Below are 72,089 nucleotides of genomic sequence, written 5' to 3'. Positions count from 1 at the left end.
CTCCAGACGACGAATCAATACACAAAGCTCCCGGTTTCGACCTACTGCATGCTGCACACACACACACACACACACACACTAATTAACATTCTGAAGAATTGCTTAGAGGGGTATTCCATCATCCTCGCTAATGAAGGCGGCGCCTAACAGAAATAGCTTGGCTTGAACTAGCGTAGACTTTCACTTGGGGCTGAAGCCGTTCCATTCACTGAAGTTAGCTGCATCTAGCCTTCGTTTATTCAAGCGAGGCTTAGGTCAGCTTCATGTCTACTCGTGCATGAGGTAGAAAAGTAGACACAAACAGTAGATTGACGAAAAGAGGATAGGTCATAAAATTAAGGCAATACTAGATGATTTCTGTTTGATTTACAAGCTTCATCTACAGCAGGGATCACCAAATGGCGGACCGCGGTCCGAGTCCGGACCGTGACGTGACGTGATCCTATTCGGACCCAGACCATAATAGGCTAATTTAGATTTTCACGTAAGATTTCAAAGCTGTGCTAAATGTTTCGTTGGTTAGGATAACAGCATTTACTTCAGGAGCTTCAGGAACCATCATTTTGCTTGCTGCTACGAGTCAGTGAGTAAAGCAGCCTACTATGGAGAAGAGACTGATAGCCTGAAACGAGCAAGGAGAGGAGACGGGACGAGAAACAATCAGATAAGTTATTTTCAAATCATCGATTGATTTTTGATTGATTAATTTAATTAAACTTGCTGATTAATGGGTTCAAGGAACCAGCTGGGGAATATCCATCTTTGTCTCAGCTCAAATTTTATTTTAAGTTCCCGTTAAGATCTTAAAAATAGCCAAGGCTACTCAGTTTTTCTCCCCAATTACTCTTATCTTGCCTTATTTCTCCTCATTTCGAATGTTGCCTTTTAGGCTACTTATTTTATTTCACATTAAACATTAGGCCTAGGCCTACAATCTTCTATTTCTTGAATTTCCCCTTGGGGATCAATTATGTATGTATGTATGTATGTATGTATGTATGTATGTATGTATCTATCTATCTATATATCTACAACTAGGCTCCATCCATCCATCCTAATATTATACATACATACATATAGCCTACATAGCCTAAACACGCAAGTTAAACATTATGATGCTCCGGACCTTTGCTTGAGGAAATTTTCCGTAACTGGACCTCGCTGAAGATTAATTGAATACCCCTGATCTACAGGATTTTCATCGAAAGTCATCAAATTGAAGATCAAGAGAAAAAAAATGAGATGGTTGCCTACATAAATTGGAGAATAATGAAAACATAAATTTAAACAACAATGAGTTTGAAATCAATTGTGAGTTTGATTGTCTTCACTCTTGTGTGTGTGTGTGTGTGTGTGTGTGTGTGTGTGTGTGTGTCTTACCTGCAATACTTGAGTGATAAACTGAGTTGCCTTCTCCAGGTCAGTGCAGGCTTGCTTGTGACTCATCATATCAACATGCTGCTGCTGACCACTTTCATCCATGATCTACACAGAGGACACAACAGCACTTCACGCACGGTCCATCAACTGACAACCATGCCAATAAGTAGACGTCCACACAAACTAGCCTAAAATGTTAAAATATAAATTTTCCATAAAGAGGAGACTAGGCCTAGAGTAGCCTATAAGGGCCAAACATTAAGAAAAAAAGAAATATTTTGTCATGACAAGATTAAACTTTAAATTTGAAATGTCCAGATTAAAGTAGACTTGTCGAAGTTGACATTTCAAATATAAATTTGACATAGCCCATCATGTCGACTTTAATCTCAACTGCTCCACAGCACACTGTGTTTCTGGGCTAAAAAAACAAAAAAAAAAACAAGGATTTCCTTGTTGCTAAACCCGATTTTGAAATAGTCAACTTCACCAAATCCTCTATACAAGGTATTTTGTTGCTGACTGACTGTCCGGACTCACTGGCAGCTAATGTCTCCAAACTAGTTTTGATGGACAAATCTAGAATAAAGACGAAATGTCGTATGTGATGATATAATTTTGGAAATTTCAACTTTAATCTCGACAGTAAAATCTGGACCATCAAGATAAAAGTCGACATGCTATTTCAACTTAATTGTCGAAATTTCGAGTTTAATGTCGACATGTCAAGATTAATTATTATATCATAATAGATAGTCAGTCATAGGTGACTCAATCAGGAATGGAAGTCGATTAAAAACCAAGAGGAGGTTAACTTTAACTTAATGACAAAATCGACACCCCCTTCCCCCTATAAAATTGGCTGTATCTTGGAAAGTATTGATCTTACATAAAATACATGTTTGTTAACCTGACTCCGCCAGATGGATTTGCTCCGCATATCCATCTGGGAACTTTTCATTGAAGAACTTTTGGGAAGGGGCGGAAATACTGGTTAGCTGATTGGATAAACCATCTGTCTATCACTACCTTTGTTAGTCATCGACGGGCCAAATCAACCAATTAGATATACAAAGTGTTCTTCTAATGCCTTCGTTTAACATACAATTAAGTTAGGTAACGTGACTAACGTTAAGACGTTAAGAATTTGTATGTGACATGAACCTAATCAACGACAATTCCCATCAAGTTTTCACGGTAGGCCCTACACTTCTGAAGAAAGTATATTCCTCCATTGTGAACTGGAATCAGCCGTGGAGGATGTCTGTCTTTCATTCCTCCCAGCTGCATGGCTGAGACTCATAGCTTCACAGCTTACCCAGGAATACTTTCTAATTTGAATAAAACTTGCGCGATAGCTATGCTCATCTCTGTGGATGCCGTCATGTTGTTCGTTGCGTCACACCTCAACCCGCCTCAAAGCCAACGCTGATTGGACGTTCGTTTGGTGAACTGCTCCAAATTCTCTTTAACGGAAAGCATAGATATATACACTAGATGTCGCCTTGACTACTGCTGTTCATTGGAACGAATGCGTCAATCGAGACGCCATCTTGCTTCAGTGATCCACTCCTCTATAATGCATTAGCGTCAATCTGGGCAAAGATCTAGCGAAAATAAAATCACCATAAATCGTCAAAATCTCAAGCAATTATCTAATTTTTTGGGTTGTTCCAACTGACAGGCATGTATTTATGGTTGAGTCTACAGAAAACTAAGCTTAAGACGATAATAAAGATACATTTTACCCGTCTAGCCCCATAGACTCCCATTCATTCTGCACTAGCTAGCGGCGGCCCCTAGAGGAACAATGAGTAAACTGCAACCAGGTTCGATACAATGAAAGTAAACAGGCTCTTCGTAGACAGGCTCTGGTTGAGGCCACATACCCCTCGTCTCGTTTACTCATGTAAGTTGTAATCTCACCAGAAGTTGCTGTAGATCTGTAGAACATTTACCTCTGCTACTACATAGGCTACGCCAGTCGTTACTTTTATAATCATGGGTCAGTGCCATGGGCAAACGAGATGTAGCTGAATTCATAAATGACAAAGCCATGAGAAAGGTGATTTTCTTACGTTTCAACAACAAAGAAGCCGATCTGCCATCATTGTGAGAAGTTCCCAAATTTGTCGCTAATCGCTAAAAAGGTTTTCTATCGCTGGGGATGGCCAAACGTCGCTAAATAGGTAACGCTGACAATACAGGAGAACTAGTTTAGCGATTCAGATCCCTGTACAAAGATGGCGGCGGTGTTGACGCATGCTGAGAAGCAGAAGGCGACATCTAGTGTATATATCTATGAACGGAAAGTATCCAGACTGATCTGCGAGTGAAACCCTGAAGCTCGCGAGATCAGGATGGTCTCACGAGGCTACATGTTTGTGTGTCTCCTGGGTAACATAGGTAGGCCTACACCTGGTAATTTTTTCAGAATTTTTTGAGACCTAAGTGCGTGGGCCCTGGTTGAATTGACGTGGAACGACCCAGATGTAGTATGTTGCCTGGGAGGCCGTAGAATGTGTGTTGTGATTTTGGAAGCACTAGGCTCAATGAGAGTGAAGCTATTGAATTGTATCCCCGATAAAAATATATTATAAATAGGGTGAGTCAGTTTTTCAATAATTAGGAGGTGTAGTAGCCTACATTGCTAGGGAGGCCCTAGCTGGGTGTTGTGATTTCGGAAGCACTAGGCTCAATAATAGTGAAGCTATTTTAAAATGTATCTTTGTAGGCCTATCCATTATCGGTTTTGCACTTTGTAGACGGTCCCTAGACGCTGGAAGCAGAATGCTCAAGGGACGTATTTTATTTATCTACATATGCTATACGGTGCTTTCGGATAAAACCGGGTTGTAGCTTGTTGTCTACCATACTACGGTTAGATATAGCTGTATATTATGTCATGAAAACGTTTCGCCTATGACTTAGGCTATTGAACCGCAAAACGCGAATCTTGCAAATCTGCCCATTTCTGTCTAACACTAAAAGTGAAAAATACGGTGCTCTTTGTTTCGCCGGTTTACTCATGGTTCCGACTCTCAATAGAAGATGTCTTTCAACTTCAACTTTAAGTTCGCCGTCAACGCACAACTCTAGGTTGAACTAATTGGAACCGGTGTTTTGGAGCCGACAGCTCAGGTTTAGTCGCCACAGGTTCAGACAACTCAGAGGTTAGCTTTTATCTCAAGGTTTGTTAAATCTGGAGATTTATATAGCCTAATCCCCAGAAGTTGTAGGCTACACCAACAGATACACCGTTAACTAATTTGTAGACTAGCCTACCTCAGTCAAACACTCACCTTACTTCGTACATCCCTCTGGTACCAATCGGTGTGTTTTAACTTTAAACCCTCGGGGCTCGAGGCAAAGCTCAGTGTATCGCCTGTCAGTTTCTGCATTATTTTGTGTACGAATGACCTCAGTTATCTTCTTTGACCAATGTTAAGGTTTCCATAGTTGAAAGGCGACAGACACGTGGATTTGTTTAGATGCTCTCTGAAGCTTCAGCGTCAGCGATTGACGCTTTCTTCTTCTTCTTTTTTTCTTTGGCGGTTGGCAAACAGCTTTTAGGTGCATTACCGCCACCTTCTGAATAGGAGTGTGGGTCTGAATACTACATCCCTCTAAATTCTATGGAATAAACCTGTTGTTTTCAAATATTGAAAAACACATCTAAAACATTGTTCCCCAGAATTTCTTTGCAGTATATCTGTTATGTCCAGACTTTTTTTTTTTCTTGTGCTAGCTGCTGTATAAGTGTCTGTCGTTCCTGTTGGAATTTAGGACACTGTACTATGACATGTTCTACGGTTGCTTGAATGCCACACTCACAGTAACCATCAGCATGCTTTCTCATTAGAACTAGTGTGCTGTTCAACCCTGTATGCCCATACCTCATTCTTGACACAATATCCTCCTCCTGTTTGGATTTACTATATCTACTTACCTATAGGCCTAGGCCAGTGTTTGCCAAGCCTTTTCAGACCAAGGACCACTTATCCAATAATAATAATTACTTTTTGCTCAGTCATAGTTGTAACATTCAGCTGTTTTTTAAGGCCTTAAAACATGCTGGGTGTCTTACCTGAGTAGGCCTAACTAGAGGATTATGTAGGAATGTATCTCAGTTAATTGCCATGCAGGAATGTATCTCAGTTAATTGCTCCATTATCACCTCTCTCAGTCTTATGTGAATAGGTAATTGATTATTGATTGTAACTGCTTTAGTCAGAGCTCATGTCACTGCGCATGTCCACCCCCCCCACACAGGCCACATGCTTTGTTTGGGTAAAGACCCTCCTATTGTTGGTTGATAGCTCTGTTCTGCTGTGTGAGTGTGTGTGAAAAGCCTTCATACCTTGCTTCCAAGTTTTGTTTCATCACAGTCCCTTTATACTATTTGAGTTTAGATTTTTCATACTTTAGTTTGATTTGATTTAATCGGTTTGATTCGATTTACCTTGATTCGATTTAATCTTCCATTTTAAAGTCATGATTCGATTCAATTTTCCATCTTTTAAAAATATATTACTATCAATGCATGTATTATATTGTTTACTTTTTTGTCCTATTTCCAGTTATGTTTTGCTGGGCTTTTATTTTAAAACCATTCCTACCAAGCTACTGAACAGAACAGGCATAAACATAGATGTGATTGCAGTAGCAACATGAAATCACACGGAATGATAATCTGATTTTCACAGAACACGCCGAGGAGACACAAAGCTAGTGTTTTAGTGTTCACAGAATATTACACTTTTATTGTGTGTTTTGTTGGACTCTGTCTAGAACTTCATTTGAATCAATTCAAATTTGAGCAGCCTATGTTAGTGTTAACTGATGTGAATGAATGAATTTGTGATTTCAGAGAAACAGGAAGAGGTTTTAGTTTGGTTGATGATTTGATTTCAAAGTTCAAGATTTGTGATGTCATTTCTGTTTGTCTTCAAACCGAGATTGTGACACCTCTAGTAGGGGTTATTGCGTTTAGAAAACGGTTCCGTTTACTACATAACCCTGTCTAGATTTCATAACATTTAACCAAAGCAACAGTTCGTTAAGAAAGAAACGTTGAGATGTAGAAACTCTTGACTTTTGATTCAATTCGTAGCACAGTAATATAGAATGAAATGTGGTGAACATGGGGGGTTGCAGTTTTGCAGCAGCAAAAAAACGTGATTCAGTCAATTATAATCAAGAACACACTTGAGTGCATTTCTACGGCCTCTCTCCTGTGGGCAGCCGTGGCCTACTGGGCAGCCGTGGCCTACTGGTTAGCGCTTGGACTTGTAACCAGTTGCCGGTTCGAACTCTGACCAGTAGGAATGGCTGAAGTGCCCTTGAGGTACCTAACCCCTCATTGCTCCCCAGGCGCCGCAGTAGCAGGCAGCTCACTGCGTTGGGATTATTGTGTGCTTCACCTCACTGTGTGTTCACTGTGTTTCATTAAGTCATGGATTGGGATAAATGAAGAGACCAAATTTCCCTCACAGGATCAAAATAGTATATAATATATATACATATATTGTATGTATTTAGTGTCTTTTGAGATCTTCCTCTTGAGAGGAACTCTTGCCACACTGATTGCATCTACAGAATATGGCCTCTCTATGTATTCTTTGGTGAACTCTGAGATTTCCCTCGAGAGTGAAACCCTTGCCACACCTAGTGTATTGATACAGCCTCTCTCCTGTATGAATATGTTTGTGAGTTTTGAGATGTCCCGCTTGACAGAAACTCTTGCCACACTGGCTACAGAAAATTGTATGAAGGCTTTTCACACACACTCACACAGCAGCACAGAGCTATCAACCAAAACAATAGGAGGGCCATTAACCAAAACAAAGCATGTGACATGCCATACTGTGGGTAACACTGGACACTGGAACAACTCTGATTAAACAACATGTAATGTGGAAGCCATTCCATAATTTCAGCAAAGACTCCAAAAGGTAAAGTTCCGCCATTCTTCTGGACGTCCCGACCGTCCAACTTGGCCGTTTCATCCACGTCAGCAATGGCAGCTTCAGTGCTGTCCCTCAAGCATGCCCTCCGCAGATGGGCTAACCTGTGGGTGGAGCCAACCTATGTGTAGCTCCTCCCATCTTCAACAGACAGGTGAACCATACACGTGCTAATGGGTGGGGCTAACCTGTAAACAGAAGCATAAATAGAAGCATGACACTTTGGGAATTATCTTACTGTGCAGGAGATCTACAGACAACATTGCTACAGTAGATTTTCATTGCTACTGATTTTTCCTTTTTGCATTTTTCATTTCTTCCTTAGGCCTTCACCTGAAGCCAAAAAAGCAATTTTCATTGCTACACTGAGAAGCATTTATTCCATAGGCTTTCACCTGAAGATTCTGCTTCATTCAATCCCGAGAAATGGCTCCAAGAATAGTGTCAAAGGGACACTCTCTGTTCTGCCCATTTTGTCGTAAAACCCAAGATAACCTGCCCGTCCACCTGTGCAGATCCTGCATGAGAACGAGCACTGAAGCAGACCGTTTGGCAGTGGTTGAAAAGGCGAAGTTGGACGCTGCGGAAGTCCTGGATCGAGTATGGTACTATTGCATCCTTCAGAAAGTTAGGAAAACTCAAGATCCAGTCCAAAGGTTGGTGGCTTCTACATTACTTTTTGTTTAGTCAGAGTTATCACATTCCGCTTGTTTTTGAAAGCCTTAAAACATGGTTTGTGTATATATGTAGGAATGAATCTCAGTTAATTGCCATGTAGGAATGCATCTCAGTGAATTGCTCCATTATCACCTCTCTCAGTCTTATGTGAATAGGTCATTGATTATTGATTGTAACTGCTTTAGTCAGAGCTCATGTCACTGCGCATGTCCAATCCCCAATAGGCCACATGCTTTGTTTGGTTAATGACCCTCCTATTGTTGGTTGATAGCTCTGTTCTGCTGTGTGAGTATGTGTGTGAAAAGCCTTCATACCTTGCTTCCAAACTCTTCTTCCATCACAGTCCCCTTTTAATATTTCTTTGAGTTTAAATGTTTCATACTTTAGTTAATTTACCTTTTTTCAAATATCTTGTTTTCCTTAAGCTTGATTGAGGAGCTGAAGCGTCGTGACATGGTTAAGAATGGTGTCCCCCCACCTGAGGCGGGACCATCCACCAGGCAGAACAATTCTGTGGCTAGACCATCCACCAGGCAGAACAATTCTGTGGCTAGACCATCCACCAGGCAGACTAATTCTGTGACTAGACCATCCACCAGGCAGACAAATTCTGTGGCTAGACGATCCACCAGGCAGACTAATTCTGAGGCCGGACCATCCACCAGAGACCGTGGAGAGTCAGCCGAAGTGGCATCTGACGGCAGTGGAAAGTTGTTTCAATGGTGAGAGTCTCAGTTTTCACAACTTATCTGTGATTTGTGTTTTTTAGTGTGGTTCACATTAAATCATAATAATGCACTATTATGACAAAAGTCTTATCCCACATTGCAGTGGCCGAGATGTGAATTATTCCCAGAAGACCAAGCAACTCATGCTTAAGAAGGAGCTTTATAACAAACATCCACTGGAAAATCCACTGCTGAAAGACTTTGCCGAACACCTAAGGATAGATCTCCTAAAAGAAAATTACAAACAGGGGGTGAGGATCATCAATACACACTCTGTGTTTATAAGGCACATTCATTAGAAAGTTAATAAACGATGAAGCAACGGTCATGATTAGAAGGTAATTTAACATTGTTGCTTTTATTTTCAGGTTGAAAATGTTTCCCGGTATCTCTACTATGTCAACCCTGAGCAAGTATCCCTGGAGTTTGTCAATGACAGAGAGAAGCTCCGACAGTACCTGCGTGACCTTTCTGAGGCAACACAATTGAACTACCTGAAAAGCTTGAAAAGATTCCTGGTTTACCACGCTAATTTATCAGATCTGGGGATGGAGAATGTTACACTCCAGGAACAGTGCCAGGACTTCATTGCCTTCATTGATTCTCTGAAAAAAGTCACCTCTAAGCTGGTGAGCAAAAACATCACCCAAAAGAGGTTAGTTGAAGTGTTTGTACCCCATGCAAATTATTACACTACAGAACTGGTAGTCCTCTCTCTGTAATATGATTTGTTAATACAGTTGATGTGTTTTGTCATAGGCATGACTTGTTGACTAGCAGCGAACGTCAATTACAACCATATGAATGCGTGGCTGTTCTGATGGCTGCCGAGAAGGACCTTTTGGCAATTATGAACAAACTGTCGGACAGTTGTTCTGCCTCATTGGAGTTGGCCGAGTGCACCTTTGTGGTGTACTACCTCGAGGCTGTTATCATTCTGCAACACCTCCAACGACCAGGCGTGGTGGCACACATGACTGTGGCGGAGTGGCTTGCCAGGAGAGAACATCAATCACGTTACATCATTGATGTACACGAGCACAAGACAGCACCACAGGAAGAGGCCTCGTTTGCCCTGTCAGAGGAGGAGGCGCGCGTAAGTTCAATTCAGAGATATCACATTTCCTCAGAGAAAATGGATAAACCAAAGCAAATGTCATTGGAAGAATGAGTGAAATCCTGTATAGGAGAAGCAGGGACAGTGTATTCTTAGACGAGCAGTCCATCTGTAACCTGCCCGTCTGTGGGTTAGTCAGCTGTGTGTTCAACAGCAGAAGTGAATCTTAATTACCGTTTCTCATCTGCCAACAGTGGTTTGATCTATACCATAGAGGGGTGCGTCCACAGCTCCTTAGATCCAACAAGAAACGCAAGAGGAGTAAAGATGTTGACGTGGAAGACAGGTTCTTTGTCTCCTCAACAGGGAGGCCAATTCACAACCCATCCAATGACCTGTTGCGGCTGCATTCAAAGTAAGTGAACCATTTGCCCTCTTATATGTTTGCCCATGTGTTGTTCATTGTTCCTCAGATGAGATGTCTTGATACATTTCTAACCTACTGTTTAAACTTGCACTTTAGATACAACCTCCCGTCAGTGACCAGCCAGATGGCGCGGAGAGCGTTTCAGACAGCAGCTGAGAGCTGGCCGGAAGCTGAGAAGTCAATGTTGGCCGATTACATGGGTTGAATGAGCACGCTTTAATCACGCGCATCCAAATATTACGGGTGCAGGATTGAAGATACGGTTCAAACAAAAAGTGAAGATCCTCACACTGGAGTGCTCCCATTGAAGCATTTTTTATTGGTAACATTTCAAGCCCTTACGGCCCTTCCTCAGACTTCCAGCAGGTGTTCCACAGACCTCTTGGCCGATTACCAGACACATACCAACGTAATGTAAAAATTTAAAATTTAGTTTTATCTTTCTCCAGTTCTTCCAGCCGTTCGCTGAGTCTGGCGATACCACTTTTAACTCTATCCTAGCATAGATCATTGAATAGGATAAGACCAGTGGTCTAAGCATCACGCTTAAAAGTGACTAAGATTATGGATGTGTTTTAGTGTAGCGTGTAACCATCTTTAATTCTGCCTCTCGTGTAACCCTTCTTGTCAGTGTGAGTGTGACCTCCCTTTCTGTGTACTGTATGAGTGTTGTTGACTGCCCTATCGTGTGCCATGTATTGGTGTCTGTATTCCCCACAATAAAGCTAAATGTTTTGAATAAGCCTTGCTCGAGTCATCACAATATGATTAAAGGTGAGAGAGAGGGAGAGAACATAGCTAACTTAGGCTGTGATCAGATAGGACACGGTATTTGCAGTGAGATCCGGCTTTCTTAATGTTGTTTCCTTTTGGCAGTAAGCGTTTTGCGTGCTGCGTATGTGCTCAGAGCTTCATTCTGTCTAGAACTTCATTTGCAAACTTGAGCAGCTTATGTTAGGGTTAACTGACGTGAATGAATGAATTTGTGATTTCAGAGAAACAGGAAGAGGTTTTAGTTTGGTTGATGCATTTTTTAAGTGGCTACAGCGTAAAGTTTAAGTAGATAATGTTGCCGTGCTGCACTTCAGCATCGATTGTGTGCTTGTTTTCTCCCTCTTGACATGCATGCTGGACGTGACATTTGGGGTGTGGCTGCATCGTCGATTCTAGCTTTGATTTCAAAGTTCAAGATTGTGATGTCATTTCTGTTTGACTTCAAACCGAGATTGTGACACCTCTAGTAGGGGTTATTGCGTTTATAAAGATGTAGCAACTCTTGACTTTTGATTCAATTCATAACACGTAGTATAGAATGAAATGAGGTGAACATGGGGGGTTGCAGTAGGTTTTGCAGCAGCAAAAAACGTGATTCAGTCAATTATAATCAAGAACAAGTTGTGTTGCATCCAAAACTCTTACCAAACTAACTGCAGTGGTACGGCCTCTCTTTTGTGTAAACTAGGGTTGTCAAAATAACTGATTAATTTCGATAAATTAATTTGAGAAAAAATAACTGATTAAAAAAAATAACGCAGATTAACCGATTCCGTATGACCTTTGACCCCGAGCCATTCTAGTCAGTAACCATTAGACTGTAAAATGAAGGAGAGAGAAAAATGTGCTGCCTAGATCATTGATTGGAACATTTACTTTTAAAAAACGGCCTGATGTTGATAAAAATGAAGTGTTGATTAAAATAAAGCCCTCTGCAATGTCTGCAGCAAGGAATTTGCATATCACCGGAGTTTGTCAACTCTAAAGTCGCACATCAATGCAAAGAAATAGTGTTGACATTCAAGGGAGTGTTAATTTATTTTCATTGTGTCCCCTGGGTTATATCTGTGGCCTGAAATGCCTGTATGAAAAAAAAACTTCTTCCCGAAGCACTTTTGAATTGATTTCCTCATCATATTACGTCATATCATAGATTATTATGGCCATCATTTGAACAGTGAAAATAATAATGAAAGAGTTTTTAAACTTTAATGTCACTAATGCTGATTATTCAATGATTCATTTGAATTTAAATATTTAAAATATATTCACAGCAAAAATTATATATGCGATTAATTTAGATTAATTAATCACAGAGTATGTAATTAATTTGATTAATTTTTTTAATCGATTGACAGCCCTAGTGTAAACAGGTGTCTTTTGAGATGTCCCTTTACTTTGAAGTCCTTGCCACACTTGAGTGCATTTATACGGCCTCTCTCCTAGTGGGCAGCCGTGGCCTACTGGTTAGCGCTAGGACTTGTAACCAGTTGCCAGTTGGAACCCTGACCAGTAGGAACGGCTGAAGTGCCCTTGAGGTACCTAACCCCTCATTGCTCCCCAAGCGCCGCAGTAGCAGGCAGCTCACTGCGTTGGGATTATTGTGTGCTTCACCTCACTGTGTGTTCACTGTGTTTCATTAAGTCATGGATTGGGATAAATGTAGAGACCAAATTTCCCTCACAGGATCAAAATAGTATATTATATGTACTATTTTATACTATATGTATGTGTATACTATTTTATACTATATGTATGTATTTGGTGTCTTTTGAGATCTCCCTCTTGAGAGGAACTCTTGCCACACTGATTGCATCTACAGAATATGGCCTCTCTATGTATTCTTTGGTGAACTCTGAGATTTCCATCCAGAGTGAAACCCTTGCCACACCTAGTGTATTTATACAGCCTCTCTCCTGTATGAATATGTTTGTGAGTTTTGAGATGTCCCGCTTGACAGAAACTCTTGCCACACTGGCTACAGAAAATTGTATGAAGGCTTTTCACACACACTCACACAGCAGCACAGAGCTATCAACCAAAACAATAGGAGGGCCATCAACCAAAACAAAGCATGTGACATGCCATACTGTGGGTAACACTGGACACTGGAACAACTCTGATTAAACAACATGTAATGTGGAAGCCATTCCATAATTTCAGCAAAGACTCCAAAAGGTAAAGTTCCGCCATTCTTCAGGACGGCCCGAACGTCCAACTTGGCCTTTTCATCCACTTCAGCAATGACAGCTTCAGTGCTGTCCCTCAAGCATGCCCTCCGCAGATGGGCTAACCTGTGGGTGGAGCCAACCTGTGTGTAGCTCCACCCATCTTCAACAGACAGGTGAACCATACACGTGCTAATGGGTGGGGCTAACCTGTAAACAGAAGCATAAATAGAAGCATGACACTTTGGGAATTATCTTACTGTGCAGGAGATCTACAGACAACATTGCTATAGTAGATTTCCATTGCTACTGATTTTTCCTTTTTGCATTTTTCATTTCTTCCTTAGGCCTTCACCTGAAGCCAAAAAAGCAATTTTCATTGCTACACTGAGAAGCATTTATTCCATAGGCTTTCACCTGAAGATTCTGCTTCATTCAATCCCGAGAAATGGCTCCAAGAATAGTGTCAAAGGGACAGTCTCTGTTCTGCCCATTTTGTCGTAAAACCCAAGATAACCTGCTCGTCCACCTGTGCAGATCCTGCATGAGAACGAGCACTGAAGCAGACCGTTTGGCAGTGGTTGAAAAGGCCAAGTTGGACGCTGCGGAAGTCCTGGATCGAGTATGGTACTATGGCATCCTTCAGAAAATTAGGAAAACTCAAGATCCAGTCCAAAGGTTGGTGGCTTCTACATTACTTTTTGTTTAGTCAGAGTTATCACATTCCGCTTGTTTTTGAAAGCCTTAAAACATGCTTTGTGTATATATGTAGGAATGTATCTCAGTTAATTGCCATGTAGGAATGCATCTCAGTGAATTGCTCCATTATCACCTCTCTCAGTCTTATGTGAATAGGTCATTGATTATTGATTGTAACTGCTTTAGTCAGAGCTCATGTCACTGCGCATGTCCAATCCCCAATAGGCCACATGCTTTGTTTGGTTAATGACCCTCCTATTGTTGGTTGATAGCTCTGTTCTGCTGTGTGAGTATGTGTGTGAAAAGCCTTCATACCTTGCTTCCAAACTCTTCTTCCATCACAGTCCCCTTTTACTATTTCTTTGAGTTTAAATGTTTCATACTTTAGTTCATTTACCTTTTTTCAAATATCTTGTTTTCCTTAAGCTTGATTGAGGAGCTGAAGCGTCGTGACATGGTTAAGAATGGTGTCCCCCCACCTGAGGCGGGACCATCCACCAGGCAGAACAATTCTGTGGCTAGACCATCCACCAGGCAGAACAATTCTGTGGCTAGACCATCCACCAGGCAGACTAATTCCGTGGCTAGACGATCCACCAGGCAGACTAATTCTGTGGCTAGACCATCCACCATGCAGACTAATTCTGAGGTCGGACCATCCACCAGAGACCGTGGAGAGTCAGCCAAAGTGGCATCTGACGGCAGTGGAAAGTTGTTTCAATGGTGAGAGTCTCAGTTTTCACAACTTATCTGTGATTTGTGTTTTTCAGTGTGGTTCACATTAAATCATAATAATGCACTATTATGACAAAAGTCTTATCCCACATTGCAGTGGCCGAGATGTGAATTATTCCCAGAAGACCAAGCAACTCATGCTTAAGAAGGAGCTTTATAACAAACATCCACTGGAAAATCCACTGCTGAAAGACTTTGCCGAACACCTAAGGATAGATCTCCTAAAAGAAAATTACAAACAGGGGGTGAGGATCATCAATACACACTCTGTGTTTATTAGGCACATTCATTAGAAAGTTAATAAACGATGAAGCAACGGTCATGATTAGAAGGTAATTTAACATTGTTGCTTTTATTTTCAGGTTGAAAATGTTTCCCGGTATCTCTACTATGTCAACCCTGAGCAAGTATCCCTGGAGTTTGTCAATGACAGAGAGAAGCTCCGACAGTACCTGCGTGACCTTTCTGAGGCAACACAATTGAACTACCTGAAAAGCTTGAAAAGATTCCTGGTTTACCACGCTAATTTATCAGATCTGGGGATGGAGAATGTTACACTCCAGGAACAGTGCCAGGACTTCATTGCCTTCATTGATTCTCTGAAAAAAGTCACCTCTAAGCTGGTGAGCAAAAACATCACCCAAAAGAGGTTAGTTGAAGTGTTTGTACCCCATGCAAATTATTACACTACAGAACTGGTAGTCCTCTCTCTGTAATATGATTTGTTAATACAGTTGATGTGTTTTGTCATAGGCATGACTTGTTGACTAGCAGCGAACGTCAATTACAACCATATGAATGCGTGGCTGTTCTGATGGCTGCCGAGAAGGACCTTTTGGCAATTATGAACAAACTGTCGGACAGTTGTTCTGCCTCATTGGAGTTGGCCGAGTGCACCTTTGTGGTGTACTACCTCGAGGCTGTTATCATTCTGCAACACCTCCAACGACCAGGCGTGGTGGCACACATGACTGTGGCGGAGTGGCTTGCCAGGAGAGAACATCAATCACGTTACATCATTGACGTACACGAGCACAAGACAGCACCACAGGAAGAGGCCTCGTTTGCCCTGTCAGAGGAGGAGGAGCGCGTAAGTTCAATTCAGAGATATCACATTTCCTCAGAGAAAATGGATAAACCAAAGCAAATGTCATTTGAAGAATGAGTGAAATCCTGTATAGGAGAAGCAGGGACAGTGTATTCTTAGATGAGCAGTCCATCTGTAACCTGCCCGTCTGTGGGTTAGTCAGCTGTGTGTTCAACAGCAGAAATTAATCTTAATTACCTTTTCTCATCTGCCAACAGTGGTTTGATCTATACCATAGACGGGTGCGTCCACAGCTCCTTAGATCCAACAAGAAACGCAAGAGGAGTAAAGATGTTGACGTGGAAGACAGGTTCTTTGTCTCCTCAACAGGGAGGGCAATTCACAACCCATCCAATGACCTGTTGCGGCTGCATTCAAAGTAAGTGAACCATTTGCCCTCTTATATGTTTGCCCATGTGTTGTTCATTGTGCCTCAGATGAGATGTCTTGATGCATTTCTAACCTACTGTTTAAACTTGCACTTTAGATACAACCTCCCGTCAGTGACCAGCCAGATGGCGCGGAGAGCGTTTCAGACAGCAGCTGAGAGCTGGCCGGAAGCTGAGAAGTCAATGTTGGCCGGTTACATGGGTTGAATGAGCACGGTTTAATCACGCGCATCCAAATAATACGCGTGCAGGATCGAAGATACGGTTCAAACAAAAAGTGAAGATCCTCACACTGGAGTGCTCCCATTGAAGCATTTTTTATTGGTAACATTTCAAGCCCTTACGGCCCTTCCACAGACTTCCAGCAGGTGTTACACAGACCTCTTGGCCGATTACCTGACACATGCCAACGTAATGTAAAAATTAAAAAATTGAGTTTTATCTTTCTCCAGTTCTTCCAGCTGTTCGCTGAGTCTGGCGATACCACTTAGCTCTAGCCTAGATCATGAATAGGATTAGACCAGTGGTCTAAGCATCACGCTTAAAAGTGACTAACATTATGGATGTGTTTTAGTGTAGCGTGTAACCATCTTTAATTCTGCCTCTCGTGTAGCCCTTCTTGTCAGTGTGAGTGTGACCTCCCTTTCTGTGTACTGTATAAGTGTTGTTGACTGCCCTATCGTGTGCCATGTATTGGTGTCTGTATTCCCCACAATAAAGCTAAATGTTTTGAACAAGCCTTGCTCGAGTCATCACAATATGATTAAAGGTGAGAGAGAGGGAGAGAACATAGCTAACTTAGGCTGTGATCAGATAGGACACGGTATTTGCAGTGAGATCCGGCTTTCTTAATGTTGTTTCCTTTTGGCAGTAAGCGTTTTGCGTGCTGCGTATGTGCTCAGAGCTTCATTCTGTCTAGAACTTCATTTGCAAACTTGAGCAGCTTATGTTAGGGTTAACTGACGTGAATGAATGAATTTGTGATTTCAGAGAAACAGGAAGAGGTTTTAGTTTGGTTGATGCATTTTTTAAGTGGCTACAGCGTAAAGTTTAAGTAGATAATGTTGCCGTGCTGCACTTCAGCATCGATTGTGTGCTTGTTTTCTCCCTCTTGACATGCATGCTGGACGTGACATTTGGGGTGTGGCTGCATCGTCGATTCTAGCTTTGATTTCAAAGTTCAAGATTGTGATGTCATTTCTGTTTGACTTCAAACCGAGATTGTGACACCTCTAGTAGGGGTTATTGCGTTTATAAAGATGTAGCAACTCTTGACTTTTGATTCAATTCGTAGCACGTAGTATAGAATGAAATGAGGTGAACATGGGGGGTTGCAGTAGGTTTTGCAGCAGCAAAAAACGTGATTCAGTCAATTATAATCAAGAACAAGTTGTGTTGCATCCAAAACTCTTACCAAACTAACTGCAGTGGTACGGCCTCTCTTTTGTGTAAACTCAAAATAACTGATTAATTTCGATAAATTAATTTGAGAAAAAATAACTGATTAAAAAAAATAACGCAGATTAACCGATTCCGTATGACCTTTGACCCCGAGCCATTCTAGTCAGTAACCATTAGACTGTAAAATGAAGGAGAGAGAAAAATGTGCTGCCTAGATCATTGATTGGAACATTTACTTTTAAAAAACGGCCTGATGTTGATAAAAATGAAGTGTTGATTAAAATAAAGCCCTCTGCAATGTCTGCAGCAAGGAATTTGCATATCACCGGAGTTTGTCAACTCTAAAGTCGCACATCAATGCAAAGAAATAGTGTTGACATTCAAGGGAGTGTTAATTTATTTTCATTGTGTCCCCTGGGTTATATCTGTGGCCTGAAATGCCTGTATGAAAAAAAAACTTCTTCCCGAAGCACTTTTGAATTGATTTCCTCATCATATTACGTCATATCATAGATTATTATGGCCATCATTTGAACAGTGAAAATAATAATGAAAGAGTTTTTAAACTGTAATGTCACTAATGCTGATTATTCAATGATTCATTTGAATTTAAATATTTAAAATATATTCACAGCAAAAATTATATATGCGATTAATTTAGATTAATTAATCACAGAGTATGTAATTAATTTGATTAATTTTTTTAATCGATTGACAGCCCTAGTGTAAACAGGTGTCTTTTGAGATGTCCCTTTACTTTGAAGTCCTTGCCACACTTGAGTGCATTTATACGGCCTCTCTCCTAGTGGGCAGCCGTGGCCTACTGGTTAGCGCTAGGACTTGTAACCAGTTGCCAGTTGGAACCCTGACCAGTAGGAACGGCTGAAGTGCCCTTGAGGTACCTAACCCCTCATTGCTCCCCAAGCGCCGCAGTAGCAGGCAGCTCACTGCGTTGGGATTATTGTGTGCTTCACCTCACTGTGTGTTCACTGTGTTTCATTAAGTCATGGATTGGGATAAATGTAGAGACCAAATTTCACTCACAGGATCAAAATAGTATATTATATGTACTATTTTATACTATATGTATGTGTATACTATTTTATACTATATGTATGTATTTGGTGTCTTTTGAGATCTCCCTCTTGAGAGGAACTCTTGCCACACTGATTGCATCTACAGAATATGGCCTCTCTATGTATTCTTTGGTGAACTCTGAGATTTCCATCCAGAGTGAAACCCTTGCCACACCTAGTGTATTTATACAGCCTCTCTCCTGTATGAATATGTTTGTGAGTTTTGAGATGTCCCGCTTGACAGAAACTCTTGCCACACTGGCTACAGAAAATTGTATGAAGGCTTTTCACACACACTCACACAGCAGCACAGAGCTATCAACCAAAACAATAGGAGGGCCATCAACCAAAACAAAGCATGTGACATGCCATACTGTGGGTAACACTGGACACTGGAACAACTCTGATTAAACAACATGTAATGTGGAAGCCATTCCATAATTTCAGCAAAGACTCCAAAAGGTAAAGTTCCGCCATTCTTCAGGACGGCCCGAACGTCCAACTTGGCCTTTTCATCCACTTCAGCAATGACAGCTTCAGTGCTGTCCCTCAAGCATGCCCTCCGCAGATGGGCTAACCTGTGGGTGGAGCCAACCTGTGTGTAGCTCCACCCATCTTCAACAGACAGGTGAACCATACACGTGCTAATGGGTGGGGCTAACCTGTAAACAGAAGCATAAATAGAAGCATGACACTTTGGGAATTATCTTACTGTGCAGGAGATCTACAGACAACATTGCTATAGTAGATTTCCATTGCTACTGATTTTTCCTTTTTGCATTTTTCATTTCTTCCTTAGGCCTTCACCTGAAGCCAAAAAAGCAATTTTCATTGCTACACTGAGAAGCATTTATTCCATAGGCTTTCACCTGAAGATTCTGCTTCATTCAATCCCGAGAAATGGCTCCAAGAATAGTGTCAAAGGGACAGTCTCTGTTCTGCCCATTTTGTCGTAAAACCCAAGATAACCTGCTCGTCCACCTGTGCAGATCCTGCATGAGAACGAGCACTGAAGCAGACCGTTTGGCAGTGGTTGAAAAGGCCAAGTTGGACGCTGCGGAAGTCCTGGATCGAGTATGGTACTATGGCATCCTTCAGAAAATTAGGAAAACTCAAGATCCAGTCCAAAGGTTGGTGGCTTCTACATTACTTTTTGTTTAGTCAGAGTTATCACATTCCGCTTGTTTTTGAAAGCCTTAAAACATGCTTTGTGTATATATGTAGGAATGTATCTCAGTTAATTGCCATGTAGGAATGCATCTCAGTGAATTGCTCCATTATCACCTCTCTCAGTCTTATGTGAATAGGTCATTGATTATTGATTGTAACTGCTTTAGTCAGAGCTCATGTCACTGCGCATGTCCAATCCCCAATAGGCCACATGCTTTGTTTGGTTAATGACCCTCCTATTGTTGGTTGATAGCTCTGTTCTGCTGTGTGAGTATGTGTGTGAAAAGCCTTCATACCTTGCTTCCAAACTCTTCTTCCATCACAGTCCCCTTTTACTATTTCTTTGAGTTTAAATGTTTCATACTTTAGTTCATTTACCTTTTTTCAAATATCTTGTTTTCCTTAAGCTTGATTGAGGAGCTGAAGCGTCGTGACATGGTTAAGAATGGTGTCCCCCCACCTGAGGTGGGACCATCCACCAGGCAGAACAATTCTGTGGCTAGACCATCCACCAGGCAGAACAATTCTGTGGCTAGACCATCCACCAGGCAGACTAATTCCGTGGCTAGACGATCCACCAGGCAGACTAATTCTGTGGCTAGACCATCCACCATGCAGACTAATTCTGAGGTCGGACCATCCACCAGAGACCGTGGAGAGTCAGCCAAAGTGGCATCTGACGGCAGTGGAAAGTTGTTTCAATGGTGAGAGTCTCAGTTTTCACAACTTATCTGTGATTTGTGTTTTTCAGTGTGGTTCACATTAAATCATAATAATGCACTATTATGACAAAAGTCTTATCCCACATTGCAGTGGCCGAGATGTGAATTATTCCCAGAAGACCAAGCAACTCATGCTTAAGAAGGAGCTTTATAACAAACATCCACTGGAAAATCCACTGCTGAAAGACTTTGCCGAACACCTAAGGATAGATCTCCTAAAAGAAAATTACAAACAGGGGGTGAGGATCATCAATACACACTCTGTGTTTATTAGGCACATTCATTAGAAAGTTAATAAACGATGAAGCAACGGTCATGATTAGAAGGTAATTTAACATTGTTGCTTTTATTTTCAGGTTGAAAATGTTTCCCGGTATCTCTACTATGTCAACCCTGAGCAAGTATCCCTGGAGTTTGTCAATGACAGAGAGAAGCTCCGACAGTACCTGCGTGACCTTTCTGAGGCAACACAATTGAACTACCTGAAAAGCTTGAAAAGATTCCTGGTTTACCACGCTAATTTATCAGATCTGGGGATGGAGAATGTTACACTCCAGGAACAGTGCCAGGACTTCATTGCCTTCATTGATTCTCTGAAAAAAGTCACCTCTAAGCTGGTGAGCAAAAACATCACCCAAAAGAGGTTAGTTGAAGTGTTTGTACCCCATGCAAATTATTACACTACAGAACTGGTAGTCCTCTCTCTGTAATATGATTTGTTAATACAGTTGATGTGTTTTGTCATAGGCATGACTTGTTGACTAGCAGCGAACGTCAATTACAACCATATGAATGCGTGGCTGTTCTGATGGCTGCCGAGAAGGACCTTTTGGCAATTATGAACAAACTGTCGGACAGTTGTTCTGCCTCATTGGAGTTGGCCGAGTGCACCTTTGTGGTGTACTACCTCGAGGCTGTTATCATTCTGCAACACCTCCAACGACCAGGCGTGGTGGCACACATGACTGTGGCGGAGTGGCTTGCCAGGAGAGAACATCAATCACGTTACATCATTGACGTACACGAGCACAAGACAGCACCACAGGAAGAGGCCTCGTTTGCCCTGTCAGAGGAGGAGGAGCGCGTAAGTTCAATTCAGAGATATCACATTTCCTCAGAGAAAATGGATAAACCAAAGCAAATGTCATTTGAAGAATGAGTGAAATCCTGTATAGGAGAAGCAGGGACAGTGTATTCTTAGATGAGCAGTCCATCTGTAACCTGCCCGTCTGTGGGTTAGTCAGCTGTGTGTTCAACAGCAGAAATTAATCTTAATTACCTTTTCTCATCTGCCAACAGTGGTTTGATCTATACCATAGACGGGTGCGTCCACAGCTCCTTAGATCCAACAAGAAACGCAAGAGGAGTAAAGATGTTGACGTGGAAGACAGGTTCTTTGTCTCCTCAACAGGGAGGGCAATTCACAACCCATCCAATGACCTGTTGCGGCTGCATTCAAAGTAAGTGAACCATTTGCCCTCTTATATGTTTGCCCATGTGTTGTTCATTGTGCCTCAGATGAGATGTCTTGATGCATTTCTAACATACTGTTTAAACTTGCACTTTAGATACAACCTCCCGTCAGTGACCAGCCAGATGGCGCGGAGAGCGTTTCAGACAGCAGCTGAGAGCTGGCCGGAAGCTGAGAAGTCAATGTTGGCCGGTTACATGGGTTGAATGAGCACGGTTTAATCACGCGCATCCAAATAATACGCGTGCAGGATCGAAGATACGGTTCAAACAAAAAGTGAAGATCCTCACACTGGAGTGCTCCCATTGAAGCATTTTTTATTGGTAACATTTCAAGCCCTTACGGCCCTTCCACAGACTTCCAGCAGGTGTTACACAGACCTCTTGGCCGATTACCTGACACATGCCAACGTAATGTAAAAATTAAAAAATTGAGTTTTATCTTTCTCCAGTTCTTCCAGCTGTTCGCTGAGTCTGGCGATACCACTTAGCTCTAGCCTAGATCATGAATAGGATTAGACCAGTGGTCTAAGCATCACGCTTAAAAGTGACTAACATTATGGATGTGTTTTAGTGTAGCGTGTAACCATCTTTAATTCTGCCTCTCGTGTAGCCCTTCTTGTCAGTGTGAGTGTGACCTCCCTTTCTGTGTACTGTATAAGTGTTGTTGACTGCCCTATCGTGTGCCATGTATTGGTGTCTGTATTCCCCACAATAAAGCTAAATGTTTTGAACAAGCCTTGCTCGAGTCATCACAATATGATTAAAGGTGAGAGAGAGGGAGAGAACATAGCTAACTTAGGCTGTGATCAGATAGGACACGGTATTTGCAGTGAGATCCGGCTTTCTTAATGTTGTTTCCTTTTGGCAGTAAGCGTTTTGCGTGCTGCGTATGTGCTCAGAGCTTCATTCTGTCTAGAACTTCATTTGCAAACTTGAGCAGCTTATGTTAGGGTTAACTGACGTGAATGAATGAATTTGTGATTTCAGAGAAACAGGAAGAGGTTTTAGTTTGGTTGATGCATTTTTTAAGTGGCTACAGCGTAAAGTTTAAGTAGATAATGTTGCCGTGCTGCACTTCAGCATCGATTGTGTGCTTGTTTTCTCCCTCTTGACATGCATGCTGGACGTGACATTTGGGGTGTGGCTGCATCGTCGATTCTAGCTTTGATTTCAAAGTTCAAGATTGTGATGTCATTTCTGTTTGACTTCAAACCGAGATTGTGACACCTCTAGTAGGGGTTATTGCGTTTATAAAGATGTAGCAACTCTTGACTTTTGATTCAATTCGTAGCACGTAGTATAGAATGAAATGAGGTGAACATGGGGGGTTGCAGTAGGTTTTGCAGCAGCAAAAAACGTGATTCAGTCAATTATAATCAAGAACAAGTTGTGTTGCATCCAAAACTCTTACCAAACTAACTGCAGTGGTACGGCCTCTCTTTTGTGTAAACTCAAAATAACTGATTAATTTCGATAAATTAATTTGAGAAAAAATAACTGATTAAAAAAAATAACGCAGATTAACCGATTCCGTATGACCTTTGACCCCGAGCCATTCTAGTCAGTAACCATTAGACTGTAAAATGAAGGAGAGAGAAAAATGTGCTGCCTAGATCATTGATTGGAACATTTACTTTTAAAAAACGGCCTGATGTTGATAAAAATGAAGTGTTGATTAAAATAAAGCCCTCTGCAATGTCTGCAGCAAGGAATTTGCATATCACCGGAGTTTGTCAACTCTAAAGTCGCACATCAATGCAAAGAAATAGTGTTGACATTCAAGGGAGTGTTAATTTATTTTCATTGTGTCCCCTGGGTTATATCTGTGGCCTGAAATGCCTGTATGAAAAAAAAACTTCTTCCCGAAGCACTTTTGAATTGATTTCCTCATCATATTACGTCATATCATAGATTATTATGGCCATCATTTGAACAGTGAAAATAATAATGAAAGAGTTTTTAAACTTTAATGTCACTAATGCTGATTATTCAATGATTCATTTGAATTTAAATATTTAAAATATATTCACAGCAAAAATTATATATGCGATTAATTTAGATTAATTAATCACAGAGTATGTAATTAATTTGATTAATTTTTTTAATCGATTGACAGCCCTAGTGTAAACAGGTGTCTTTTGAGATGTCCCTTTACTTTGAAGTCCTTGCCACACTTGAGTGCATTTATACGGCCTCTCTCCTAGTGGGCAGCCGTGGCCTACTGGTTAGCGCTAGGACTTGTAACCAGTTGCCAGTTGGAACCCTGACCAGTAGGAACGGCTGAAGTGCCCTTGAGGTACCTAACCCCTCATTGCTCCCCAAGCGCCGCAGTAGCAGGCAGCTCACTGCGTTGGGATTATTGTGTGCTTCACCTCACTGTGTGTTCACTGTGTTTCATTAAGTCATGGATTGGGATAAATGTAGAGACCAAATTTCCCTCACAGGATCAAAATAGTATATTATATGTACTATTTTATACTATATGTATGTGTATACTATTTTATACTATATGTATGTATTTGGTGTCTTTTGAGATCTCCCTCTTGAGAGGAACTCTTGCCACACTGATTGCATCTACAGAATATGGCCTCTCTATGTATTCTTTGGTGAACTCTGAGATTTCCATCCAGAGTGAAACCCTTGCCACACCTAGTGTATTTATACAGCCTCTCTCCTGTATGAATATGTTTGTGAGTTTTGAGATGTCCCGCTTGACAGAAACTCTTGCCACACTGGCTACAGAAAATTGTATGAAGGCTTTTCACACACACTCACACAGCAGCACAGAGCTATCAACCAAAACAATAGGAGGGCCATCAACCAAAACAAAGCATGTGACATGCCATACTGTGGGTAACACTGGACACTGGAACAACTCTGATTAAACAACATGTAATGTGGAAGCCATTCCATAATTTCAGCAAAGACTCCAAAAGGTAAAGTTCCGCCATTCTTCAGGACGGCCCGAACGTCCAACTTGGCCTTTTCATCCACTTCAGCAATGACAGCTTCAGTGCTGTCCCTCAAGCATGCCCTCCGCAGATGGGCTAACCTGTGGGTGGAGCCAACCTGTGTGTAGCTCCACCCATCTTCAACAGACAGGTGAACCATACACGTGCTAATGGGTGGGGCTAACCTGTAAACAGAAGCATAAATAGAAGCATGACACTTTGGGAATTATCTTACTGTGCAGGAGATCTACAGACAACATTGCTATAGTAGATTTCCATTGCTACTGATTTTTCCTTTTTGCATTTTTCATTTCTTCCTTAGGCCTTCACCTGAAGCCAAAAAAGCAATTTTCATTGCTACACTGAGAAGCATTTATTCCATAGGCTTTCACCTGAAGATTCTGCTTCATTCAATCCCGAGAAATGGCTCCAAGAATAGTGTCAAAGGGACAGTCTCTGTTCTGCCCATTTTGTCGTAAAACCCAAGATAACCTGCTCGTCCACCTGTGCAGATCCTGCATGAGAACGAGCACTGAAGCAGACCGTTTGGCAGTGGTTGAAAAGGCCAAGTTGGACGCTGCGGAAGTCCTGGATCGAGTATGGTACTATGGCATCCTTCAGAAAATTAGGAAAACTCAAGATCCAGTCCAAAGGTTGGTGGCTTCTACATTACTTTTTGTTTAGTCAGAGTTATCACATTCCGCTTGTTTTTGAAAGCCTTAAAACATGCTTTGTGTATATATGTAGGAATGTATCTCAGTTAATTGCCATGTAGGAATGCATCTCAGTGAATTGCTCCATTATCACCTCTCTCAGTCTTATGTGAATAGGTCATTGATTATTGATTGTAACTGCTTTAGTCAGAGCTCATGTCACTGCGCATGTCCAATCCCCAATAGGCCACATGCTTTGTTTGGTTAATGACCCTCCTATTGTTGGTTGATAGCTCTGTTCTGCTGTGTGAGTATGTGTGTGAAAAGCCTTCATACCTTGCTTCCAAACTCTTCTTCCATCACAGTCCCCTTTTACTATTTCTTTGAGTTTAAATGTTTCATACTTTAGTTCATTTACCTTTTTTCAAATATCTTGTTTTCCTTAAGCTTGATTGAGGAGCTGAAGCGTCGTGACATGGTTAAGAATGGTGTCCCCCCACCTGAGGCGGGACCATCCACCAGGCAGAACAATTCTGTGGCTAGACCATCCACCAGGCAGAACAATTCTGTGGCTAGACCATCCACCAGGCAGACTAATTCCGTGGCTAGACGATCCACCAGGCAGACTAATTCTGTGGCTAGACCATCCACCATGCAGACTAATTCTGAGGTCGGACCATCCACCAGAGACCGTGGAGAGTCAGCCAAAGTGGCATCTGACGGCAGTGGAAAGTTGTTTCAATGGTGAGAGTCTCAGTTTTCACAACTTATCTGTGATTTGTGTTTTTCAGTGTGGTTCACATTAAATCATAATAATGCACTATTATGACAAAAGTCTTATCCCACATTGCAGTGGCCGAGATGTGAATTATTCCCAGAAGACCAAGCAACTCATGCTTAAGAAGGAGCTTTATAACAAACATCCACTGGAAAATCCACTGCTGAAAGACTTTGCCGAACACCTAAGGATAGATCTCCTAAAAGAAAATTACAAACAGGGGGTGAGGATCATCAATACACACTCTGTGTTTATTAGGCACATTCATTAGAAAGTTAATAAACGATGAAGCAACGGTCATGATTAGAAGGTAATTTAACATTGTTGCTTTTATTTTCAGGTTGAAAATGTTTCCCGGTATCTCTACTATGTCAACCCTGAGCAAGTATCCCTGGAGTTTGTCAATGACAGAGAGAAGCTCCGACAGTACCTGCGTGACCTTTCTGAGGCAACACAATTGAACTACCTGAAAAGCTTGAAAAGATTCCTGGTTTACCACGCTAATTTATCAGATCTGGGGATGGAGAATGTTACACTCCAGGAACAGTGCCAGGACTTCATTGCCTTCATTGATTCTCTGAAAAAAGTCACCTCTAAGCTGGTGAGCAAAAACATCACCCAAAAGAGGTTAGTTGAAGTGTTTGTACCCCATGCAAATTATTACACTACAGAACTGGTAGTCCTCTCTCTGTAATATGATTTGTTAATACAGTTGATGTGTTTTGTCATAGGCATGACTTGTTGACTAGCAGCGAACGTCAATTACAACCATATGAATGCGTGGCTGTTCTGATGGCTGCCGAGAAGGACCTTTTGGCAATTATGAACAAACTGTCGGACAGTTGTTCTGCCTCATTGGAGTTGGCCGAGTGCACCTTTGTGGTGTACTACCTCGAGGCTGTTATCATTCTGCAACACCTCCAACGACCAGGCGTGGTGGCACACATGACTGTGGCGGAGTGGCTTGCCAGGAGAGAACATCAATCACGTTACATCATTGACGTACACGAGCACAAGACAGCACCACAGGAAGAGGCCTCGTTTGCCCTGTCAGAGGAGGAGGAGCGCGTAAGTTCAATTCAGAGATATCACATTTCCTCAGAGAAAATGGATAAACCAAAGCAAATGTCATTTGAAGAATGAGTGAAATCCTGTATAGGAGAAGCAGGGACAGTGTATTCTTAGATGAGCAGTCCATCTGTAACCTGCCCGTCTGTGGGTTAGTCAGCTGTGTGTTCAACAGCAGAAATTAATCTTAATTACCTTTTCTCATCTGCCAACAGTGGTTTGATCTATACCATAGACGGGTGCGTCCACAGCTCCTTAGATCCAACAAGAAACGCAAGAGGAGTAAAGATGTTGACGTGGAAGACAGGTTCTTTGTCTCCTCAACAGGGAGGGCAATTCACAACCCATCCAATGACCTGTTGCGGCTGCATTCAAAGTAAGTGAACCATTTGCCCTCTTATATGTTTGCCCATGTGTTGTTCATTGTGCCTCAGATGAGATGTCTTGATGCATTTCTAACATACTGTTTAAACTTGCACTTTAGATACAACCTCCCGTCAGTGACCAGCCAGATGGCGCGGAGAGCGTTTCAGACAGCAGCTGAGAGCTGGCCGGAAGCTGAGAAGTCAATGTTGGCCGGTTACATGGGTTGAATGAGCACGGTTTAATCACGCGCATCCAAATAATACGCGTGCAGGATCGAAGATACGGTTCAAACAAAAAGTGAAGATCCTCACACTGGAGTGCTCCCATTGAAGCATTTTTTATTGGTAACATTTCAAGCCCTTACGGCCCTTCCACAGACTTCCAGCAGGTGTTACACAGACCTCTTGGCCGATTACCTGACACATGCCAACGTAATGTAAAAATTAAAAAATTGAGTTTTATCTTTCTCCAGTTCTTCCAGCTGTTCGCTGAGTCTGGCGATACCACTTAGCTCTAGCCTAGATCATGAATAGGATTAGACCAGTGGTCTAAGCATCACGCTTAAAAGTGACTAACATTATGGATGTGTTTTAGTGTAGCGTGTAACCATCTTTAATTCTGCCTCTCGTGTAGCCCTTCTTGTCAGTGTGAGTGTGACCTCCCTTTCTGTGTACTGTATAAGTGTTGTTGACTGCCCTATCGTGTGCCATGTATTGGTGTCTGTATTCCCCACAATAAAGCTAAATGTTTTGAACAAGCCTTGCTCGAGTCATCACAATATGATTAAAGGTGAGAGAGAGGGAGAGAACATAGCTAACTTAGGCTGTGATCAGATAGGACACGGTATTTGCAGTGAGATCCGGCTTTCTTAATGTTGTTTCCTTTTGGCAGTAAGCGTTTTGCGTGCTGCGTATGTGCTCAGAGCTTCATTCTGTCTAGAACTTCATTTGCAAACTTGAGCAGCTTATGTTAGGGTTAACTGACGTGAATGAATGAATTTGTGATTTCAGAGAAACAGGAAGAGGTTTTAGTTTGGTTGATGCATTTTTTAAGTGGCTACAGCGTAAAGTTTAAGTAGATAATGTTGCCGTGCTGCACTTCAGCATCGATTGTGTGCTTGTTTTCTCCCTCTTGACATGCATGCTGGACGTGACATTTGGGGTGTGGCTGCATCGTCGATTCTAGCTTTGATTTCAAAGTTCAAGATTGTGATGTCATTTCTGTTTGACTTCAAACCGAGATTGTGACACCTCTAGTAGGGGTTATTGCGTTTATAAAGATGTAGCAACTCTTGACTTTTGATTCAATTCGTAGCACGTAGTATAGAATGAAATGAGGTGAACATGGGGGGTTGCAGTAGGTTTTGCAGCAGCAAAAAACGTGATTCAGTCAATTATAATCAAGAACAAGTTGTGTTGCATCCAAAACTCTTACCAAACTAACTGCAGTGGTACGGCCTCTCTTTTGTGTAAACTCAAAATAACTGATTAATTTCGATAAATTAATTTGAGAAAAAATAACTGATTAAAAAAAATAACGCAGATTAACCGATTCCGTATGACCTTTGACCCCGAGCCATTCTAGTCAGTAACCATTAGACTGTAAAATGAAGGAGAGAGAAAAATGTGCTGCCTAGATCATTGATTGGAACATTTACTTTTAAAAAACGGCCTGATGTTGATAAAAATGAAGTGTTGATTAAAATAAAGCCCTCTGCAATGTCTGCAGCAAGGAATTTGCATATCACCGGAGTTTGTCAACTCTAAAGTCGCACATCAATGCAAAGAAATAGTGTTGACATTCAAGGGAGTGTTAATTTATTTTCATTGTGTCCCCTGGGTTATATCTGTGGCCTGAAATGCCTGTATGAAAAAAAAACTTCTTCCCGAAGCACTTTTGAATTGATTTCCTCATCATATTACATCATATCATAGATTATTATGGCCATCATTTGAACAGTGAAAATAATAATGAAAGAGTTTTTAAACTTTAATGTCACTAATGCTGATTATTCAATGATTCATTTGAATTTAAATATTTAAAATATATTCACAGCAAAAATTATATATGCGATTAATTTAGATTAATTAATCACAGAGTATGTAATTAATTTCATTAATTTTTTTAATCGATTGACAGCCCTGGTGTAAACAGGTGTCTTTTGAGATGTCCCTTTACTTTGAAGTCCTTGCCACACTTGAGTGCATTTATACGGCCTCTCTCCTAGTGGGCAGCCGTGGCCTACTGGTTAGCGCTAGGACTTGTAACCAGTTGCCAGTTGGAACCCTGACCAGTAGGAACGGCTGAAGTGCCCTTGAGGTACCTAATCCCTCATTGCTCCCCAAGCGCCGCAGTAGCAGGCAGCTCACTGCGTTGGGATTATTGTGTGCTTCACCTCACTGTGTGTTCACTGTGTTTCATTAAGTCATGGATTGGGATAAATGTAGAGACCAAATTTCCCTCACAGGATCAAAATAGTATATTATATGTACTATTTTATACTATATGTATGTGTATACTATTTTATACTATATGTATGTATTTGGTGTCTTTTGAGATCTCCCTCTTGAGAGGAACTCTTGCCACACTGATTGCATCTACAGAATATGGCCTCTCTATGTATTCTTTGGTGAACTCTGAGATTTCCATCCAGGGTGAAACCCTTGCCACACCTAGTGTATTTATACAGCCTCTCTCCTGTATGAATATGTTTGTGAGTTTTGAGATGTCCCGCTTGACAGAAACTCTTGCCACACTGGCTACAGAAAATTGTATGAAGGCTTTTCACACACACTCACACAGCAGCACAGAGCTATCAACCAAAACAATAGGAGGGCCATCAACCAAAACAAAGCATGTGACATGCCATACTGTGGGTAACACTGGACACTGGAACAACTCTGATTAAACAACATGTAATGTGGAAGCCATTCCATAATTTCAGCAAAGACTCCAAAAGGTAAAGTTCCGCCATTCTTCAGGACGGCCCGAACGTCCAACTTGGCCTTTTCATCCACTTCAGCAATGGCAGTTTCAGTGCTGTCCCTCAAGCATGCCCTCCGCAGATGGGCTAACCTGTGGGTGGAGCCAACCTGTGTGTAGCTCCACCCATCTTCAACAGACAGGTGAACCATACACGTGCTAATGGGTGGGGCTAACCTGTAAACAGAAGCATAAATAGAAGCATGACACTTTGGGAATTATCTTACTGTGCAGGAGATCTACAGACAACATTGCTATAGTAGATTTCCATTGCTACTGATTTTTCCTTTTTGCATTTTTCATTTCTTCCTTAGGCCTTCACCTGAAGCCAAAAAAGCAATTTTCATTGCTACACTGAGAAGCATTTATTCCATAGGCTTTCACCTGAAGATTCTGCTTCATTCAATCCCGAGAAATGGCTCCAAGAATAGTGTCAAAGGGACAGTCTCTGTTCTGCCCATTTTGTCGTAAAACCCAAGATAACCTGCCCGTCCACCTGTGCAGATCCTGCATGAGAACGAGCACTGAAGCAGACCGTTTGGCAGTGGTTGAAAAGGCCAAGTTGGACGCTGCGGAAGTCCTGGATCGAGTATGTACTATTGCATCCTTCAGAAAGTTAGGAAAACTCAAGATCCAGTCCAAAGGTTGGTGGCTTCTACATTACTTTTTGTTTAGTCAGAGTTATCACATTCCGCTTGTTTTTGAAAGCCTTAAAACATGCTTTGTGTATATATGTAGGAATGTATCTAAGTTAATTGCCATGTAGGAATGCATCTCAGTGAATTGCTCCATTATCACCTCTCTCAGTCTTATGTGAATAGGTCATTGATTATTGATTGTAACTGCTTTAGTCAGAGCTCATGTCACTGCGCATGTCCAATCCCCAATAGGCCACATGCTTTGTTTGGTTAATGACCCTCCTATTGTTGGTTGATAGCTCTGTTCTGCTGTGTGAGTATGTGTGTGAAAAGCCTTCATACCTTGCTTCCAAACTCTTCTTCCATCACAGTCCCCTTTTACTATTTCTTTGAGTTTAAATGTTTCATACATTAGTTAATTTACCTTTTTTCAAATATCTTGTTTTCCTTAAGCTTGATTGAGGAGCTGAAGCGTTGTGACATGGTTAAGAATGGTGTCCCCCCACCTGAGGCGGGACCATCCACCAGGCAGAACAATTCTGTGGCTAGACCATCCACCAGGCAGACTAATTCTGTGGCTAGACGATCCACCAGGCAGACTAATTCTGTGGCTAGACCATCCACCATGCAGACTAATTCTGAGGCCGGACCATCCACCAGAGACCGTGGAGAGTCAGCCGAAGTGGCATCTGACGGCAATGGAAAGTTGTTTCAATGGTGAGAGTCTCAGTTTTCACAACTTATCTGTGATTTGTGTTTTTTAGTGTGGTTCACATTAAATCATAATAATGCACTATTATGACAAAAGTCTTATCCCACATTGCAGTGGCCGAGATGTGAATTATTCCCAGAAGACCAAGCAACTCATGCTTAAGAAGGAGCTTTATAACAAACATCCACTGGAAAATCCACTGCTGAAAGACTTTGCCGAACACCTAAGGATAGATCTCCTAAAAGAAAATTACAAACAGGGGGTGAGGATCATCAATACACACTCTGTGTTTATTAGGCACATTCATTAGAAAGTTAATAAACGATGAAGCAACGGTCATGATTAGAAGGTAATTTAACATTGTTGCTTTTATTTTCAGGTTGAAAATGTTTCCCGGTATCTCTACTATGTCAACCCTGAGCAAGTATCCCTGGAGTTTGTCAATGACAGAGAGAAGCTCCGACAGTACCTGCGTGACCTTTCTGAGGCAACACAATTGAACTACCTGAAAAGCTTGAAAAGATTCCTGGTTTACCACGCTAATTTATCAGATCTGGGGATGGAGAATGTTACACTCCAGGAACAGTGCCAGGACTTCATTGCCTTCATTGATTCTCTGAAAAAAGTCACCTCTAAGCTGGTGAGCAAAAACATCACCCAAAAGAGGTAAGTTGAAGTGTTTGTACCCCATGCAAATTATTACACTACAGAACTGGTAGTCCTCTCTCTGTAATATGATTTGTTAATACAGTTGATGTGTTTTGTCATAGGCATGACTTGTTGACTAGCAGCGAACGTCAATTACAACCATATGAATGCGTGGCTGTTCTGATGGCTGCTGAGAAGGACCTTTTGGCAATTATGAACAAACTGTCGGACAGTTGTTCTGCCTCATTGGAGTTGGCCGAGTGCACCTTTGTGGTGTACTACCTCGAGGCTGTTATCATTCTGCAACACCTCCAACGACCAGGCGTGGTGGCACACATGACTGTGGCGGAGTGGCTTGCCAGGAGAGAACATCAATCACGTTACATCATTGATGTACACGAGCACAAGACAGCACCACAGGAAGAGGCCTCGTTTGCCCTGTCAGAGGAGGAGCGCGTAAGTTCAATTCAGAGATATCACATTTCCTCAGAGAAAATGGATAAACCAAAGCAAATGTCATTTGAAGAATGAGTGAAATCCTGTATAGGAGAAGCAGGGACAGTGTATTCTTAGATGAGCAGTCCATCTGTAACCTGCCCGTCTGTGGGTTAGTCAGCTGTGTGTTCAACGGCAGAAATGAATCTTAATTACCTTTTCTCATCTGCCAACAGTGGTTTGATCTATACCATAGACGGGTGCGTCCACAGCTCCTTAGATCCAACAAGAAACGCAAGAGGAGTAAAGATGTTGACGTGGAAGACAGGTTCTTTGTCTCCTCAACAGGGAGGGCAATTCACAACCCATCCAATGACCTGTTGCGGCTGCATTCAAAGTAAGTGAACCATTTGCCCTCTTATATGTTTGCCCATGTGTTGTTCATTGTGTCTCAGATGAGATGTCTTGATACATTTCTAACATACTGTTTAAACTTGCATTTTAGATACAACCTCCCGTCAGTGACCAGCCAGATGGCGCGGAGAGCGTTTCAGACAGCAGCTGAGAGCTGGCCGGAAGCTGAGAAGTCAATGTTGGCCGGTTACATGGGTTGAATGAGCACGGTTTAATCACGCGCATCCAAATAATACGCGTGCAGGATCGAAGATACGGTTCAAACAAAAAGTGAAGATCCTCACACTGGAGTGCTCCCATTGAAGCATTTTTTATTGGTAACATTTCAAGCCCTTACGGCCCTTCCACAGACTTCCAGCAGGTGTTACACAGACCTCTTGGCCGATTACCTGACACATGCCAACGTAATGTAAAAATTAAAAAATTGAGTTTTATCTTTCTCCAGTTCTCCCAGCTGTTCGCTGAGTCTGGCGATACCACTTTTAACTCTATCCTAGCATAGATCATTGAATAGGATTAGACCAGTGGTCTAAGCATCACGCTTAAAAGTGACTAAGATTATGGATGTGTTTTAGTGTAGCGTGTAACCATCTTTAATTCTGCCTCTCGTGTAACCCTTCTTGTCAGTGTGAGTGTGACCTCCCTTTCTGTGTACTGTATGAGTGTTGTTGACTGCCCTATCGTGTGCCATGTATTGGTGTCTGTATTCCCCACAATAAAGCTAAATGTTTTGAACAAGCCTTGCTCGAGTCATCACAATATGATTAAAGGTGAGAGAGAGGGAGAGAACATAGCTAACTTAGGCTGTGATCAGATAGGACACGGTATTTGCAGTGAGATCCGGCTTTCTTAATGTTGTTTCCTTTTGGCAGTAAGCGTTTTGCGTGCTGCGTATGTGCTCAGAGCTTCATTCTGTCTAGAACTTCATTTGCAAACTTGAGCAGCTTATGTTAGGGTTAACTGACGTGAATGAATGAATTTGTGATTTCAGAGAAACAGGAAGAGGTTTTACTGTAGTTGGGTTGATGCATTTTTTAAGTGGCTACAGCGTAAAGTTTAAGTAGATAATGTTGCCGTCCCGCACTTCAGCATCGATTGTGTGCTTGTTTCCCCCCTCTTGACATGCATGTTGGACGTGACATTTGGGGTGTGGCTGCATCGTCGATTCTAGCTTTGATTTCAAAGTTCAAGATTGTGATGTCATTTCGGTTTGACTTCAAACGGAGATTGTGACACCTCTAGTAGGGGTTATTGCAGGGGTCTCAAACTCAAATGAGCTGGGGGCCACTTCTGCCAACGTCATCTGATTGGAGGGCCGCGTCAGTGTTAAAGAATAATACAAAAAATAATGGCTATTTCCTAAAATACTGTATTTTCAAATACAAAACTGCAAAACAGAAAGTGCAAATCTTTTTATCTATTTTTAGACACCTGTGCTATAAAATAATGATAAAATAAATATAAATAGGCCTACAAATTATGAAAAGAAACAAAAAAACATAAAAACAGGTATGTGTGTGTTTCACACCCAATAAAAATATTTTCCTCTCATAACTTATGACCTCATATAGGGATTGTCAAAGTTTTTTTTCTTTTTTTTCTGTCATCTACTTCCTGAAATTTTGGTCAACGATACCCGGGGCACCGAAACACCGGGGCACATGAAATTTGGTGGATATGTAGACTTTTAGGAAAAAATTTTGTTTGGTCCCCGGGGGCCACTCCCCCTCCGCGCTGGGCCCCCCGAAACCCAAAAAATGCAGTTTTTCCTAAATAACTACCTGAACCCTGGCACCGAGGATGAAGACATTTTTATGGTATGTTGGTCTCAAGGGCCCACATCAACCTAGCCCATAATCACTCATTTGTGATTTGCACCCCCCCGGTAAAAAATGAAAATGCAATATCATTCTGCTTTAATCGCCCCTCTCTTCAGTAAAGACGTTCAGAACTGCACCAAATTGTATGTGTATGATTAACCTGACATTCTCTGGGGGTATGCCAAGTTTCGTAGAATTTCATCCATGGGGGGGTCTAAAAAATTAAGTTATGTGTACATTTAGTGACTGTACACTCATTGGCCTGTAGATGGTGGTGCACACATATACACATGCACACACACACACAGGCACCCACATACTATCGGTATTAGAACGGCTGATACATAATTACAAATTCAGTAGGATTAAAAGAAAGCCAAAATGAATATTCATCATCATCATCATGGCTGCATTTCCAGTATTGGCGATAAGTAGTCATTTGTCCACTAGATGGCGCATCGTTGCAGTGAGACGTAATTTTGTTGGAAGTTAATCTAAAGTGGGTTGGAAAGACACTACGCTTCCTACAAGGACAAGACTGTAGGCTACAGTATCTTACCGCAGAGAACGTCTAAGGGTAGGATGATTTCTGCATGACATGTAATTCCCATTTCCTCTTGAAGCCGAAATAAATCTGAGAATGTTTATCGGACATGCTTGTTTTTTACTGCAGGTAGGCTACGTTAATCCTATCAATAGCAGAACGTAGGTAAAATAATGTTACCGTTAGCATGGTTGAGTGATGGAGGCCAATTTGATTATTGATGTATTTGTAGAAAACCATAAATGCGTTTATAGGCTACCAAGCAAATCGATTACAGCACTAATTGTATCTTTCGACTGTCATCTCATTTGCTTATGACCATAACCTAGGCTACTAACAGGAGCTAAGTGAGTTAGCCACAAAACGTTCGCTACGTGATGTTATTTTAATAGAATATAGGCTACCTGAAAGATAACCTGTCTATGATGCATCCTAAACACCGGGCTGGGACATTTCTGCTCAAGGTCTCAAAAAGCATCTGAGTCAACGTTCATTCCCAAACACCCATATAGGCTACTTCAATCCTCTATTTTCAAAGGTGATTCAAGTAAGGAAGAGCATGGCTCAAAGCAAAGTAACTGAAAGTACATAAATTCTTCAAAGTGAAGATTTATTAACGCACCCGTGATGATCTACATCTCCATTTAAACCAGATGTTTTAGAGCGCACGTTGAGATGTATTCAGGGCAGGGCTGTACCTACACATATTTGTTGCACGTGCTACAAAAATCATTCTTTGCGATGGATGATTTAGTACCAACGTTACACCGGTCAGATACAGTTTTGCCTATGGCTATTCCGTGAGACTGAGGCGCTTTTTGTTTGTTCGAAGTGCGTGTTTAGGGTGTGAGAGGGGAGTCGATGTGCTTTGATTCCAGCTTGGTAGTTGTAGTCTATGCGATTAAAAAACACGTGTGTGTGAAGTATCCAAACAATGATAACGCTTTCATTATGGCTGCTTTAGCCACAGACCTTGAGCTACTGTACAGTGGGTTGGGTTCCATTTAGAGGTGTCCAATTCATTCGCCCTTTCCGTGATTCACACAGCTACGTAAAATGTATTACTACTGATATGCAAAACTATTAACTTTTCGCCAAGATACTGTAAGGTGTAAGCCATTGGTTCCAAAGGAGATTTTATTTGGGTCGCCAGTGACAATTTGCTTTGTGTAATAAAACGGCATTTTGTTTTAGACTACTGGTATTTAATTTGTGCATTGACAATAAAGCTGAGCATCATTTGAACTAGATGACTAAACTTATGCATATGTAGAAGAAGAAACATTCACAAAAATCCATGACATGACCTCTCTTCTTGATAGCTGTTGAAAACTGCATGGAACTGACAGGGATTGTTTTGTTTAATAATAAATAAATAAATACATTATGCTGCTACCTTCTGCTTTTCCCAAATACAATGTAGCCTACAGGTGTACCTTTCATCAGTCCAGTTGCAATGGATGGACTGTGATGAACTGCCCTGCTTGTGATTGTTTAGAGATTTTAATGGTTTTATAACAATGCTACAAATTTTTTGGCCCAGAAACAAATCTATTCACCTTTGCAGCGCCAGTAGGCTACTTTGTGTGCGGAATGTGTGCAAACACACATTCCAAACAAGCATACACAAAAGTTTCAAGAGTGGGGGATGGAGTAGAAGATGGAGACAAATTCATTAATATGATTTATTTTCGCGGAATGGATGTACAGGACTGAGCGGCGGTCATATTTTGTACCGCTATGCGGTACATCTAGTTTAAACCTGGCATATCAAAATTTCAAAAGGCCATGGCTTGAAAGTGGTCAGAGATAAAGTCCTAGTGTAAATGTAAAAATCTTTGAGTATAAACAAAAGTTTATGAAGGGGGTAAATTTGCCCATCTAATTTGCCACTGGATGGTAACCACCTCAAATTATGCACCTTTCAGTAAATACTGGATGTTGAACTATTTGAGCAGGTTTACTTTCTTTTTGTCATATTACCCAAATAACAAATTAACAGGAAAACAGTAGGCCTAAGATGTAACAATAGTAAACTATTACTAGCCTGTTCCACAAACCGTTATTATAGGTCTACAATAAAGTAGCCTGGTCAAATCAGTTCCTATCGCGGGTGACTTTGTAGTTCTTCAGAGCTGTCTGTACCACGTCCATTACGGACACTATCATCACGATTACCACTGCCACCTCGAGCTATTTTGGGCAAAGGGTCGAAATAAGCATGGTATGCTTAGTGGACACCGTCGTACGCAAAGACGCACCTCCATTCACAGACGCACCGTGACTATCACTGTCAATAGACGATCGATCATAATATAATCTCCAAAAGGCAGATATTCTCCTTCAGAATCAGAATAGGTGAATAGCATAGCCTACCCAAGACTTCATCACACGTGAACGTTTTTTCAACATTTGGTGTAGGCCTATTTCTGCTTCAATTTGTGCAAAACTATGGCCTGCATCGCTTCTGCGTCATTACAAACAAATGCACGTCGTCATGTTTCTTGCGTGTAGGCTAATACACTGTATTTCCTGAAAACTGTGTGCAGCGATTTTGGGCTTGAATCAAGCTCTGGATGTCTAGCAACTAGTGGAGGAGAGTACAAATGAGATTTGTTACCGTACTTGGATCTATCGTCTATTTTAATCAGTGTCGTTGTTTGTCGCAATTAAAAATACCCTCAAGGGCCGAATTACATTATTATTTTGAAATAGGCCGAGGGCCGGATTTGGCCCGCGGGCCGGGAGTTTGAGACCCCTGGGTTATTGCGTTTATAAAGATGCAGCAACTCATGACTTTTGATTCAATTCGTAGCACAGTAATATAGAATGAAATGAGATGAACATGGGGGGTTTGCAGTAGGTTTTGCAGCAGCAAAAAATGTGATTCAGTCAATCATAATCAAGAACCAGAACTATCCGTTTCAGAACAGTAAGTAATTTTATTTCAACTGAGGCATGAATCCAATTGTAATTGGATTATTAGATGTGCCCAGGTCAACACACCTGATTTTAACATGTGAACAAATGCTTTTCCATTCTCTTTTCACTACATCAACTTTAAGGAAATATTACTAACAAAACATGCCCCCCTAAGACATTTTTTCATAGTTGTGTTGCATCCAAAACTCTTACCACACTAACTGCAGTGGTACGGCCTCTCTTTTGTGTAAACAGATGTCTTTTGAGATGTCCCTTTACTTTGAAGTCCTTGCCACACTTCAGTGCGTTTATACGGCCTCTCTCCTGTGGGCAGCCGTGTCCTACTGGTTAGCGCTTGGTTACTGGTTAGTACTGTGTGTCCTCTACTGGCTGAGGTGAGGAGATCACATGAGGGAGGATGTGGGTGAGTCTATTCCAAAACAGTTGACTGTCATAAAATATACTCTCCTGGAGATCATGACTTTATCAAGTGTTTTTGATTTACAATGAAGATAAAACAAGGGAAACAGTAGGACAGAGGAAATAGGCACAGAGGTGAGATGCCTCTTCCCACTGTGTACAAAATGCTTCCCTAATTTACCTTGATTATCAGATCTGTATTGCTCTCCAATTCAGAAACATAATCTACGACGTTTCTGAATTTGAAGAGCATTACCACGTTCCAAACTTGCTCTTCTCATGACTGTTTTGACCTAACAATGAGGTTCCTAACTTGATCCTCGTGTGACTGCTATGACTGAGGTTTGCATCCCTGCAGAATCAGAACGATGAGCGGAGCTCTTGCTCCCCCCAGTGCCGAGGCAGCAGGAAGAACAGAGGATGACGTTCAGCATGACAGTGTCCATCCCAAGCACAGCGGGCAGACTGCAGGAGGTCAAGGGGACGATGTCCTGTATGCCAGTGTCCAACCCAAGCACAACAGACAGACTGCAGGAGGTCAAGGGGACGATGTCCTGTATGCCAGTGTCCAACCCAAGCACAACAGACAGACTGCAGGAGGTCAAGGGGACGATGTCCTGTATGCCAGTGTCCAACCCAAGCACAACAGACAGACTGCAGGAGGTCAAGGGGACGATGTCCTGTATGCCAGTGTCCAACCCAAGCACAGCGGGCAGACTGCAGGAGGTCAAGGGGACGATGTCCTGTACGCCAGTGTCCAGCTCCAAGACAACAGGCAGACTGCAGGAGGTCAAGGGGACGATGTCCTGTACGCCAGTGTCCAACCCAAGCACAGCGGGCAGACTGCAGGAGGTCAAGGGGACGATGTCCTGTATGCCAGTGTCCACTTCAAGACAGATGGTGCACAAAAAAGGTATCATTCTGTTACCCAGTAATCACGGTTGATAACAGCGTTATAATAGCATGTTGATGACATCACTGAAATATGCCACCGAGGGCATCGCAACCTGGAAGCGTTAACATTGTTTCACTTGACCCCTACTTGCTGTGTCACCTCACTGCTACTTTTGTCTTATGGCTGTGCTCATCTCTGTTGTCCTGTAATTCACTTGACCCACCAGAGGGGGAGCCCTCTGTGATCTATAGCAGTCTAAAGATGAGAATGTGAAGCAATATGATATCAACCATGAGCAAACAAAGTGAAGGTGATGCCATAATATATTTAGCTTATGGAGTGGGAGTATACTTTCATATATCTTTTCTTGTTACATTATCAATATGTTTAAATGCAACACCTATATTATTTTTAAGAAGTTGTTGATGTTTATGAGAACATGTTAATATAAATGAAGACAAAACATGAATCACATTAAACAAATGTTTTGGCTTAAGGAACAAAATATTACCAATGTTTGTAAATTTACTTTGTTGCTTAGTTTGTAGATTGAACTAAATAGGCAGCACAGCTACCATAACAAGAAGTTTGTGGACACACCTTTTTGTGGACACTACATCAAAAAGGCCCCAATTGTAGCCAGTTTTAAATCTAGACTTACCGGTAAGACCAAACTGTTCTCAGATGCTTTATGCTAACTGCACTGAGTTACAAATTCTGAATCTGCCTTGGAAATTATTCTACCTTGTCTTTTTATTACTTTTTTACTACTTTTGCCTTTCTTTTTTTGCTTATTAATTATTCTTTATTTTTAAATGATTTTACCTTGTGCGTTTTATGTTTTCTTTTTATTATGATCTTTATTATTATTCTTTACTTTTTAAGCTATTCTTTGATTATTGCCCTTCTATGGTTTTAGCAGCTATTCCTGTTTGCTTTTCTTTATGTAAAGCACCTCTGTGTATGAAATGCACTATATAAATAAAGTTGACTTGACCTATTCAGAATTGAGATTTGTAGACACTCCCTAGTACTGTGAATGACCCCTGTACGGTGTACATTTTAAGACATTCTCAGCTGTCAGACTCAGGTGTCAGACATCAGATGAAAAGGCATCAGGTCTCAGGAAAACCGCTGTCAAGTTTATGGAATTACAGTCATGTCTCAGACATCAGATGAAAAGGAGTCAGGTCTCGGGAAAAGCAGAGTCAGATGAAAAGTTCTCAGATGAAAAGTTATCAGAGTCAGGTTTCAGACATCAGATAAAAAGGAGTCAGGTCTCAGGAAAAGCGGAGTCAGACTAAAAGGTCTCAGATAAACAGTTATCAGAGTCAGGTTGCAGACATCAGATAAAAATGAGTCAGGTCTCAGGAAAACCGCTGTCAGAAGAAGCGGAGTCAGACGAGGGCAAAGATTCTTGATTACTAGCAAGATAGAGCAACGTAATTCGTTACTATGGGAGCAAAATGGGACAGTTCTGGTCTGAAATGTTGTCATTTTTAATAGCCCACATTTCACAATATGCTGTGCAAATAAAGGCCTAGTCGTGATCGACTAATGTTGTTGCGCTGCATTGCCTCTAAGTGTCGCCAACTGACGATACACATTGGAAATGTGCGTACGCCACACATATAGTTGCCATGGAGAAACCCAGGAGGAACGCACACTCACGCTCATTTACTCTTGATACAGCCGACCGTGAGCATGAAAGATGGCGTACGCAACATTTTTGTGCGTACACAAGCTTTGTACATGAGGCCCCAGGTCTTCTTAATTAATAGTATTATACAATTCCCCTTTCACATATAAGGCTGCTTATATCATGTATTGATGAAGATCTATTGACAAATAACAAACTAGTAGAATTAATAGGCCAAGTTATTAGATAAGGAGCCAAAACCTCTCCCCCAAGTAGGCTACTTGTCAATTTTGAGATTTTGGTTTGATCATTTTTTTTTGACTACCCTCTGTTTGCATCTGTAGACTACATTCCTCCTGAACGCACAAAACAAGCTTATCTATTTATTTAAATTTAAGATTATCGGGGGAAATTCTGTAAGTAATGAAGTCCCATGATGATATATTCAAGGTTTTGTGAATATACCTGTGGACCTAACACATTCAGCCATTTGAAACAGAAGAACAAACCAGAATAGGCCTGTTTAGTAAGCAGGATTTGATGGCCGCATTCCTACACTTATAAAATGCAATTCAATGCAGAAGTAATCCAAGCATTCAGAATACGTTACTCAGATTGAGTAAAGTAACAGAATAAGTTACAAATTCCATTTTTGGGCATGTATTCTGTAACGGAATACGTTTTGAAAGTATCCTTCCCAACACTGATCATAATCAAGAACCAGAACTATCCGTTTCAAAACAGTAATTTTATTCCAACTGAGGCATAACTCAACTAACAATGAGTGCATTGGTGCGTCCTCTCTCCTGTGTGAATGCGCTGATGTTCTCCAGTATGTATTCGTTGGTGAACTTTGAGATGTCCCGCTTGACTGAAACTCTTGCCACACCGACTGCATTTATACGGTCTCTCTCCGGTGTGTACTCGCTGGTGTTTAGTGAGAGCTCCCTTTTCAATAAAACTCTTGCCACACTGAGTGCATTTATATGGCCTCTCTCCAGTATGTATTCGTTGGTGATCTTTGAGATGTCCTACTCGACTGAAACTCTTGCCACACTGAGTGCATTTATACGGCCTCTCTCCAGTATGCATTCGTTGGTGATCTTTGAGATTTCCTACTTGACTGAAACTCTTGCCACACTGAGTGCATTTATATGGCCTCTCTCTGGTGTGTACTCGCTGGTGTCTTTTGAGATGTCCCTGCACATTGAAGTCCTTGCCACACTGAGTGCATTTGTACGGCCTCTCTCCTGTATGTATTTGCTGGTGAACTTTGAGATGTCCTACTACACTGAAACTTTTGCAACACTGAGTGCATTTATACGGCCTCTCTCCAGTATGCATTCGTTGGTGAACTTTGAGATTTCCTACTACACTGAAACTTTTGCAACACTGAGTGCATTTATACGGCCTCTCTCCTGTATGTATTCGCTGGTGAACTTTGAGATTTCCTACTTGACTGAAACTTTTGCCACACCGACTGCATTTATACGGCCTCTCTCCAGTATGCATTCGTTGGTGAACTTTGAGATTTCCTACTACACTGAAACTTTTGCAACACTGAGTGCATTTATACGGCCTCTCTCCTGTATGTATTCGCTGGTGAACTTTGAGATTTCCTACTTGACTGAAACTTTTGCCGCACAGTTTACAGCAGTGTAGCTTCTCTCTTGTGTGAGTGTAATTACACAACTTGAGCTGGGAGCTGTGTTTACGCAGAGGACGGGACAATCTTCCAGACTCCTTCGGCTCTTTTTGCAGGGTCCAGCTGGACGTGGGACTCTCTGAAGGGGCCATGGAGGATGAGGTGCATAGTCCTCTCGGTTTCACTGGGAAAACACAACACATGAAATAGGCCATGAAATAGATCCATACCAGGGTTTTCATGGTTTCCTTTTCTCATGCTGGTCCGATGTCCAGATATATATCTGAAGATGTACTAGTCATGTTTTAATAAACGTCTGTCATAAATGGAATGGAAAATGGAATAAATAATTCATAAATGGAATGGAAATGGAACCAAATGTGTGTACACGTCTGTACTTACCTATGTTTACAAATAAATTAAGTCCTCAAATCAATGTGACTGTGTGACCCACTAATTATAGTGGATGGAATCCACTATCTTGATATCTCCTGGCTTCTTCTTTTTACCAATTCTTTTTACCTTTTCAAAAATGAATGCGGCTATAATCGCTTAACGTACAGACTTGTTGAAATAACCGTTGTGTAGGTCTGGAATTGGCCAAGAGTAATCTTTTTAGATTTTTTGAAAAGTTTATACTTTTTGAGAAATGGGGGATTAAAATGTTTTATCTCTATGACATCACAAAGGGGGCTCATTTAGAAGGGTCGTAAAGTAATCAGGTGTGGGTCCACCTGCAACGTCAGCTTCTAAGCATACAATCTGGCGCTCCCTAAACTACACATCCTATGACTAATCGCTTTCGACCACACTGCTTTCAAGCATATCTCAATTCTTTTCAAGAAAGTTTACATTCTTGGCGTCTGCTTCATCCAACAAACTATGACGAAACGGACATTTTTCTACCACACCCAAAGTAAGTTACAATAAACTTGTGTTTTTTATTCGAATGGATTGTGTGAAGTCTGTTTTTAACGACTTGGCTAGTTAATCAAGTAAGCAACCAAGCTGGCTTTACCTGTCATCGATTAGCAACAAACTCATAGCTGCTACGTATAGAGAGGACGTTAAGTTTAACTCTAGCTAGTTTGATAAGATTGGTATTACGTCGAGTAAGTTCATAACTTGATTAAGCGATAACCGAGGATTTAGTAGGAAGTCAGGTATGTTTCTAGGTTCGCAGTTGTGTGCAGTGGTGGCGGTAGTGTTAGCAGCTAAGCAATAATTAGCTTCACACTCAAATTGTCAGCCACCTTTCCTAGCGATAGCTGGCCTGACAAGGGAAATGGCCTTCTATGGCAGTCACTGGCAGAAACTTAGCCTTCGTTTTGAACTACATTTGTATGAGTGGTAGGTTGTGGTGTAAAATTACTTGATTGTAGGCTTATTCTATTTTCAGAAAATAGCATAATTCGCACAAAGTGAACCACCACTTTTGATATAGACTAACAATGAAGTGAAATGTTTCTTTTTTGAATTATCTTACGCCTCTTCTGCTGTTCTCCATCTCTGTTCTTCTCTGTCCCATGCTGTCCTGTCCTGCAGCAGTCCACCAACTTCACGGACACCCTGCATAACTGGACCAGATGCAGGGGGTCTGCAAGGGACAGGGTGGATGAGGCAGCTTCAGAGCTGAACACTGGAGCCAAGTGGGATTCATCCTCCTCTTCCTAACACACACAGAAGGAGAAAAAGAGGTAACTTGAGCGAGTTGGTTAAATGCAGCGCTTTACTGTTAGCATTAGGTTGTCTGATAACTGGCCGATAACTCATCCTAAATAAATACTTCAAAGACATGTACCGTATTCATCTTACATACAGTACCCTCCAGAATTATTGCCACCCCATGCTAAAATCTGGTATAAAAAATAATCTGTTGGAAAAAGGAAAATATCATAAAGAAATAAATATTTTTAACAAAAACACATTGCTCACAATTATTGGCACCCCTGCTTATAATACCTTCTTAAGCCTCCCTTTTCCAATTAAACAGCTTGTAATATTCACCTATGACACCCCATAGAGTTGGAGAATACAAAGCAAGAGATTTAAGACTGTTGGTCTTTACAAAATCTCCCGAGATCGTCCAGATTCCTAGGTCCACACTTGTGCATTCTCCTCTTTGACTCACCCCACTGTTTTTCTGTGGAGTTTAAATCAGGGGACTGAGATGGCAATGGCCGAAGCTTGATTTTGCGTTCAGTAAACCATATTTGTTTTGATCTGGACGTTTGTTGTGGTTCATTGACCTGATATATGATCCAATCATGACCAACGTTTAGTATCTTGGCAGAGATTGACAGATTTGCTTTAAAAAAGGTTTTTCATGTTGTTTGTGATACCAGGCACCTTAATTATATTCCCAAGGCCTTTGGGAATAAAAACAGCCCCACAATAGCACAGCCTCTCCACCATAATTCTCATTAAGTATGGGGTTCTTTTCAGTAAAGTCATTCTTCTATGTACGCCAAACACACCTAAAGTGTACCTAGCCAAAGAGCGCAGTTTTCATGTCATCTGACAATAGACCACACTTCCAGACAAAGTCACTGTACCATTCGGTAACTCCTGCCGTTTACATTGGTAATTAAATGACTGGACAGGCGTTTACCTAGCATGCCCTCTAAATAAGCTATTAGCAGTGAGGTCACTTTTGAAGATTGTTTGGGGGACTTGGTGACCCCAAGATGACACCTTTGTCTGTAACTCTCCAATAGTGGTCCTTATGGAATTTTTTGCCTATCTTACCATCCTCCATACTGTACGTGGGGGCGAGATAACCATGGGTCTTTGTCCAAGCATGTTTGTTACATTTCCAGTTGATTAGAACCTACTTGATTCCAGTTGATTAGAACTGTAAATATAGGCATTTTCAACAAAGTACCTTGTTTTTATAGACATTCACTGACTTACAAATGTCAACACACTTTCTTTTTATTTAAATTTAGTGTATTCTCTTGTCTTTCTGATGTTGAAAAATGAGAAGAGGATTTAGCCTCTGTGTCACTTTATTTTCATACCTTAGTGAAAAACAAAGTAATGAACTACCTCTGAAAGTTCACAGACACTCTGATTAATTTAACAAAGTTAAAATTAGATAGGGAAATGCTTCTGTTAGGTTTTGTATGTATGATTTTCTAGGGGTGCCAATAAATGTGAGCAACGTGTTTTCGTTAAAAGTATTTATTTATTTTTTCTCAGAATACGTTTTCTTCCCTTCAAGGGTGGATTTTTCCTTGATGTTTTTGTTGTGAGAGTACAATGAATCATCAAAAGATTATTTTTTATGCCTGTTTTTAGTCAATATTACCAAAGGTACCAATAATTCTGGAGGGTACTGTAAATACCTCAAATATAGCCGAGCTTGTATCTCTACACTAGTGGCGCCGGCAGGCGTAATCCTGTACGCACTGTGCGTACAATTTTTCACAGCTTTATTTGTGAAATCATTCAATATTAGCCTACAACAATAAAAAAAAAACTTGTGTGATAACTAGCCTATAGTTATTGACTCATGTGCAATCTGAATATTGGCATTATTCCGAATAAAACCGGAATACGATGTGCATGGAAATCATAGACTATAAAATATGAAAATGTAGCATTGTCATGATAACGATTGGCCTGTGGCGGTTTTCGGGCGTGGCTTTGGATGGGTCAATTCTGGCGCTTAAAAACACAAAGTTCCATTCATTCATAGGATATAGCCTAAATCATTCAGTCATTAAAGAAAAAAACAGCAGCAGCTTAATATTTTTCAGGCGTTTAACCGTAATGTTAAAAGACGTAGCTACTGTTCTTAGCAGTGATGCTGACACTGACAGCAGTGAGAGATTGTCCTCTACGGTTACGGTCTAGGCCTACACATGTTTAAAATGTTGAATTGTTTGCTTTCCTCTGTAGGCTTATTTAAAAAAAATAAAGCACTGTTTGGAACAGGGATTCAGTTAATGCGTAGAACAGAGGTTCTCAACCTTTTTGGGGCTAAGGCACGTCATGACGAGTCTGGTTGGTGCGGGTGTTAAAAAGTCCTTGACTGTGCATAGGCCTATCATCTAAAAGTTTGGGACAACCAAAACAGCAGTGAAATGTATTTAGAGTGTTGTGAGCAAATCCTTATTGTTAGTAGGTTAACATAACTGTGTTTTTTCTGCGTGTGGTGCATACTATGGAATACAACCCTAGCGGCGCCCCTGCTCTACACTATCTGCCACATTGCCGATTGTGGAGAACTAACTCCTGTCATGCCCAACACTATACAACTCCTCCAACTTCGATCAACACTACACAATGGAATGTTCTAATTTTGGAGCAGGCAAATTCAGCCAAGTTCACAAGTTCAGTTACAAGTTCATGCATCAGAATGCCTTGTGTCACTTCACAGAGTTTTAGCTTGATGTAGTTCTTGCCTTAAAGGCACATTGTGCAAGATTTTAATCTTTACGAAGCCAATTTGATGGTAAACTAACTTGTAATAGGCAAATTGTTCACCTAGCATAGCTATACAGCATAGACGTAGCGAGTCCCTACCGAGAAAGCCAACCATGCGGCACCCAACAAATCTCGGAAGAATCGGGAAACATTACCTTGTCAGTAGATCTAGCTCATTGGAGATAGTTTTTGCCTGTTGCTAATCCTTCACCTCCACAACAAAAGCATTTGCATTGTGTATAGGGGATAAGTCACAAGAAGTTTACTATTTACAATAGCAGAGTAACATATAAATACATCGCGACTCTAGAGGGAGCTCTACACTTGCCAAAAATACCTAAACCTGTGTATTGTACCTTTTACTCATTTGATTTTACTGTAATATTAGTATGAGTTTGGCAAATTAAATAAAGATGTGATTTTAACAGTGGATAACTATACTAGACATTACAAACATCATAGACTTTCACCACTGTACCTGGACCTGTTCAGTTTTGATGTCTTCAGCTGAAGAGACAGGGTATTCTGCTCTGAGGACGGATTCTTCTACTGCAGACGCAAACAAAGAAGACACTTAGTGTGAACAGACTACGCTTCCTTTTTGACAAAAATAGTTGGCCTGGGCGGTTTTTTTATTTGAAAAATAACTCACAGCAAAAAAAAAAAAAACAGTTAAGGGAGTTTTTACTGCCATAATGTGCAATAATAATGAGTTAATGGTAGCTAACATGCTAGTTTTTGAAACCACTGTAATAAAGACACGTGCTGGCCAGAAAATTTGGGACAGGTCCAGTCTATCTACACAAATGAATATGATGATACATTTTAACTCTGACGTCATATTAGTCATATGTGTGTGTGTGTGTGTGTCTGTCTGTCTGTCTGTCTGTGTGTGTGTGTGTGTATGCATTTGTGTGTTGTGTATGTGTGTTGCTCTTTTCACCTATGCTCTCCTTGCCAGAGCCTCTCCGCTCCCCATATCCACTTTCACCATCTTCTTCTTTAACTGCAAGGACCAGACCACCACACGGCTCCTGCTGAGTCTGAGAAGTAAACAAAACCATCAGAGTGTGTGTGCGCGTGTGATTGTGTGTGTGCCAAGCAAGCTGACACATATCCATGTGTTTGACATGATGTGTATATGTAACAAACACCGTACCTGGAACAGCTCTGATCTGGGGTCAGTTATCTCTAACGTTACTGCAAAAGCAGAAAAAAAGGAAACGTATTCACATTTAATCCTCCAGCATAATAGAGTACAATTGTGTTGCACTCAGTGGAAATTCAACACAGGACATTAGTGTGTGTGTGTGTGTGTGTGTGTGTGTGTGTGTGTGTGTGTGTGTGTGTGTGTGTGTTGTGTGTGTATGTGGGTGTGTGTGTGTGTGGTGCGTGTGTGTGTCTGTGTGTGTGTGTGTGTGTGTGTGTGTGTGTGTGTGTGTGTTTTGTGTGTGTGTGTGTGTGTGTGTGTGTGTGTGTTGTGTGTGTATGTGGGTGTGTGTGTGTGTGGTGCGTGTGTGTGTCTGTGTGTGTGTGTGTGTGTGTGTGTGTGTGTGTGTGTGTCTGCTTACCAGACTGACTGGACTCTCTATGGCCATAATCCTCCTCCTCCTCTTCCTCAGCCTCTTCTTCTTTAATGCAAGAGACTGGAGCCTCAAACAGCTTCTGACCCTCAGGAGAGACCATCTGACTCTGAACACGAGACGAGTACGAGACAAGCCCATCAAAATTGAGTGTTAATAGGTGAACATGATGAGTCCGAAACAAGCCCATCAAAATTGAGTGTTAATAGGTGAACATGAGGCGACTATGAGACAAGCCCATCAAAATTGAGTGTTAATAGGTGAACACGAGACGAGTACGAGACAAACCCATCAAATTGAGTGTTAATAGGTGAACATGATGAGTCCGAGACAAGCCCATCAAAATTGAGTGTTAATAGGTGAACATGATGAGTCCGAGACAAGCCCATCAAAATTGAGTGTTAATAGGTGAACACGAGACGAGTCCGAGACAAGCCCATCAAAATTGAGTGTTAATAGGTGAACACGAGACGAGTATGAGACAAGCCCATCAAAATTGAGTGTTAATAGGTAAACACGAGACGAGTACGAGACAAGCCCATCAAAATTGAGTGTTAATAGGTGAACACGAGATGAGTCTGAGACAAGCCCATCAAAATTGAGTGTTAATAGGTGTGAGTGAGCGGGTGGTTAAACGTACACTATGCAATATTTTCACCTTAAAGGATAATTCCAGTATTTAGTACTTTGAGTCCCTTTTCTGGTTTGTTTTGGATGAACAGCTGAGAGTGGTGGAAACCGAAATTTTGACAATGGGTCCTGTCTCGACTTTCTGACTCGTTTTGAATCGCCTTTGACTGTTTCAGAGTGCCTGGCTATGGGCATGCACAAACATGTCCTTAAAACAACCCTTAACGACTACCACAACGTTGCTGAATGTATGTTCAGGCATGAAAACGGGTCAGGGGTGAAAAAGGGGAGAAGGGCGCGCAAAGAGGGAAATGGCCATTTCATAGCAAAACAAGCGCGAGTGACATTGTTGCCAATAGTGCATAGCTTCCATGGAGTATGAAGTTGCCTAAAACCAGAGATTTATAAAGAAAACAAACTACAAAATGACTAATTTTTCTAAAAAAAATACCTTTATTTCTTGTTTTTGGCTTGGGCCAAAGTGTGAAGGGGCCCGCTTGCTCTGTTTGGCAACATGCTTCAGTCTGGCCCTCCTCTCCTCCTCAGTAATCTACATGAGTGACTTTTCTTCTTTCTTTCTTTCTTTCTTTCTTTCTGGCTGAAGATTTCATAGGCCTAAAGGACACTTCATTGTAGACTATTAGAATAAGTCTGAATAAGATAAGTCTGAATATTTGTTGGACCAAACCAGGTAATAAATAAACTTGTGTAGGGTAGGCTTTAATTTGTAAAATTGGTTTGAAATGTTTTAACCTTCAGCCTTGGCTACATACAGATTGTGGCATTGTGCTAGTGTGTTTAACCAACCAATAAAGTTGTGTGAACAGTGTTCACATGTTAAACTGTACCCTGTAGACACAGGACAGTGATCTGAATAGGTTACTGAACGTTTCTGAACTCGACAAAACGCACCAGCCCAGTTTAGGAGCTTTTAATTCAACTATTTAGTTATTCACATTTTTTTGTCCCTTTGCTATAGGCGACTGATACAGTATGCCTATTTGCTTCACCTTTTGTCGATCTAGATGGCTCAAACTTCACGTATTCTTCATCAAATGAACTCGTTATGTCTATATTTCTGTCCAATATCGCTAACTTTAACAACAGCCTATGCTACGTTGCCAATCTCAACGTCTTTTTCTGACAGAAGTTGAAAGTTTCAACTAGCCCACCTGTGACATCAATTAAGCATCTCTCCTCGCCGGGCTCACATTCCAGCTGACATTTCAGACGCATCTATCTGCAGTCACACAGACATAGAGGCTATTCCAGCGCTATTCGCGATGCGTCCGCGGCAAAAATTAGCTTCCACTGTTTAATAGGCTAAATGCATAGGGGCTGCATTCACATATTCCTTGCTGGATCAGACAAGTTTGTAATGGGGCTCTGACAACGCATCAAGATGCGTTCCCGTCTGCGCATAGTTTGTAAACTCAGTTGTAACTTAATAGCCTACCCCCCCCCAACCCCACAATATTTTCTCATCAGATCTGCGCGAACCACTTAAGTCCCCCATTTTGGATTCAAAATGGCGAATTTCGCCGAAAGGTGAGGAGTTTTCATGCCTGTATGCTATTTCAGGTTAGTTTGCAACAATGTACACGTTTAACCAAAGTCCTTAGCTGCTACCAAGCTAGCGAAGATCACTAGCCATTCCCATTCACTTTCAGTTTACTGTGCTAACGTTAGCTAACTAGCTCAGTTAACAGGCAAAATTAAATGATTTATTCCATGTCCGAAAGTGTGTTTCATTGGCATCACACACAAGCAATGACAAAAGAAAACAGTTAATGTTTTGACACACCTATTTAAGAGTCCGGGACTAGGGCCGTCATCTAGGTAGATTTGCAACGAGATGAGCTGCGACTAGATATGGTAACGTTAAATGCTTTGCGACGGCTGGCAACGACGTGCGCCATTTAATTTACACAGCCGCAACTCCTTCTGCCACGGTTTCGTCTCGATGCGGATCTTTGGTGTGAATTGGGTGTTATGTTTTTGATGTGCAACGGCTACCGTAGTTGTATTAGGTTGCAATATAATCCCTAAACACTAGATGGGAGAAGTTCTTACACATGGGACCTTTAAGTTCAGTTGAAAAGGACTTGTCATATTGAGAAATATGCACCAGTGCATGAGCAAAATGTAGCCTAGGCCTTCAACACATTTTAATGAAGTGCATAAAGTGCGTGGCGGGCCGTAGTTTGCCCACCTCTGTTGTAGATCATAGCTATACCTGAAGTGCTTTGAGGATCATTTAATTCCATGTCTATTGAGTCAACTAAAAAGTAAAAAATGGGCCTTTCAGCCAATCAGGATTTTTTTTTTTTTTTTTTTTAAATGTGTCATTCACAGCTGTGTTGCTGTTATCTGTTGTGCTATAGTTATCTCTATGACCTCAGCAGGAGGACCAGGCAGAAGCCCACTAGGAAGTGTCTGTGCTGGGAAATGTTGGTGGTCTGTGCCAGTCTGAGGACAAGAAAGGGTCATGAATAGAAAGCAGCCAAAGAGAATCGTTGATAACAGCACAAGTTAGCGGCACACCATGAACGCAAATTAAAAAAAAAATAACATGTTATGGTCCATAATCTCATCGCGATTAACATGTGATTAACACTGACAGCAAGTGTGTGTGTGTGTCTGTGTGTGTGTTTGTGTGTGTGTGTGTATGTGCTTGTTAATGTGTGTGTGTGTGTTAGTATACTATGTGCACGTTTGTGTATGTGTGTGTGTACCTTAACCTGGAGTTGCCTCTCAACACCCTGCAGCCATTCTTGCCCTTCCTGCAACACCCTGTAGGAGTCAGAAGAGATCAAAGGCTACATAAGTTATATACTAGATATACCACATAGCGTTACAAAATATGACTGCCACTCAGCTCTCCACGTTCTCTCTGCAAAAATAAATCACGCATGTCAATATGTCTCCATCCCTTTTGTTGGTATGTGTGTTTCTGCTGTTGTGGGTATGTGTGCTTCTGTGTTTGTCTATGTTAACTTATGAGTGTGTGTGTCTTTGTGTGTGTGTGTGTGTGTTTGCTGTTGTGGGTATGTGTGCTTCTGTGTTTGTCTATGTTAACTTATGAGTGTGTGTATGTGTGTGTGTGTGTGTGTGTGTGTGTGTGTGTTTGCTGTTGTGGGTATGTGTGCTTCTGTCTTTGTCTATGTTAACTTATGAGTGTGTGTGTGTTTGTGTGTTTGCTGTTGTGGGTATGTGTGCTTCTGTGTTTGTCTATGTTAACTTATGAGTGTGTGTGTGTTTGTGTGTGTGTGTTTGCTGTTGTGGGTATGTGTGCTTCTGTGTTTGTCTATGTTAACTTATGAGTGTGTGTGTGTGTGTGTGTGTGTGTGTTTGCTGTTGTGGGTATGTGTGCTTCTGTGTTTGTCTATGTTAACTTATGAGTGTGTGTGTGTTTGTGTGTGTGCTATGTCCATGTGTGTGGAAGTCATGAATAACGGCAGTCATAAAACCCCCCCACCATCTCTCTCTCTCTCTCTCTCACTGTACCTCTCTTTACGCTGCTGTGTCTGAAGCTGCTGACACAAGTCCCTCAGTTCATTCCTCAGTAAAACCACAGTCTGTAAACACACACACACAAAGACTGCTGAAATCTCCCAACAGATAAATACAGTCATTTGTCATGTGGACAGTGAGCTACCTAAGTAACACACGCCTCCCGCCTTAACTAAGTTGTCCAAAAATAAATAAATCAATAATAATTGTATCTTTTGTTGCAGAGCTAAGTGCAACTTTTAAGAGTATAGAAGTAGGCTACTTTAAACAGGCTATTATACCTGCATAATGTTTGCGGTCATGAATAAATAATCAGAAATGCATCATTCTTTTCTTTTTATATCAGTAGTTTTTAGATCACATAATAATTTATCTACTGTCCTGTCCTGTCAATGCACACTTACAATGCATGCAATTAGTAATTGGGGCAATTCCCCAGCAGTGGCGTTTTCTCCTGGAGGCCAAGGGAAGCCAGGCTTCCCCTACCTCATCCGACAATCGCTGTTATTGTAAATAAAACAATTTGTTCCATCATTTTACAGTTTTGTTCATTCTTGCTGTGCTGCCATCTCCCGTTTTCATGTAGTGTTTTGCAATGAGTGAAATTGTATTTAGTGAATGTGGTGACTGAATCACCTCAATTCGCCTTATTCACCAGGCGGCCATTACAAGGCTGAGGGGTACACTTGCCATTACACCTCAGTCCAGCAGATGGTGGTGGTAATGCACTCCGTTTGCAAACTGACAAAAAAAAAAAAACCTCACTGAAGAAGAAGAACAGGCCAGTGAACCCTTCTTTTTCGGTGAGCTTTTTTTTGGCAGTTTGCAAATGGAGTGCATTACCACCACCATCTGCTGGACTGAGGTGTAATCGCAAGTGTACCCCTCAGCCTCGTAATGGCCGCCGGGTGAATAAGGGGAATTCCTCATACACACACACACCTGGTTGGCTTGTGTAAGGGAGTGGTCTTTTTCCTCCAGGCGTTTCTGTAGTTCATCAATCTTCGCCTGCAGCTGGCGGTTTGACTCTGCCAGTTCTGTTAGACTCCGCCCAGTCTCCACATCCTTCTCCTCCAGACGACGGATCAATACACAAAGCTCCCGGTTTCGACCTACTGCATGCTGCACACACACACACACACACACTAATTAACATTCTGAAGAATTGCCCAGAGGGGTATTCCATCATCCTCACTAATGAAGGCGGCGCCTAACAGAAATAGCTTGGCTTGAACTAGCGTAGACTTTCACTTGGGGCTGAAGCCGTTCCATTCACTGAAGTTAGCTGCATCTTGCGTTCGTTTATTCAAGCGAGGCTTAGGTCAGCTTCATGTCTGCTCGTGCATGAGGTAGAAAAGTAGACCAAAACAGTAGATTGACGAAAATAGGATATGTCATAAAATTAAGGCAATACTAGATGATTTCTGTTTGATTTACAAGCTTCATCTACAGGATTTCCATCGAAGTCATCAAATTGAAGATCAAGAGAAAAAAAATGAGATGGTTGCCTACATAAATTGGAGAATAATGAAAACATAAATTTAAACAACAATGATCATGGTTTGAAATCAATTGTGAGTTTGATTGTCTTCACTCTTTTGCGTGTGTGTGTGTGTGTGTGTGTGTGTCTTACCTGCAATACTTGAGTGATAAACTGAGTTGCCTTCTCCAGGTCAATACAGGCTTGCTTGTGACTCATCATATCAACATGCTGCTGCTGACCACTTTCATCCATGATCTACACAGAGGACACAACAGCACTTCATGTACGGTCCATCAACTGACAACCATGCCAATAAGTAGACGTCCACACAAACTTGCCTAAAATGTTAAAATATAATTTTCCATGAAGAGGAGACTAGGCCTATAGTAGCCTATAAGGGCCAAACATGAAGAAAAAAATAAATATTTTGTCATGACAAGATTAAACATTAAATTTGAAATGCTCCTAACTGCTCCACAGCACACGGTGTTTCTGGGCTAAAAAAAAAAAAAAACGAGGATTTCCTTGTTGCTAAACCCGATTTTGAAAAAGTCAATTTCACCAAATCCTCTATACAAGGTATTTTGTTGCTGACTGACTGTCCAGACTCACTGGCAGCTACTGTCTCCAAACTAGTTTTGATGGACAAATCTAGAATAAAGACGAAAGGTCGTATGTGATATAATTTTGGAAATTTCAACTTTAATCTCAACAGTCAAATCTGGACCATCAAGATAAAAGTCGACATGCTATTTCAACTTAATTGTCGAAATTTTGAGTTTAATGTCGACATGTCAAGATTAATTATTATATCATAATAGATAGTCAGTCATAGGTGACTCAATCAGGAATGGAAGTCGATTAAAAACCAAGAGGAGGAGGTTAACTTTAACTTAATGACAAAATCGACACCCCCTTCCCCCTGTAAAATTGGCTGTATCTTGGAAAGTATTCTTGTCTCCTGGGTAACAAAGGTACACCTGGTATTTTTTTCAGAATTTTTTTAGACCTAAGTGCGTGGGCCCTGGTTGAATTGACGTGGAATGACCCAGATGTAGTATGTTGCCTGGGAGGCCGTAGAATGTGTGTTGTGATTTTGGAAGCACTAGGCTCAATGAGAGTGAAGCTATTGAATTGTATCCCCGATAAAAATATATTATAAATAGGGTGAGTCAGTTTTTCAATAATTAGGAGGTGTAGTACATTGCTAGGGAGGCCCTAGCTGGGTGTTGTGATTTTGGAAGCACTAGGGTCAATAATAGTGAAGCTATTTTAAAATGTATCTTTGTAGGCCTATTCACTATCGGTTTTGCACTTTGTAGACGGTCCCTAGACGCTGGAAGCAGAATGCTCAAGGGACGCATTTTATTTATCCACATATGCTATACGGTGCTTTCGGATAAAAACCGGGTTGTAGCTTGTTGTCTACCTTACTACGGTTAGATATAGCTGTATATTATGTCATGAATGTAAAACGCGAATCTTGCAAATCTGCCAATTTCTGTCTAACCGTTTCTAAAAGTAAAAAAAAACGGTGCTCTGTGTTTCGCCGGTTTACTCATGGTGATGTCTTTCAACTTCAACTTTAAGTTTGCCGTCAACGCACAACTCTAGGTTGAACCAGAGAATGTCTAATAAGGGGAGAACTGCCACTCTCGGAAAACTTCCGGTTTCTGAACTGGTTGCAGTTCCTTCTGTGGTTCCACATGAGGGCGCTCGTCCACGAGTGCAGAATGCATGGAGGTCTATGGAGCTGTACCCCTCAAAATCCACTTTTCTCGGGATATAATTTTTTTTCAAGTAATTTGAATATTGTATTCGAAAGGGGAGGCAAAGAAAATACACTTGGTTGAGTATTATATTTTTTAAAGTCACTTAATTGTTCTAAAAAGCCTTTCAAACGTGTCAATGACGTCACTCATTAGCACAATGCTAGCGTGTTATGGGCAACAACGACCCAAACTGTAAGAAATCAAAAGGACATAAGTACTCGTTCATTCAACTTTTGACCTATAACCCATGTTGAAGTTATACAAACTACAATCAAATCTGAGATTTGTCAACGACAATCAGGTGAAAGAGACAAATTTAGCCGTCTAGCTCCATTGACTCCCATTCATTCTGCACTCATGGCGATCGCCCCCAGTGGAAATATGGTGGAACTGCAACCAAAATTCGGTACAATGGGACTTAATACGGAGTGGCAAGGCTCTCCGTAGACGGGCTCTGGTTGAACTAATTGGTAACCGGTGTTTTGGAACCGACAGCTCAGGTTTAGTCGCCACAGGTTCAGACAACTCGGAGGTTAGCTTTTATCTCTAGGTTTGTTAAATCTGGAGCAAGGGCGTAGGTTTGGTCTGAGCTTTGGTGGGGACACTCCCCCCCCAAAAAAAATAAATAATAATAATAGGCTAATAATAATATATGATGCGTGCCTGACTTTAACTTTGTATGATGCATTACCTACTGATGCATATGCAGTAAAACATTTAGTCAAAACACCATGTCAAATGTACCTGTACCCATACAGAAAAATCAAGGGGAAAAATATATTCACATATATGCAGCTACATCCAGCTTATATTTAAATAGATGGGTACAATATATTTAATACATATATAGTACAAGAATGTATATATGCAAGTATATGTGGGACCCAGCAATGTAACAGATATGTGGATATCGTACATGAACATATATGGTGAATATATTCAATTAACTTATTTGCACACAGGCAGTGATGGGTGGGGTTTACAAAAAACCTTCAACTTCAAAATACGTCACTACCAACGTACTCTAAGGTCGTTGGAATAACGGTTAAAATGTTTGCAGCTTTTTCACTACATATAATAAGCATAACTAACAGCTACTACTAGTCCAAATGTAAAACATTTGCTCTAAGTGGATTGGCGGGGAGTATGAGGGCAAAACCAGTATTTTGCCGACTGACTGCATTAGTAGACCTAACATTAATGAGGAAGACTTTTTCAACGGCTCTGGATGGGACAACATCTTGCTATAAACAAACGTTATGTGGTGGAGGGGAGGAAGGCTCTTGGCCGGTTTTCGAGGCCATGGTGGTCAAAATTGCTGGTAAGTAGATCTTCATTGTATGCTGAATTGCTTTCATATAACATTTGCATAAGTTAATGTCCGAATTAACAATGGTATTATTGGTGGAAGCTGGAAGCTAACCTTTGCTACTTTCTGTAACATTAACGTTAGCACTAGCATAAATTAGCCAGCGCTAGCTTTATTTTTTTACACCTGAAAGGGGTTTGAAAAATAAATTCACTGAGAAACGTTTGGATAATTAATGAAAACGACTTGTAATGACAGTGAAATACCAATTTAACCTGTCTCCCAGTCATATTTGGTAGTATATTTGCCTCTGGCATGTAGATTGATAGCTAGGCATAAATAGAAGCTAACTTATGATTTGTCATACAAGACAGAAAATGTAACGGTTAACATTACTAGCCTAAGGTGTAGACATTCTATGCACTGTGGTTTAGCTAGCTAGCTGCTATTGTTGCATCATGGACAACACATAGAGCTAACATTAGCTCTTTTTTTTAGATAGGATGTAATGTGGTATGTGCTGGAGAGTATTAGAGTGGACATGTAGAAATTGAAGACACAAGTACTGTGCTTAATTTCATGGAAATGATATTGCAAGTAATGTGTTTTGTTTTTGTGCACTATCAAACTACTTTGTCATGCTTTGTGCACTGACATTCTTGCAAAACCATTCATACCCATGCTAAATTATGGAAATGTAAAAGTTGAATTGTATTGAAAAGGACCATGTATGGTCATGTAGTATATTTGAGCACTGAAACCCCTTTTTTTTACATTTTAGAGAGGGAGGCAACACTCGAAAGCTACATCAAGGACACCGGAGGAAGGACCAGAAGACCTGAGACCAAGACGACCCAAGCCCAACCAGTAGTATGCTTCACTGACAAATGTTGATGTTGATGCTTCATTATCACATAGACCAAAGGTAATCAAAAAATAATGTTTATTTATGAATATAACTTTTTTGTTAAAGGTCTAAAAGGTCTTAAAGGTTTTGTTATATGTTCTATGCAGAACATAACCTTTTGTTTCTGAGAATTTATACATTTGTTTGAGTAGTTTTGATCTTTTGAATTACAAGAAATTAGCTTCAAGCTACTGGGGACACAAAGTGAACTGAAATACCTTTCCAACCATATCTTTCTATTATGGTTGGTACAGCTTCCCTACAGTCTCAGATAGCAGTCTCGGATGGGAGACACTTAATGAGTGGGAATATCCAAGGACATTACATATTACGCGAGTATACCCTTTACCAACGCCACTCTCATTCATGCTGTATATTCTGTTCACTTGCAGGTTTCAGAGAAGGCTGGTAGAGCTCTCTATGAGTGTGAGCTGTGGGAGATAACCCAGAACTGACAACCACCTAAAGAAGAGGTGGCGATAATGGCTCTCCAAGAGGAGGTTGTGAGTCTGAAGGCTTTTATTCAACAAGGTTTGTAGAGTGTTCTCATACAGATGTGAACTTTTACATTAAAATGTACATGTTTAACTTTAATGAAATAGCAGCTTCTTGGTTGTACAAGTTTAGGAAAAATTTGAGGATGTGTATCTGTTGTTCAGTGTGTATCTGTGTGCTTCTCTCTTCTGTGTATATGATATATTAGTTGTGTTGTCTCATTTAAGTGTTAGGCTGTCTGTGTGGACTGCTTCACATTTTCGCCTCACCATCATAGATCTTTTCTGTGTTAGTAAACTGTAACTATTTGAGGTCCTAATTGATTGTGCTATTTTTAGGAGGCACTAAGAGGGAATGCCTGGACCCTGAGAGGACTAAGACGATAATTGGTGAGTTTATTTTATTTGTATGTCTTTCTCTCCAACTCACTTTGTATTTATCTCCAATTATTGTGATAACACAACAGTGTTTCTGCACTTTAGCATCTGTATTTGTGTCACTAATATTTTGCATGTTCTATTTGTATATGTTCTGTCTTATTCAGAGGCCACCCTGAAGCAGTTCCCAGGCCAGACACTCACTCCAGATTGCTGGTCCAGGCAATAAATGCCAAAGTGACAGAACTGAGGTTCCATAACAAAAACAAAGATTTTCAATAAAATAGAATAAAATATAACAGAAGTGTTGTGTGTTTCTTCCTCTTTATACCGATACTATGGTTAATTTTAAGTAAACACAATAGTGAAATATTTATTGATCAATGCGGAAAATATCAAACCGTAGTAGAATATGAACTATATTAGAGAAATATATGTCTGAAATATATAGATCATGTGATCAGAATCTTCATCAAGGGTCATGTGATCATGCTTCTTAGTGTCATATATTTAAATATATTTAATTATATGCATAAAATATAAGAAAGTGGCCAATATTGAATATTTACTTATATTTTGAAATATATTGATACATACATGTAAATATATGTATTTAACATAGATGTAAATATATTTATTTAACATAGATGTGCTTATACTGGAATATGTTCAAGCTGCATATATGTGAATATATTATTTTTCTGTATGGGTAGCCCAGAATCTCCCCTATCTGAGCAACAACCTGGCCGGGGTTCCTCTGTCACTTTATAAATAAAATATTGATGTCATGAGCAGTGACATAACACGACTCAAATCTCGAAGAAGACCAGTAGTATTTACTAGGTCTATAACTAGCCTATAACTAGCTAACACTAAAAAAACACCATGTCCTTATTCAAGTTCACCTGCTGCTGTGACCCTGCCACACCAACGCTGTCTGATAAAGGGAGCGGCTGGGTTGCTTTTTCTGTCATCGGTTTTGCATTCATGTTCTATCTCCAGCACGTCAAGCCCATATAAATGCATTTGTTTTCACTGACATCCTCGTGCCATTTTCATTCATTTTAGCAAACATTGCATTGCTGGTTAAACGCATGCATTTCCTTTCCTTAGTAACCATTGTCATAGTACACAAATCTGCTAGCGCAATATAGCTGAACTAGCTGGTATTTGGTTGATTCCAACGTCCATTTAATAGGCTATACACATATAGCACTGTCAACTAAATGTGTAGCCTACCAAAAACGAATTTTCTGGCATTCATAAAGTGCATAATATTATGACTTTGAGATTTATATAATCCCCAGAAGTTGTAGGCTACACCAACAGATACACCGTTAACTAATTTGTATACTACCTCAGTCAAACACTCACCTTACTTCGTACATCCCTCTGGTACCAATCGGTGTGTTGTAACTTTAAACCCTCGGGGCTCGAGGCAAAGCGCAGTGTATCGCCTGTCAGTTTCTGCATTATTTTGTGTACGAATGACCTCAGTTATCTTGTTTGACCAATGTTCAGGTTTCCATAGTTGAAAGGCGACAGACACGTGGATTTGTTTAGATGCTCTCTGAAGCTTCAGCGTCAGCGATTGACGCTTTCGGTATTCAATTAATGCCTTAATCTTATCGCCCTCTGCAGTCCTGGAAGAGAATTCTAGGTAAAAAATGCCTAGCCTACAGATGCAGCCATTTGGTTCTCAATTTCATTTTACTATTTACCTATAGGCCTAGGCCAGTATTTCCCAAACATTTTCAGACCAAGGACCACTTATCCAATAATAATAATAATACACATTACTTTTTGCTCAGTCATTATCACATTCAGCTGTTTTTTAAGGCCTTAAAACATGCTGGGTGTCTTACCTGAGTAGGCCTAACTATAGAGGATTAGAGCCATGCAGGAATGTATCTCAGTTAATTGCTACATTATCACCTCTCTCAGTCTCTATGTGAATAGGTCATTCTCTCTATGAGAATAGGTCATTGATTATTAATTGTAACTGCTCATGTTTAGTCAGAGCTCATGTCACTGCGCATGTCCAACCAATAGGCCACATGCTTTGTTTGGATAATGAGCCTCCTATTGTTCTGGTTGATAGCTCTGTTCTGCTGTGTGAGTGTGTGTGTGAAAAGGCTTTATACCTTGCTTCCAAGTTTTGTTCCATCACAGTCCCTTTATACTATTTCTTTGAGTTTAGATTTTTCATACTTTAGTTTGATTTGATTTAATCGGTTTAATTCGATTTACCTTGATTCGATTTAATCTTCCATTTTAAAGTCATGATTCGATTCAATTTTGCATCTTTTTAAAAATATATTACTATCAATGCATGTATTATATTGTTTGCTTTTTGTCCTATTTCCAGTTATGTTTTGCTGGGCTTTTATTTTAAAACCATTCCTACCAAGCTACTGAACAGAACAGGCATAAACATAGATGTGATGTGACAAACATGCAGTAGCAAAATAAAATCACACAGAATGATAATCTGATTTTCACAGAACACTCCGAAGAGACACAAAGCTAGTGTTTTAGTGTTCACAGAATATTACACTTTTATTGTGTGTTTTGTTGGACTCAAGATGTGTGATGTAATTTCTGTTTGTCTTCAAACCGAGATTCTGACACCTCTAGTAGGGGTTATTGCGTTTATAAAACGGTTCCGTTTACTACATAACCCTGTCTAGATTTCATAACATTTAAACATAGCAACAAGTCGTTAAGAAAGAAACGTTGAGATGTAGAAACTCTTGACTTTTGATTCAATTCGTAGCACAGTAATATAGAATGAAATGTGGTGAACATGGGGGGTTGCAGTAGGTTTTGCAGCAGCAAAAAAACGTGATTCAGTCAATTATAATCAAGAACCAGAACTATCCGTTTCAGAACAGTAAGTAATTTTATTCCAACTGAGGCATGAATCCAATTGTAATTGGATTAGATGTGCCCAGGTCAACACACTGGATTTTAACATGTGAACAAATGCTTTTTTATTCTCTTTTCACTGCATCAGCTTTAAAGAATTATTACTAACAAAACATGCCCCCCTAAGACATTTTTTCATATTGTGGTGCATCCAAAACTCTTACCACACTGACTGCAGTGGTACGGTCTCTCTTTTGTGTAAAAAGACTGGTGTCTTTTGAGACGTCCCTTTACTTTGAAGTCCTTGCCAGTTGCCACACTTGAGTGCATTTCTACGGCCTCTCTCCTGTGGGCAGCCGTGGCCTACTGGTTAGCGCTTGGACTTGTAACCAGTTGCCGGTTCGAACTCTGACCAGTAGGAACGGCTGAAGTGCCCTTGAGGTACCTAACCCCTCATTGCTCCCCAAGCGCCGCAGTAGCAGGCAGCTCACTGTGTTGGGATTATTGTGTGCTTCACCTCACTGTGTGTTCACTGTGTTTCATTAAGTCATGGATTGGGATAAATGTAGAGACCAAATTTCCCTCACAGGATCAAAATAGTATATATATTGTATGTATTTAGTGTCTATTTAGTGTCTTTTGAGATCTCCCTCTTGACTCTTGCCACACTGATTGCATCTACAGTATATGGCCTCTCTATGTATTCGCTGGTGAACTCTGAGATTTCCCACGAGAGTGAAACTCTTGCCACACCTAGTGTGACTAGCCTGACAGACTGTGCCCAAGGCTACTCAAGGCCTGTGCTGCTGAACTGGGGGAGCCACTGAAGCACATCTTCAATTTGAGTCTACGCCTTGGACAAGTTCCAACACTGTGGAAGACATCATGTCTCACCCCTGTCCCTAAGAAGCCACATCCTAGTGAGCTTAATGACTACAGACCTGTCGCTCTCACATCACATGTGATGAAGACAATGGAGCGATTGGTCTTAGGCATGCTCAGACCCCAGGTACGCCATGCACTAGACCCGTTACAGTTTGCTTACCAGGAGAAAGTGGGCGTGGACGATGCCATCACTTATCTTCTACACAGGACACATTCCCACCTGGACAAGGGGAAGAGTGCTGTGAGAATCATGTTCTTTGATTTCTCAAGTGCTTTTAACACCATCCAGCCCCTTAGATTGGGAGACAAGCTCTTGCAGATGGGTGTGGACGCTCACCTGGTAACCTGGATTACAGATTACCTGACCGAGCGACCACAGTTCGTCAGACTGAAGAACTGTCTCTCTGACACTGTGATCAGCAGCACCGGAGCGCCACAGGGAACTGTGCTCTCTCCAGTCCTGTTCACCCTGTACACATCTGACTTCTGCTACAACACTGAGTCATGCCACATGCAGAAGTTTTCTGATGATACTGCAATTGTGGGGTGTATCAGGAACGGGCAAGAGGAGGAGTACAGGAGCCTGGTGGAGGACTTTGTGCAATGGTGCAAACTCAATCATCTTCAACTTAATACTTCAAAGACCAAGGAGATGGTGGTGGATTTCCGCAGGTCTAAGCCCACTCTGCTACCAGTCCACATTGATGGGGTCAATGTGGAGATGGTTAGCACCTACAAGTATCTGGGTCTCCACCTGGACAATAAACTGGACTGGTCAGCCAACACTGATGCACTCTACAAGAAAGGGCAGAGTAGGCTGTACTTCCTGAGGAGGCTGCGGTCCTTCAATGTGTGCAGTAAGCTCCTCAGGATGTTTTACCAGTCTGTTGTTGCCAGCGTCCTCTTCTATGCAGTAGTGTGTTGATGGTAATTTTGATACCATAGATTTAATAGAGACCCAGTCAGACCAATAGTATGAAAAATCAGGAACAGAGTTTATTTACAATGATGCGCATCAAGGGAGAGACAGCATGACTTCACCTAAAGATCCATCAGCTGCTCTAACTAGACAAGGAAATAGTTAGAGTTTAAGTATCCTTCCAGGCTGATAGGAGATGGCGTTGGTCATCCCATCTCACGTGGACTACACTGAATCAGACCCTGATTAGTGGCAGCCTGGCAATCCGGAGCAGATAGCTACTAACTGACGCAGCCATGCAGAACAGTGAAACACTGCAAAGTCATAATATTCATGCTTATCTCTAAACACAGTCACACACAGATATACACAGGGACAGTACAGATATCATACAGTCATTACATAGAATCATACTTTTAGTATCAAAGTGACCTACTAATGAGAAATGCAGAACATTAAACCATATACTGGAATATTGGACATAATGTTATATTCCACTTTCTCTCAGTGTTGGGGAGGAAGCTCAAGGAAGAAGGATGTGGGGCGAATTGACAGGCTGGTAAGGAAAGCTGGCTCTGTAGTGGGAGCTGAACTGGAGTGCATCACTTCACTATCTGACAAAAGGACCCTGAACAAACTGATCAACATCTTGGACAATGAGTGTCACCCACTCCACAGCACTATTGTTAAGCAGAAGAGCCTGATCAGCTGGAGACTTCGCTCACTGCCTTGCACAACTGACAGACTGAGAAAGTCATTTGTCCCCAGGGCCATTGAACTGTTCAATGCCTCACTTAAGGGAAGAGGAGAGATAGACTTCTCTGCATAGTCTGTCTGCCTCTTCACCCCCTCCATGTTTGGTACTGTCTGTCCACTAGCCACTTGTACCACTGTCTTTATGCCTCACTGTTTGCGTGCTATATTAGCACATTATAATAATAATATAATAATAATAATAAGCTTTATTTGTATAGCACCTTTCATACACAGAATGCAGCTCAAAGTGCTTTACATTTGAAGCATGTAACAAAATAATAGTCAGTCAGTCATTATCAATCACATTTCTTCATTGCTGGGGCCGTTTATGATCCACTCAGCAACATATCAAAAATATAGAAAATGACATGTCATAAGACTGGCAGCCTTAACCCTCTTACCCCCCACAAGCACGCCATATGGCAACTGTGGCAAGGAAAAACTCCCATATTCCAGGAAGAAACCTTGAGCAGAACCTGACTTAATAGGGGGAGCCCATCTGCTCCCCCTGACTTAATAGGGGGAGCCCATTAGCACATATGCATAACCCCCCCCCCCTCCCTCCATGCCACAGCAGAACTGTGGCCACACTTATACATTTTCTTAAATAGTAAATATATAGATATATAGACTTTACTTTATTTTATTTCTGCATTGTTGCACTGTTGACTTACTCATTTGCACTATCACCATGACCACTATCACCATTGCACTACCACCATGACACTCATTCACACAGAGCACCTTAGAGCACCTTACCATACCTTACTATGCACAGAGAATCAGGGGCGTAGCACCAAATTCTGGGCCCTATGCACAAGTGGTGGCCATGCCCCCCCCCCCAACCAACCAACCAACCAACCACCGGCTGTAAGCATGAGGTTCACAACTAACTACTATCTAATCACACATTGAATTAATCTAACAACTCTTATATGTACTGTATAATATGAAAATAATCCTAGTTATTACCCAAGACTTCACTGAATTTCTGTTTTATTTGAAGAATGTTAAGCTAAAACATGAAATGAATGAAAACACTTTTGGCTGAGAGAACAGTTATCTATACAAATTGAACACTTTTGGCTGAGAGAACAGCTATCTATCTGGAGTGTGATGCGTTTCACAAGTTAGCTTTGCTACTAATTTGACAGCCTTTCCTCATGAACCTATATAACATTGAGCCTACTAAGTTAAGCTATTAGCTCATAATAATTTTCGAATTAGTAGGCTATTGAAATATTGTGGTAGGCTATAAATCAGGCATCATGTTATTTCTAATTTTGTGTTAATGCTGTTTTAGCACTGATAATCGCGGATTCGCGGTGGCATTGAAGTGTTTTGTAACCTTCAGGAGTTCATTTCATTTGTAGACTATTGCTTTCACATTGGGCTCACCTTTCTTGGGAAAGAAGGCTGTTAACACTTGTTTTCCCTCATTTCTTTTTTTCTCCCTTTCTTGCCTCTCTTTTCTTTTCTGGGAACCGGATTTAGCTTTCTTAGACTTAGACATCTTCACACCGTGACCCTCTGCATTGCTGCTTCAGCAGAATGAACGTAACGTTACGTTACTTCAAAAATGCGCCTAGCAGGGGGAGGCGGACTGAACCATTTCGTGCAGGGGAGAGGGTGCCTGCCCTCAAACAATGTTGGCTTGGACACAATTTAATACATCAATCAACTGATGCATTTACCCGAAATATTTGCATAGATATTATTTAATAATATTTATGAAGATCTTTAAATTAAGGAAATTATTTATTATTAAGGAAAATAAAATTGAACTCCTTAGGGGCCCTCCCCCCACTTGGGGCCCGGGTAATTTATTCCCACTTGTCCCCCCACTACGACGCCCTTGCAGAGAATCACAGGCTCAGTCCCTGCCTCAGTCATTGCAAGCGCCTCTGATTTATTAGTCACCACTGTGGATACTGTTTTTAGAATTGATTTAGATTAAGTGTTAGTATAATTTGTATTTTTGTAATTGTATTTTAGTATATTTTTACATATTGTATTAAGTGTTAGTATAATTTGTATTTTAGTATATTTAGCATATTCTTTATCTTCTACTGTCCTTACTGCTTAGTTGTATTTTTATATTATATACTTTAATTACTCTTTCTGCTGTTAAAGAATGTGTTTGTGTTGTGTGTATGCTGCTGAGACCTTGAATTTCCCCTCAATAAAGTATCAATCTATCTCTCTATGTATTCGCTGGTGAACTCTGAGATTTCCCACGAGAGTGAAACTCTTGCCACACCTAGTGTATTTATACAGCCTCTCTCCTGTATGAATATGTTTGTGAGTTTTGAGATGTCCCGCTTGACAGAAACTCTTGCCACACTGGTTACAGAAAATTGTATGAAGGCTTTTCACACACACTCACACAGCAAAACAGATCTATCAACCAGAACAATAGGAGGGCCATCAACCAAAACAAAGCATGTGGGTAACACTGGACACTGGACCAACTCTGATTAAACAAAATGTAATGTGGAAGCCATTCCATTATTTCAGCAAAGACTCCAAAAGGTAAAGTTCTGCCATTCTTACTTAGGTCTCTGACGTCCAACTTGGCCTTTTCAACCACTTCAGCAATGGCAGCTTCAGTGCTGTCCCTCAAGCATGCATTCCGCAGATGGGTTAACCTGTGGGTGGAGCCAACCTGTGTGTAGCTCCACCCATCTTCAACAGGTGAACCATACACGTGCTAATGGGTGGGGCTAACCTGTAAACAGAAGCATAAATAGAAGCATGACACTTTGGGAATTCTCATACTGTGCAGGAGATCTACATTGCTACAGTAGATTTTCATTGCTACTGATTTTTCCTTTTTGCATTTTTCATTTCTTCCTTAGGCCTTCACCTGAAGCCAAAAAAGCAATTTTCATTGCTACACTGAGAAGCATTTATTCCATAGGCTTTCACCTGAAGATTCTGCTTAACTCAATCCTGAGAAATGGCTCCAAGAATAGTGTCAAAGGGACACTCTCTGTTCTGCCCATTTTGTCGTAAAACCCAAGATAGCCTGCCCATCCACCTGCGCAGATCCTGCATGAGAACGAGCACTGAAGCAGACCGTTTGGCAGTGGTTGAAAAGGCCAAGTTGGACGCTGCGGAATCCCTGGATCGAGTATGGTACTATTGCACCCTTCAGAAAGTTAGGAAAAGTCAAGATCCAGTCCAAAGGTTGGTGGCTTCTACATTACTTTTTGTTTAGTCAGAGTTATCACATTCCGCTTGTTTTTGAAAGCCTTAAAACATGCTTTGTGTATATATGTAGGAATGTATCTCAGTTAATTGCCATGTAGGAATGCATCTCAGTTAATTGCTCCATTATCACCTCTCTCAGTCTTATGTGAATAGGTCATTGATTATTGATTGTAACTGCTTTAGTCAGAGCTCATGTCACTGCTCGTGTCCAATCCCCCAATGGCCACATGCTTTGTTTGGTTAATGACCCTCCTATTGTTCTGGTTGATAGCTCTGTTCTGCTGTGTGAGTGTGTGTGAAAAGCCTTCATACCTTGCTTCCAAACTCAAAACTATGTTTTCTTCCATCACAGTCCCCTTTTACTATTTCCTTGAGTTTAGATGTTTGATACTTTAGTTAATTTACCTTTTTTTCAAATATCTTGTTTTCCTAAAGCTTGATTGAGGAGCTGAAGCGTCGTGACATGGTTAAGAATGGTGTCCCCCCACCTGATGCCGGACCATCCACCAGGCAGACTAATTCTGATGCCGGACCATCCACCAGGCAGACTAATTATGTGGCTAGACCATCCACCAGGCAGGCTAATTCTGTGGCTAGACCATCCACCAGGCAGACTAATTCTGTGGGTAGACGATCCACCAGGCAGGCTAATTCTGATGCCGGACCATCCACCAGGCAGACTGATTCTGTGGCTAGACCATCCACCAGGCAGACTAATTCTGTGGCTAGACCATCCACCAGGCAGACTAATTCTGAGGCCGGACCATCCACCAGGCAGACTAATTCTGAGGCCGGACCATCCACCAGAGACCGGGAAAAGTCAGCCGAAGTGGCATCTGACAGCAGTGGAAAGGTGTTTCAATGGTGAGAGTCTCAGTTTTCACAACTTATCTGTGATTTGTGTTTTTCAGTGTGGTTCACATTAAATCATAATAATGCACTATTATAACAAAAGTCTTATCCCACATTGCAGTGGCCGAGATGTGAATTATTCCCAGAAGACCAAGCAACTCATGCTTAAGCTTTATAACAAACATCCACTGGAAAATCCACTGCTGAAAGACTTTGCCGAACACCTAAGGATAGATCTCCTAAATGAAAATTACAAACAGGAGGTGAGGACCATCAATACACACTCTCACATTCATTAGAAAATTGATAAATGATAATAATACATAATAAGTTTATTTTATATAGCGCCTTTCTCAAACCCAAGGTCGCTTTACATAGTAGGAAGGCAGGGAAACACAATAATAAAAGAACAAAACAAAACAGAGTCAAAGGCAGGGAAACACAATAACTAATGATGAAGCAACAGTCATGGTTAGAAGGTAATTTAACATTGTTGCTTTTATCTTCAGGTTGAAAATGTTTCCCAGTACCTCTACTATGTCAACCCTGAGCAAGTATCCCTGGAGTTTGTCAATGACAGAGAGAAGCTCCGACAGTACCTGCGTGACCTTTCTGAGGCAACGCAATTGAACTACCTGAAGAGCTTGAAAAGATTCCTGGTTTACCACGCTTATTCATCAGATCTGAGGACGGAGAATGGTACACTCCAGGAACAGTGCCAGGACTTCATTGCCTTCATTGATTCTCTGAAAAAAGTCACCTCTAAGCTGGTGAGCAAAAACATCACCCAAAAGAGGTTAGTTGAAGTGTTTGTACCCCATGCAAATTATTACACTACAGAACTGGTAGTCCTCTCTCTGTAATATGATTTGTTAATACAGTTGATGTGTTTTGTCATAGGCATGACTTGTTGACTAGCAGCGAATGTCAGTTACAACCATATGAATGTATGACTGTTCTGGTGGCTGCCAAGAAGGACCTTTTGGCAATTATGAACAAACTGTCGGACAGTTGTTCTGCCTCATTGGAGTTGGCCGAGTGCACCTTTGTGGTGTACTACCTCGAGGCTGTTATCATTCTGCAACACCTCCAACGACCAGGCGTGGTGGCACACATGACTGTGGCGGAGTGGCTTGCCAGGAGAGAACATCAATCGCGTTACATCATTGACGTACACGAGCACAAGACAGCACCACAGCAAGAGGCCTCGTTTGCCCTGTCAGAGGAGGAGGCGCGCGTAAGTTCAATTCAGAGATATCACATTTCCTCAGAGAGAAAAAAAAATGGATAAACCAAAGCAAATGTCATTTGAAGAATGAGTGACATCCTGTATAGGAGAAGCAGGGACAGTGTGTTCTTAGATGAGCAGTCCATCTGTAACCTGCCCGTCTGTGGGTTAGTCAGCTGTGTGTTCAACAGCAGAAGTGAATCTTAATTACCTTTTCTCATCTGCCAACAGTGGTTTGATCTATACCATAGACGGGTACGTCCACAGCTCCTTAGATCCAACAAGAAACGCAAGAGGAGTAAAGATGTTGACGTGGAAGACAGGTTCTTTGTCTCCTCAACAGGGAGGGCAATTCACAACCCATCCAATGACCTGTTGCGGCTGCATTCAAAGTAAGTGAACCATTTGCCCTCTTATATGTTTGCCCATGTGTTGTTCATTGTGCCTCAGATGAGATGTCTTGATACATTTCTAACATACTGTTTAAACTTTCATTTTAGATACAACCTCCCGTCAGTGACCAGCCAGATGGCGCGGAGAACGTTTCAGACAGAAGCTGAAAGCTGGCCGGAAGCTGAGAAGTCAATGTTGGCCGGTTACATGGGTTGAATGAGCACGGTTTAATCACGCACATCCAAATAATACGGGTGCAGGATCGAAGATACGGTTCAAACAAAAAGTGAAGATCTGCACACTGGAGTGCTCCCATTGAAGCATTTTTTATTGGTAACATTTCAAGCCCTTACGGCCATTCCTCAGACTTCCAGCAAGTGTTACACAGACCTCTTGGCTGATTACCAGACACATACCAACGAAACAACCGAGAAGCATTTCCGAATTGAAAAATGTAAAAATTAGAAAATTGAGTTTTATCTTTCTCCAGTTCTTCCAGCTGTTCGCTGAGTCTGGCGATACCACTTAGCTCTAGCTTAGATCATAAATAGGATTAGACCAGTGGTCTAAGCATCACGCTTAAAAGTGACTAAGATTATGGATGTGTTTTAGTGTAGCGTGTAACCATCTTTAATTCTGCCTCTCGTGTAGCCCTTCTTGTCAGTGTGAGTGTGACCTCCCTTTCTGTGTACTGTATGAGTGTTGTTGACTGCCCTATCGTGTGCCATGTATTGGTGTCTGTATTCCCCACAATAAAGCTAAATGTTTTGAACAAGCCTTGCTCGAGTCATCACAATATGATTAAAGGTGAGAGAGAGGGAGAGAACATAGCTAACTTAGGCTGTGATAACGGTGTTTGATCCGGCTTTATTTATGTTGTTTCCTTTTGGCAGTAAGCTTTTTGCGTGCTGCGTTTGCGCTCAGAGCGTCTTGTGTTTTTGTACTGCAGTTCAACGCAAAATGGAAAAGCACCAACATTTTTATGAAAACAGTACATCTCATGTTTTACAAACGG

At 41.2% G+C, this 72,089-nt stretch overlaps 2 protein-coding genes across 2 annotated transcripts in view; both read right to left on the bottom strand.

Moving 5' to 3' along the window:
• Positions 1-4,846, bottom strand: part of LOC143123393 (uncharacterized) — a 20,157-nt gene extending 15,311 nt beyond the window's left edge. Inside the window, exons 1-3 of the mRNA XM_076284775.1 lie at positions 4,683-4,846; positions 1,381-1,485; positions 1-51 (exon numbers count right to left, since the gene is read on the bottom strand). The exon at positions 1-51 is cut by the window's left edge and continues 129 nt beyond it. Coding sequence (XP_076140890.1) covers positions 1-51; positions 1,381-1,485; positions 4,683-4,781 — 255 coding nt within the window. The 5' untranslated portion in view covers positions 4,782-4,846. The remainder of the gene's footprint in view (positions 52-1,380; positions 1,486-4,682) is intronic.
• Positions 4,847-42,548: 37,702 nt separating this feature from the next.
• LOC143123372 (uncharacterized) lies at positions 42,549-61,547 on the bottom strand. Its single transcript, XM_076284735.1, has 11 exons — positions 61,335-61,547; positions 55,251-55,355; positions 54,560-54,739; positions 53,612-53,682; positions 52,840-52,897; positions 49,463-49,583; positions 49,051-49,091; positions 48,835-48,934; positions 48,370-48,440; positions 44,947-45,130; positions 42,549-43,644 (listed from the first exon to the last, which is right to left on the bottom strand). Exons 1-11 carry the CDS (start codon positions 61,431-61,433, stop codon positions 42,590-42,592), a joined length of 2,085 nt encoding a protein of 694 aa, XP_076140850.1. The 5' UTR covers positions 61,434-61,547; the 3' UTR covers positions 42,549-42,589.
• Between the last annotated feature and the right edge of the window lie 10,542 nt (positions 61,548-72,089).

Source organism: Alosa pseudoharengus, unplaced genomic scaffold (genome assembly GCF_046254945.1).
Source record: "Alosa pseudoharengus isolate Yale_2024_CS ecotype anadromous, Long Island Sound unplaced genomic scaffold, YU_APseudo_1.1 YU_APseudo_1.1_scf_1, whole genome shotgun sequence".
Classification (NCBI taxonomy): Eukaryota; Metazoa; Chordata; class Actinopteri; order Clupeiformes; family Clupeidae; genus Alosa; species Alosa pseudoharengus.
The sequence above is the reverse complement of the archived record's forward strand: the minus strand, read 5'-3'. Positions and strand labels throughout refer to the sequence as shown.

What these genes read in the sequence shown, in the direction of transcription:
- LOC143123372 (XM_076284735.1), bottom strand. Translation starts at nt 61,433, where the DNA reads ATGCAGAAACTGACAGGCGATACACTGCGCTTTGCCTCGAGCCCCGAG. An exon ending in CCCTTACACAAGCCAACCAG is followed by an intron (nt 53,683 to 54,559) that starts GTGTGTGTGTGT and finishes GTGTGTTTACAG; the next exon opens with ACTGTGGTTTTACTGAGGAA. An exon ending in AGAGGCAACTCCAGGTTAAG is followed by an intron (nt 49,584 to 52,839) that starts GTACACACACAC and finishes TCTCGTGTTCAG; the next exon opens with AGTCAGATGGTCTCTCCTGA.